Below are 72,089 nucleotides of genomic sequence, written 5' to 3' on the forward strand. Positions count from 1 at the left end.
TTAACTCTTTCCCGAGTAGTTATCATGAATCTCCACTTTATTTTTTATATCATATCGTAGAGATAATAATAGAAAATCTTAAGAGAGCTCTTTAAAACAATATTTATGAGACTCAAAAAAAATTGGGTTGATACATAAATTCCAAATATGTCTCATATTTATAATCATAGGATCACACTACCTTATACTAATCTCTCGATGTGGGACAATTCTACTATTTATATGTAGTATATTCACCACACCTACTTATTTTCCAATGTGGGACAAAACATACTAAAAAGTACACAATTTTACATATTAAGAAGTACACCATCTTTAATATGTGCAAATAATATGAAATTTATACTCTAATGATAGCATTTTTTACCACAAAGCTAATTATATTATTTTCATAATTTTTTTAATGATATTTTTTTGGCAAAAGAAATGTAAAATTTGATATAAAAATTAGAAATATCACTTGAATATAATTTAGGAAATATACATATTATAATAATTAAAAGATTCTCTACTTTATTTTTTAAATCAAAAATTATACTTTCCTAAATTGATTTTTGATTATGTGGACGCTCTCAGATCGCTCGAAAAAACTCTCTTTTATATATATACTAAATTTAATGCCCGTGCAATGCACGAGCCTCTTGTAAAATTTTTCATAACAAATTTGCATTATAATAAGGATTTAAAGACAATAAGTTATTTACAAAGTATTTTCGAAAACATGAATTTAAAATTATGTTCTCTGTATTCACTCCCACTAATAAGTTAATGTGATACAAAATGGCATGTAACCCAGTTCCATTTATTTTAAGAAGGTTATTCACATAACCTTCTAGACATGTATGAAATGGTAGGTGATAGATGAGTGAAGTTAGGCTTAATTTAAATTGTCCGTCAGAAATTATACATGGAAAAGATTTAAGAAAATGTATATAACTCAATGATCAATTAAATAAAGTGTTTATAGAAGATAGTTCAAAAGTAAGAAATAGATTGATTATTAACCTATATTAATGTTTCCATAAAGTAGTACCGCATTTATTACTCTTCTTGTGTTAACCATTTGTTTAATTCTGATAAAATATTACTCTTAAATAAAAAAAAAATGACTGAGACAAATGAAGTACTTCTTAACGTGTATGCAAGTATGCAACATACGTATGTAGTGTTATCAAATTATGGTATTTGTTTTTCCAAATAGCTTGAGGGAGAATTGCTGTTATTAACCCCTCATCTAACTTGTACGAAGTATGAAATTTCACCCGAAATCGCAAGAAATCTAGGTAACTATCAAAGAAGAATGCATTTGTGTATTGGTTTACTTCTTTTTTTTTTTTTGCATGGTATGTTTTCTAAACCTAAAATTTACGTTTACTCTTAAGTTACATATATAAAATTTAAACATAATTAAACTTTCTAATTAAATGAGTTGTTTAATACTCTCCCACCTTAGACTTCCTTACATCATATCTCCTAAAAGTTTCTCATTTACACTTACACTTATACATTTACATTCTTAGATGCCACATACTACAAATGCTCACTGGCTACTATAAACTTTACAAAATGACTTGATATTGTTGTAATTTTCTTTAACTGCATCTTTTCGTTCTCCAACATTCATCTCTAGTGAGTAATAAGAACTCAATGTAAGAATATTGGGTCCAATACTATTTATGTGGACACACTATTATACAGATTGTATTTATTTGCTATCGTTTAAGTTTAGCCCAATATAGTGATCCATCTGGATAATATAATACGGGCATATTAATTACGTCTTATAAAGTATGGGCCGGATATCTTAATTGTGTAGATACCCATTAGGTTACTAATGCATGATGGGCGCATTAGATTAAGGAGACTATATATAAGTCACCAGGTTATGGTCCCAGTAGACACAATAACCTAATCTCCCCGCATCCCATCGAGAGAGATCCTATTGGTATGTGTGTCTACTAGAAGACCTAATCTCAAGACCGTCCCTCCCAACCATTCGTCATGTAATCGAGTGACGCTTCCGCATCTAGTATTTACCCGAATAATTTAGTATGAAGTTTATGGTCTCTATTCGGATTAATTCTAACAAGTGGTATCAGAGCCATCTTCATATTAAATTATTTGGGCAGAATTTGGATGGTATAATTTCAATGCTTCTGTCGTCGTGAATTATTTGATTATGACAATTTATGTAATTTGTATGCATGTAAGTTTGTATGCAAATTCAGTATGCCCTTTTGAAAATTGGTTTTTGATTGATTTGGATTTAACTTGTTCTATTTTCCATGGGGGTAAGGCTTTATTGTTGCTTCTTTGTTCATAGTAATCTTGTTGGTTGACATCCTATTTTATATGGGTATGGTTGTAATGGGATTAATAAACCAATTTATTAATTATGGAGATGTCCTTAACGCATGAATACATTAATAAAGAGCAAAACGTTAAGCACTTTGGACAATCGGCAATAAGGTTATGTGTTGATGATTGACGCATGTTTATAGTTGGGTTTCATTAAGTTATGAATTAATTAAATTCAGTTTCGTACAATTTGGTATACTTATGTTAGTTACTCCGTATTGGTATTTTGGTAATTCCGTAATAAAGTTCCAATTGTTACGAATATGTACGGAGTAATTTTCCTTCAATTTTGCAAGATTGTTACGAATATGGTAAATTTTGCTCGATATCTGTTAAGAGTTGAAAAGTTGAAGGTTAAACTTAATCTTGCATGAAAGTATGTTGTTGTGGACCTTGTGGTGGCATCTTGAGAATGATGCACATTTTTTTTTATCCCGAATCATGGTTAATTTATCTTGAATGATCATTGCTTTGGTCTGCATAATGGACGGTTATGCGTCTAAAATTAAGTAAAAGGAAAAGGTTGGATTTGGCACTCACCATCACATGTCGGTTAAGTTTGGCCGTTTTATCAAAACCCGGTATCTTTGGATAATTTTATTTGACGAGTTTCATAATGTGAAGTTTGTTTGGTTTATGAATATGGTATAATTATGTGTCCATATTTTCATAAGAGAATGTTCAGGGGCTTGGACAAGTGAAAAATAAGGATATATACTTGTATGGTCTATTAATTTTAAAGACTTATATGACTAAGGAATGATTTTGATATAGTTTTTTGTATATTATCACTAAAGGTTAAGTCACTTGTCAATTAAGGACTTGTGTTTTCAGATTTAATAATTGGCCAATCGGATTTATAGTAACGGGTCTAATATTTTAGGTTGTTTGATCGACACAATAAGTTGCCAAAGTAACCTCTATTGTGTAAGTTGAATGATTTAGAATATTATGACTACGGTGTGTGATTGAGTTTAAATGCGGATAATGGTCGGCCCAAAGGAAGACTATTATTTGGCGAGAAATTCAATCATGCTTGTGGTGGTAAGTATGTAACAATTGTAAGGTTTCCATGTGAATATTAAGTCGGCCCAAAGGAAGACTTAATGTTTGACAGGAATTTATTGTTAATACTTGATCACTACACCAAGATGACCACTTACAAGTTAATTTTATGTCCAAAGACTAAACTTAATGTTGTGCTAGGTGTCTTGTGTTGATGGGAATGCCAATATTTGAATCTGAAAATCAAGTTAAGGGAGTGTCGTTATATTTATGACACTCATAAGGATTATGCCCATACAGTTTATTAGGGTGAATAAATTCAAATTTTCAGTTTAGTGTGTGTAATTCATGCGAATAATGGTCGGCCCAAAGGAAGACCATTATTTGGCAGAATTATATACACGTAGGGTAATAAATATGTGACGATTATTCGGATTTTCATGTGAATATTGAGTCGGCCCAAAGGAAGGCTTAGTGTTCGACGTGAGCTTATCGTCAATATTTGATTACAATTACTAAAGAGTGATGTCTTTAACTAGTTAATATTTATGTTCACTAACTAAATATTAATTTCGGAAAGACACTTTAATTATTTGAATTTATTCAAAATATAAGGATGTTGTTTTGTTCATTCGTTTGACATTTATGGTTATTATATCTGTCATTTCAGTTACATTCTCAATTCGGATGAAACTATTTATTAAATGAATGGTAAGAGAATGTGAATTTTATCTCTGGTTGCTTTGATCTTACCTTGCTTTAAGAATGTATAATTCTGCTTCTCATAAGGTAAAAGTTATCGTAAGGACTAAGGTATGTAACTTTGAGAAGTATTACATTCAAAATGCATGAGTTTAGTGATTATTCGAATTTAGGGAAATATCTAAGGGCATTGTTTCAGTTAATTCGGTTAAGTTAATTCAGTTAATTAAGAAGCTGCAAAAGTCAAACTCAAAGAAATAACAACAAACATAAGGTTAGACCTTTTTTAGTCATTAGTTTGTTAAGAGTTTGGACACATAAGGAAAATCTAGTACCAGTTTTAACGCTTGGCGTGTCGGTAAAGTTAAACTTCTCATTCGGTTTGTCTAAGGTTAATTTTTATATCCAATCATGTTTGGTGGGTGAATTTGGTTTTTCCACCCACATAAGTATATTGATGCAAGTATAATTGAGATGTTACAAGCCAATTGATGATGAAAGATTCATCTATTTGGGGCATGTCATCATCCAAGTTATTTGAGACAATCAACTAATTTAGTTATTATTAATGACTTATTCTTTTATTTGTATGTGGAAAATACTTTCGGCACCGCCTTTAGGTGGACAAGGTTATTTTTCGTATGGACAAATTTGGTTTCTTGTCTATTGAGAAATAATTAATTTTGTATTTTCCTAATTCAAATAATAGTGAACCTATCATTTTTAATAACTTTATATAGTTTAGATTGGAATCTCTTTTAAGTAAACATGCATTAAAGTTCAATGGATATAAAGAAAAATTAAGAAATAACAATTTCTTTTCAGTATGACACATTAAAAGAAAATTAATGTTTTGTGTCAAAATGAAATTGTTGAACCCCTTTACTTCGGATATTCAAATTTAAGAGGATAAAGATAAACTAAGGGAGATTGGATATCAGTTATTTTTCGATGTCTTATTATTAACATATACGGAAAGGTGAACCATTTTATACTTAAGTATTAATGGTTTATATTATTATGTTAGTTTGTAGACGGAATTTAGGCATGGATATCTAAATCTCATTTGTGAGAAGTTTTAAGTTCTTGACGTTTTTAGTGATATTTGGTGAGTTATTTTTTCTAAGTAAAGGAATAATTATGTCATTTTGCTCATAAGTGTTAATACTTTGGCAATGACTATTAAGGATAACAATGCCAAGGTTATTTTAAAGAATTTCTAGAGGAGTTTGATCTTGTATTTGATATTATTACAGCATATGAGGATTCTTAATATGGATGGTGTACTATGTATGCAAACAAGATCCTAAGGCCTGGTAAGGAGTGTGATTATTCATACTCGTTCCTATATTACTCTAGTTATAAGTTCTTAAGATTGCAGCTATCTCTGGATAAATTTCTAACAATACCATTGACTATTTAATCATAGTGTAAATAATGTACACATCCGGTATGTCCAACTAATTAAGGTTGAGGTTTAAAAGTCATGAGGTTAATAGTTGGACTTAAGGATAGTCAATGACTATTTTGTTGGATAGTACTTAAAGTTTTAAGGGTAATAAAGTAATGATCCCACAATAAAGCTATTTAAGACGGAAATTAAGGGGTTCATTGAGAATATTGAGTTTGAGTGGGAGAAAAGGTAATTGACATTGTTTTAAGTCTCCTTATACATGATTATAAGATCAATTTGGTTAAACAAACTCAAATATCTCAATAACCAATTCATTAGAAGATCCGCATAATAAGCTAAATACAACTACAACAATTACATTGTTTTCCTATATGGATAAAAATGGACAACAATGTAGTGACGGACTAATTAGTTGTAATAAGAGTTAGAAAATGGAATGCTAAAGATGATTTAATCGCCTTTTGCCAAACCATTGAAGGTCCTAACTCATATAAGTGGATTGATGCCATAAAGAAAATAAGTCATTTGATGAATGATGATATTTGGACTTTGTTCCATTACCTAAAGTGTGAAATATATTGGTTTCAAATATTCATTTGTTACCAAGAAGGGTGTAAAAGGTAATGTGACAATCAGGATCATCGTGTCGGTATTGACTATAAAGACTTTTGGGCAAATTCGGTTTTTTGGTTATATTGGATGAATGGTAAAGGTTTGTTTTGCAATTGTGACATTGATGAAACTATTGATAAGAACTAGAACTTTGATTCAATAGATTCAAAGTGGATTTTCTGCAATAAGAGAATTCATCCAATAAAGCTCAAGTAAGGTTTTCCGTCATAAAGATTACAAATCTGCCTTGCTGTCATCTTATTCGTTTTAGATGAATGGGTAGATGATTGTAGATACTCAAGATTCAGTGGGAGTAAGTAAATATTTCTAGTTAATACCCTTTCAGTAAAGGAGACAAATTAGTCTCAAATGCTCTAAGGAAAATATTCAGAAAAAATTCATTAATGCTTAAATTCATGTGTTTCAGGAAATATTTAATGTGTTTAAGTATTATGATATATATATTTAGCTTGTATGCGTTCGGATATTGCGTACATTCTAAAGTTAGTTGGACAGATATTAAGGCAATACGGATTAGGATCTTGGATCCATTAAGGGCAGCTAAATATATTGTTTGTTATTTTATATTTGGAACAAAACATTATTTATAGGAGATCGATTCAAAGTTGAGATCATTTGGTATTTCGACTCTAGTTGGTTATGAACATTTGTCATGAGGTCGCAAATTCGATGACGGTATTGAAAGACCATTTAAGTTATTTTGCGACAAATGTACAATTGTAAAGTTTCTAATAACAATATAAGTGACGTATTGTTAATGAAACAATTCAGAGTGAAAAGGTGTCAATTATACATGTTGATACAAACTCCATTTTGCGGATCCGCTTACTAAAGAATTACCACCCACGGTCTTTCTTGAGCTTATTGCTCAAATGGGTGTTTCAGTTTTAAGGAACTTCAGTTTAAGTGGGAGTTTGTCATGTTAGACACATTAAAGTTTACGGTTATTAAGTTCTGCAGAAATAAGGATTTCGGTTTCACTCTGTGTTATTTTGGTTGATCTCACTAAGGTGGACCAGTTGGAAATATACATATTTTGGATCACATTTGGATGTTGTTTTCATGCTACGCACCTATATTAGATTCATGTCGTTGGTTATATTGGCATACGTGACCATTGAGGGTCCTTACGACAAAGCGTAGCAAAGGCCGCTTTGATCCTATGTTAGTATGATTGATGGACCGAATTGCATAAGACGGTTGGATTGTTGATAGCACTGTTGAGCGCGTAAGGTTATAAAATGAATACAATTTTTCAGGTGTCACACACTATCTGTATTTGACCCAAGTGGGAGATTGTAAGAATATTGGGTCCAATACTATTTATGTGGACACACTATTATACAGATTGTATTTATTTGCTATCGTTTAAGTTTAGCCCAATATAGTGATCCATCTGGATAATATAATACGGGCATATTAATTACGTCTTATAAAGTATGGGCCGGATATCTTAATTGTGTAGATACCCATTAGGTTACTAATGCATGATGGGCGCATTAGATTAAGGAGACTATATATAAGTCACCTGGGTTATGGTCCCCAGTAGACACAATAACCTAATCTCCCCGCATCCCATCGTAGAGAGATCCTATTGGTATGTGTGTCTACTAGAAGACCTAATCCTGAAGACCGTCCCTCCCAACCATTCGTCATGTAATCAGGTACGCTTCCGCATCTAGTATTTACCGAATAATTTAGTATGAAGTTTATGGTCTCTATTCGGATTAATTCTAACACTCAATCATACAATAAACTATGTAACTGACACATTAAGTTATAAAAGGAGATAATCAATCAAAGCATTCATAAGAGAGTCAATGTAGCAAAATTGTGGACGCAAGAAGGAAAACAATATCAATAATAATGAGCCGAGGGCAAATAGTTTATATATACATTCTTTTTATTATATATACGTACGCAAGTGTATTTGCAACAACTATTTTTTACCTACTCCGTATTAAAGCAAAGGTATGCACCATTAAAGTAAGCCTATGTCGTTAGTTGAAATTTTAGTGTTTGTGTTCAAGTAAGATACTTCTCTCGTATTCACAAGGATGGAGTCTAGTGGTTAAAATTTCGGTGATACTCTCAATGATTTCGGATTTAAGCCTCTCCAAGAACAATCTTATGGAGAATGGACTATGAATAAATTCTTTAAACACTCTACCCCTGCATTTATGGGTACCTTTAGAATGAGTATAAAATACCATCAAATTGTTGATAAGAATTTAACTTCCATTGTAATACCGAATAATTTTTGTTCAGGAGTTCATGAAAGATCTTTACAATATTAAAGAAAAGAAAAATATAATAATGATATAGTAGAATTTTGTCTATGCATATAATCTACCACATGAACGGAACTACTCCCTCCGTCCCGGTCATTTGTTGTCCTTTTGTTTTGGCATAAAGACCAAGAAAAGAGGAAAAGACCAATAACTAAATGACAAGTGGAGCAAATTGAATGAGAATGATCAAATTACTCATCAAGTTCATTCTTAAAATAGAAAGGACAACAAATGACTGAGACACCCCAATATGGAAAAGGACAACAAATGACCGGGACAGAGGGAGTAATCAAAAACAAATACACTGTCAATTTTAAGACAGTAGTTCACTATATATTGCCCATATAATTTATCACATCGATTTATAATTATGTATGCATGTTAACAGGGGTGTCTAATACAGTAATACCCCGGATCGGACGACCACGGGCGGTAGAATCGGGCATCGAGTTCCGACCACCGAATTTATAAGTTTTACTAATAAAATTCAATACAAATCACATTCATATTTGGGGACTCGTTTTTTTTATACACCGGACTTCCCTTTACTTTAAGACGTCCCTATATGTTAAGTTGTTAACACTTGTGACATAGTCTTTTATAATGTGAAAATAGTCTCTTAAAGACGTAGTCGTAAACATTAACGGAGTATATCAATAGATTTAGTAAAGAAGTACTCAACATATATTGGTGTCATACCATTTCTTTTCTATAGCTTCTGCTTTCATTCAATATGGATCAAGTACCATGCTTACTCGAGCACTCAATGATCAAATAACGAATACGTATAAAAAAATCAATCAACATCAACATACATTATCAAACATTGAAAAATAAACTATATTATTAGTAATAGTTTTACAATAAAATTGGGCATAAAAATTACGTAACTTTAAAATAGTGTAGATGGATGAGGTTGGAAGTAAAGAGTAATATAATCGATATATATAGTCATAAGAACATAATAATTATACTGATATAGATAAAACTAGGTCGCTAAAATACTAGAATTAACTACCAAATTAACAATTTATAGCCTAAACTTTGACTCTACTAACTTTCAATAAAAACAATAGTAAAGCGGAAGTAAAGGGTCGAACCCAAGAGAAGGAAATAAGACTAAAGCTTGAAATGTAAACTAATGACTACTAAGTGGATCTCTACTACTAATTAAGGTCCTAATAACAAAATTAACTTAACAAAAGCAATAATCACAAACAATGGATATTAACAAAGGTCAACAAGTAGGGGACATAGATGGAAAGGGATTGGTTTTGAGAAACAAACATGGAAATAAGAGTAGAAATTGGAAATCTTCCTATTGAGACAATTCCACAAACAACTAGTATGCAAGATTCAATATAAAGGGAAAACTTGATGTAATTCTCTCTTAGTAACCCAACAATGATGATGCTTGACTCTTTTATTCCTCTCTTACAATTTTCTACCCAATACTTTCATCTCAAGATATTGATACATGTAAATTAAACCATCTACAAATACCCTTCAAACTTAAGCAACAATTCATTAAACCATGAAAGGAGACTAAGCATGAGCATTAAGAGTTTAACCAAGAGATGAAGCTAGGATCAATTCCTCATAAGATTAAACCATACAAATGAGTAAAAGACATGAACTTTTCTATTTGTTGCATGAATCCTTTAAACCAAATCAACAAACAACAAACTTGCTTCAACAATCCCAACTAAATTAAACCATTTCATTAGGATTTGCACTAATTAAGTGAATAACATGCAAGGATGGCCAACCCAAACATTCATCTACTCAACATAAGAAATAAAGCACAAGAAAAGAACATTAGATAAATTAAGAGAGGTTTAAGAGTCTTACAATCACCAAAGTTGGATACTTTGATTAAATTACATCAAGAATGGAAAGATTAGCCTCCCATAGTCTTCATAAAACCCAAAAACAAAGAAAGATTACAACTTGAAATGGAAAATAGCCTTCTTAATTACTACAAGATTAACCCTAAAAATGAGATTAAAAGAGATGAAATGATGGTAGGTGGTAATCCCAGGTCTTCAAACTCTCGGGTATTTATATGCCTTCACGAAAACCTAGAAAGATTTCCACTTAACAAGCCCACGAAGAAGATTAGAAAAACCCGTAAAGCAGGGATGCGCAGGCTGCGCAGGCTGCGCAAGCACTGTTCTTCTTTTTCCCACGAGCTAAACCTCTACAATAGCCTTCATTTCTTCTAGTCTTCATTCTTACTTCTCCCAATTGATTTCCGAGTTACAAGTGATCCTTTTGTGCTTTGCCTTGACCTTTGAAAGGTGCTTTACTGCCACTCGGGTTCCATGCATAAGGATTGAGTGCCCGACCGAGTAAAAATGCACAAGTTACCACCATATCACCGATTGCCAATTGTTAGGAAAAGTGTACCAAAAGACCCATATTAAAAGACACGAGGGTGATAAAATCGCCCTCTTAGACCGACACAATACGTGACTATCAAACTCCCCCACACTTAGACTTTTGCTAGTCCCGAGCAAAACCCGAAACAAGCAACCATGAAGTCTACAAGAGAGCGTAGGAGAGTATGACCACTCTTCCCTTTCCTCTTCCTTCTTATGTCTCCCTCAAAACACAACCACCAATTAAAAAGAAAAGACATGACTCAAAGTTTCACAAACTCTCTTCCCTCACTCACCCTCCTTATTTCTCCCTCTAACAAGACACGACACAACCACCAACTCCGACTCATCACACAACTCCTCCCTCCTTATATCACCAACAAGAGATGGCCACTTTCACCTTATCCCAAGGTGGAAGCAAAGTGGCCTAAGCAACTCCTAAAACAATCTAATTCACCACTTATATCACCCCCTTATCACTCCAAACAAGGTATGATCATGCTACTTGGTTGGCCACACTCCGAAGTAAATCAACAACCAAAGTAGCCAAAGCAAAAATCCACCGATTTGGGACAAGTTTCCGTGACTCAAAAAGAAATTAAATCCTATTCTAGCCTCCTTCCAAGACCCTCCTTATCACTCCCTTCTTATCCCTCCATCTTTTTGGTGTTACAATTTTTCAATTTTTCAATTTTTTTTGGTGAAAATCCCTCATTTTGCCTAAGGTGCCCTTTCGGGTTTTCACCTTAGCTTTTCCTTTCCTCTCATGGTGGCTCGCAACTCATTTCTTCATTTTACCCGGAATGCCCTTTCGGGTTTTCATCCCGTCCTCGGCCACCTTCCCAATCTTGCCTAGGCGCCCACCCTTGTGGGTTTTCACCTAGCCGGGATTTTCGTTTTTTTTTTTTTTTTTTTTTTTTTTTTTTTTTTTTTTTTTTTTTGCATTTGCATTTGAAAGACAATATACATATGTTACAATTCTCACTCCCCCACACTTAAATTTCACATTGTCCTCAATGTGAGGGAGTGCCAACTTCTTCAAGAATTTAGTTGGAGGGGCCCGAGCCTTCGCCTTGCTCGTGTGCCCCTCGGTTCTTTCTTCTTCTCTCTCTTCTTTCTCTTTCTTGTTGGGCCCTTATGTAGGCCTCATTCACTTGCGGTTCATCTATGGTGGGTTGATAGGTTGGGTCATTGGAGTGAATTGTCATGCCGAAAAGGCCTCGAATAAGGCCAAAAGAGTCTTCATGGGCTTTGGCGTCATAGTAGGAGTCGTCAAGGTATTGGTGGTGCCTTTCATTTTGCACCCCAAATTGTTGACTCACTTCTTCCCGCCACTTGTTTTGTTCTTGCCACATAGCTTGATTGTCCGCCCAAGCTTTGGCACATTGTTGTTGCCATGCAAGAGACTCCTCTTGCCTCTTGGCCATGTCTTCAAGAATTTTCTTTTGGGCCAATTCGGCCTCATCTCCCAACCGTCTATGCTCCTCAAAAGATTTTCGGAATTGATCATAACTCTCCAATCTTGGCGTTTGTTGTTGTTGCCAAGAATGGGAGCTCTCAACCCTCCCACTTATCGCTTCCAACGTCCCCCGGGTATCCTCAAAGTACTTAAACATTTGGTGTTGCCACGGTGGTAAAGGTGTACTTGAGGAACCCCCGGCCTCAAACATAGGGGTGTCTTGAGGCGATTGGTAGGTCGAAGGAATGTGCGGGGTCTCATGGTATCCCCTCTCAATATTCTCAATCTCTCTTTCCTCTTCTCGTTGGGGACCTCGGGAAGTCTCAACGGCTCCTCTTTTCCTCACTCTTTGCGGCGGTGGGTTAGGGAGATTGCCCTCCGGAGGACAAAAGAAATCTCGGGCTCGTGGTCCACTCGGGAGGGGGCCATTCAAGGGAAGCTTCATGTAAGGTGCACCCCCCTCCCCCAACCAATGACAACTCCACGGGACCGTGTCCAAAGAATGAATCATGTGACACTCCACCAACCCCGCTTCATTGTAGAGGTGATTTCCCCACACATGAGGTTGTTCGTCCGGAATTTCCCCAACCAAACTAGCCACAAAAAGAGTGACCAAACCTACACAATTTATACTTCCTTTCTTTTCACGTTGCTTAGTTGCACCCACCACAAAAAGCCGTGCCCAATCCGGCACTCCCTCCCCCTCGGGCAACATCGCCCACAAACACTCACGGACCCCTTCATTGAGCTTGGTAGGCTCCCCCATTGTAAAGAAAAAACATGAAATCATTCGGGTGAGAATCCGGATGGGAGGGTTTGTGATTGAGGCTATTTTGTCATTGTTTGTCCGGGGTGTTTTCCTTGTGAGCCCAAACCAAGAATCATCCAAGGCCGTACCCGGTAGGTTTATTGGGGAGGGTGGTTTGGTGATCCTCAAAATTTCCCTTACCCGCTCAAAGGTTATGGTGTGCCAAGTTTTGTTCAACCTAAAGTTCACCCTTTCATTCCCTCTTTCCCCCGTGATTTCGATGGTCGAAAGGAATTCTAAGGTGTAAGCGGAGTAGGTGCGAGGTTGAAGGGTAAGGTACCTCTCTAACCCCACCTTAGTGAGGAAGGCAAGGGTTTGGTCAAGGATTCCCATATCCCTCAAGGTTTCCGGGTGAAGGAATTTGGAAATTGGGAGGGGCTTACTCTCAAGAAACCTAAAGTAAGTCTTAATGTTGTTTGGTAACCCTTCATCCCCCTTAAAAGGTTTGGGTGGTGCATTTGGTGGAGGTTGGTTTGAGGCTTCCCCCTTCTTCTTAGACTTCCCTTTTCCAAGACCAAAAACCATCTTGTTCTTGTAGAAAAATTTTTCAAAAACAACCACTTAATACAACCAAAAATCTGAAAAATTTTCTAAGGGGCAATTCAACAAACACCTTATGTGCACTAGCACCAAATTGTGTATCTAAGGTAATTTTGTTGAATATTTGCCTCCCCTAACAGAAAATGATTACCAACAATCCCCAAACAAGCAATTACAAGCAAGAAACAACTCAACTACTCAAACGAAATTGAATTGAAAAAAAATAAGATAAGGATAGTGAAGAAAGTTGTTATACCTCCCCGAAAAAATCCTCAATCTTGCTTGAATGTTGCATAAAAACCCCTTTAAAACCCAGAAATCCACTTGAACAAGCTTCAATTCAACCCGGAAAAATTCTAGGGTTAGGGAGATTTGGGGATTTTTGGCAGAAAATTGGAGATTTGATGGTGTTTTTGATGTCAAGGACGAATTTGGTGAAGAAATTGGTGATGAGAAGGAGGTTTGTTGTTGATATGGAGTGATTTTGGTAGGATTCTTAGTGAATGAGAGAGGGGGTTTGGTGTTTGTCGAAAAAATAATGGAGTAAGTTATGAGGAGGAAGCACGGGCTAAGAGAAGAAAAGAATCGAGATATCGACACTGCGCAGTCGCGCAGTCGCGCAATTATCGTCTTGTTCCCTCTCGCAATTTTGCGCACTGCGATGCTCATTGCGCAGTCGCGCAGTTGTTTCATTTTTTGCTCTTTTTCTTGTAATTCCAATTTCACTTCCTTAGCCAATAATTTTCCCATTTCTTCTTGTTCTCTTTTCCTTGGTCTCTCCCTATGACTTTGTTCATCAAACCCGACTCTCATCTCCTCTTGGGCACGCCTTCCAAGAGGGTTCTTGCAAATCACTATATCATTAAACAAACCTCAAATGCCTTTTTACATGTCAAATGCAAATGAAATTAATTCAACGAAAATTAACATGCGAGTAAATAAATTGCGGAATTAAATTGCGAAAATAAACTACTCTAAGAAAGCAATGAAATTGGGATAGAATATTTACAAATTTGCCGTTATTTAACGTCGATGGCTCGACTTAGTCAAAGTTGGAGAATCAATCTTTATAAATTGGATCTTCTAAAAGAAGATCCTCTTCACCTTGTAGATCGATTCCTTTGTAGTACTTCTTCAACCTTTGCCCATTTACCTTTATCACTTTCCCCGAGGTCGGGTCTTCCACCTCCACCGCTCCGTGGGGAAAAACCTTCTTGACTTTGTAAGGTCCAAACCACTTTGACCTTAGCTTGCCGGGAAAATTCTTGAGGCGACTTTGAAAAACCAACACATCTTCTCCCTCTTTGAAAACTCTTCTTGTGACCATCTTGTCATGCCAAGACCGAGCCTTTTCCTTGTAGATGCTAGCATTGTCATAGGCATTGTGCCTAAGCTCTTCCAATTCTTGTATTTGAAGCTTTCGGTGCAATCCCGCCTCATCGACATTTTGATTAAAAGCTTTGATTGCCCAATAGGCTTTGTGCTCCACTTCTACGGGAAGGTGGCATCCCTTCCCATAAATTAGCCTATATGGGGACATGTCGATTGGGGTCTTATAGGCCGTTCTATAAGCCCAAAGAGCATCTTCAAGCCTCTTGCTCCAATCCTTTCGGTCGGGATTGACCGTTCTTTCCAAGATGTGTTTAACCTCCTGGTTAGAGACTTCCGCTTGGTCATTTGTTTGGGGGTGATATGCCGTAGAAACTTTGTGAAGCACACCATATTTTTGAAGCAAGGTTGAGATTACCTTGTTACAAAAATGAGTCCCCCTATCACTCACAATGGCTTTTGGGAAGCCGAATCTTGAAAATATATTACTTTTGACAAATGCTTGCACCGTCTTTGCATCATCACATTTTGTGGGGATGGCTTCTACCCACTTAGACACGTAGTCGACCGCCAAGAGGATGTAGATGTATCCATAGGAGTTAGGGAATGGCCCCATGAAGTCTATTCCCCAAACATCAAAAATTTCCAAGTAGAGCATCGGTTGTTGGGGCATTTCATTCCTACGTGATATGTTGCCAAAACGTTGGCACCTATCACAAGTAGTAACGAAAATATGAGCATCTTTAAATAACTTGGGCCAATAGAAACCGCACTCAAGAATTTTACGTGCCGTTCTATGCGGCCCAAAGTGACCCCCACAAGCGTACTCATGGCAATGCTTTAAGATGGACGGGATTTCTACATCCGGCACACAACGGCGGATGACTTGGTCTTGGCACATTTTCCACAAATATGGCTCATCCCATATATAAAACCGAGAATCGGACTTGATTTTGTTCCTTTGACTAGATGAAAGAGAGGTGGGAAACTTCTTGGTGACCATGTAGTTTACCAAGTTGGCATACCATGGCTCCGTCATCCTCAAACTATAAAGAGATTCATGAGGCAAACTCCCATCGACTACCCCCATTCGTTGCATTTGTTTATCATTAAGTTGTAGTCGACTTAGGTGGTCGGCCACCACATTTGCCAATCCCTTTTTCTCTCTTATCTCTATGTCAAACTCACTAAGTAGGAGAACCCACCTCATTAATCTTGGTTTGGAGTCCTTCTTGCTCACAAGTTGAGTGATGGATTTGTGATCGGTATAGACAATCACCTTGACTCCTAGTAAGTAGGAGCGGAACTTCTCTAGAGCATAAACCACCGCCAAGAATTCCTTCTCGGTGACGGTGTAGTTTCGTTGGGCATCATTCAAAAGATAGGAAGCATATTGAATCACATAAGAAGCTTTGTCATCCTTTTGTCCCAATACGGCTCCAATGGCAAAATCACTTGCATCGGTCATGATCTCAAAAGGTCGATCCCACTTGGGTGCTTGAATGATTGGGGCCGATACAAGTCTTTCCTTCAACAAGTCAAATGCTTCCCTACAATGATCATCAAACACGAACTCCACATCCTTGTGCAAAAGTTTGCACAAGGGGTTAGCGATTTTGGAGAAATCTTTAATAAACCTTCGATAAAAACCCGCGTGGCCCAAGAACGACCTCACGTCTCGAGTATTAGATGGATACGGTAAGGTTTTAATCACATCCACCTTTGCCGTATCCACCTCAATCCCTCTTTTCGACACTATGTGTCCCAACACGATTCCACTACTCACCATCAAGTGACACTTTTCAGAATTTAAAATGAGGTGAGAGTCTATGCACCGTGATAGGATCATAGCGAGGTGGTCTAGACACGAGTCAAATGAGTCCCCATGGATGGTGAAGTCATCCATGAAGACTTCCAAAATACGCTCCACATAGTCCGAGAAAATGCTCATCATGCATCGTTGGAAAGTGCCGGGGGCATTGCACAATCCAAAAGGCATGCGGCGGTAAGCATAAGTACCGAATGGGCAAGTAAAGGTTGTTTTGGATTGATCCTCCGGGTGAATGGGGATTTGAAAATACCCGGAATATCCATCCAAAAAGCAATAATACTCTTTCCCACCTAACCTCTCTAGCATTTGATCTAGAAAGGGTAGGGGGAAATGGTCCTTCCAAGTGACTTGGTTGAGGCGACGATAATCAATACACACCCTCCATCCCGTTTGCAAACGGGTGGGGATCAATGCCCCTTGAGTGTTTTTGACTACCGTCACCCCTCCCTTCTTTGGCACAACTTGAGTAGGACTTACCCATTGGGAGTCACTAATTGGAAAGATAATACCCATTTGAAGAAGTTTGATAATCTCTTCCTTGACAACTTCCATCATAGGTGGATTAAGCCTTCGTTGTGGTTGTCGAACGGGTTTTGCATCCTTTTCCAATCGAATTTTGTGCATGCAAGTGCTTGGGCTTATCCCCTTGATATCCGCGATGCTCCATCCAAATGCTCCTTTATACTTTTGCAAAACATCCACCAACCTCCTCTCTTGTTCACTCTCAAGTTGGTTTGAAATTATGAGGGGTAGAGTGTCATTTGCCCCAAGAAAGACGTATTTCAAATTGTTGGGGAGTGGTTTGAGGTTGGGGGTGGGTGGCTTAATGATGGATGGAAGGGGCCTTTCAAGGGAGGCCTCTAAGGATAGAAAATGGGACGGGTTATCATAAGAGTAGGAAGAAAAACATGACTCGGATGGGTCGGAAATTGCGCAGTCGCGCATAGGTTGCAGCAGTCGCGCAGATTGCGCAGCCGCGCATTGTGGGTGCGCAGCCGCGCATTGTCTCGACATTCCTTCTTCAATTTCTTTCACTTCTTTTCCATCCTTTAATTCTTTAAGTGGTTCTTCCTTTTCCAATTCTTCTACACTTTCCTGCACATCATTAGACAACAAAAAACGCAACCCTTCCTTCTCGACATTGTTAGTGAGGGCCACCTCAAGTGGGTCCCTTTGACACAACATATAAACTTGAGAGGTAATTGGTTCAATGATGTCTAAGAAATAACATGAATGTGAATCGCTAGGTTGTTTCATAGCATCATAGATGTTGTACGTGAGTTTCTTTCCATCAAATTCCATAGTGAGGTTCCCATTAGACACATCAATCTTGGTTTTAGAGGTCTTCATAAAAGGCCTCCCCAAAAGGATGGGAGTGGCCCTCGAGTCGGCTTCCATGTCAAGAACATAGAAGTCGGCCGGGAAGGTTAAGTGATCTACCTCTACCAACACATCCTCCACCATCCCCTTTGGGTATATGTTTGAGCGATCCGCAAGTTGGATCACTACATCGGTTTTGTTCAATGGTGGAAGTCCCAAAGTCTCATAGAGGGCATATGGCATAACATTGATTGATGCACCAAGGTCTAACATAGCATGAGTGAAACTTTTGTCCCCAATAGAGCATGGTATGGTGAACATTCCCGGGTCTCCACACTTTTTGGGAAGTGATTTTTTAAAAATTGCGGAAACATGTTCACTTACCCTTACTCTTTGGGTTCCCTTCCTTGGGCTTCTCCTAGGTGTGCAAAGTTCCTTGAGAAACTTGGCATACCTAGGCACACCTTTCAAAAGATTTAGCAAAGGGATATTTACTTCACACTTCCTAAAAGTTTCATAGAGATCCTCATCTCTTGCGACACTTTTAGAATGTGTGAGAGCACTAGGAAAAGGTACCTCCACAACATACTCTCTCTCGATCTCCTCAACATGATCTTTGGCTTTGTTGCTTTCACTCTTTTCTTTGTCATTCCTCAAGGGAGTCTTCTCCTCTTCCCCACTAGCTCTAGAGGGTGTCTCTTTCTCTTTCTCAACCACTAGCTCTTCTTCAATTTGTTCTTCAATGTCAATGACCCTCTCATGTGACTTGGCCTTCCTCTTCTTCTTCGGGGGAGATTCTAAGGTTCTCCCCTTTCTCAAAGTCATGGAGCTTGTATTTTCCTTTGGTGGAAATGTTGTAGATGGAATTGAGTTAGAGTTCCTTTGATTGTTCTTGGCCATTTCTTGTGCAAGTTGGCCAAGTTGGATCTCAAGGTTCTTCACTCTAGCATCACTTGAAATTTTGTCCGCATCCATTTTGTCAAATCTCTTGGTATTTTCGGCTTGCCCTTTCATGAGCATCTTAAACATCTCATTTGTAGACAAATCTTCATTTCCTTGGGAGGAAGAGCCCCCTCCTTGTTGGAAGTTCTTGTGGTTACCTTGGAAATTCCCTTGGTTTCCAAATTGGAAGGATCCTCCCTTGGCTTGTTGATGATTGTTGTTTCTTTGGTAATTGGGGTTTTGTCCTTGAGAGTTGGAGTTCTTCAAGTGATTGAATTGACCATTTTGGAAGCTCTTGGAAGTATCTCCTCCCCAACTAAGGTTTGGATTGTCCCTTGACCCAATATTGTAAGTATTGCCACTCGGATCATACTTATAATACCCTCCCCCATTGGGGTTCCTAGAGTTGTATTGACCGTGCATCATGGCACTCACATTCTCCTTGGTTAGTCCTTGCTCTTCCATGATGGGACAAGTTTCCATTGGGTGTGGCCCTTGACAAAAATTACACTCCACATTAGATCCTTGTGCTCCTCCTTGATTGTTCCCCACTAGTTGAGCAACCATTTTTGTGAGATCATCCACGGTTTTCTCAAGCTTGTGGGAGGAAGGAGAAGGTGTCTCAATGGAGTTAATATTCTTTGATACTCGGCTTCTTCCATAATTCCTTGTGCTAGCGGCCAACTTTTCTATGATCTCATTTGCCTCCGCCACGGAATAGTTGTCAACTCCACCACCCGTAGCGGAATTAACCATGATTTGGTATTGTACGGTAAGGCCATCACAAAAGTTGACCAAAAGGTCATCACCACTAAGGCCATGGTAAGGACATTGAGCAACTAGCTTCTTGAATCTCTCCCAATACTCATATAAGCTCTCACTTGCATCTTGCTCCGGAGAAGTGATGGCTTTCTTTGCATGGTTATGTCTTGAGTCGGGGTAGTATTTCTCAAGAAAAGCCGCCTTCATGTCCTTCCAAGTACGGATTGTACCCGGTTGAAGGTAAAACAACCAATCTTTTGCCGCATCTTGAAGTGAGAATGGGAAAGCTCTCAACTTAAATTGATCTTCCGTGACACCATTTGGAATTGCACCCTCACACATCATATGGAATTCGGAAAGATGGCGATTTGGGTCATCCCCCGCATGTCCATGAAACTTTGGGAGGTTGTGAATGAAATAGCCCTTCAATTCAAAGTTGGCATTAGCCCCCATGGGTGGGTAGGCTATGCAAAGAGGTTGAGTGTCATAATTTCTTGCCCGGAGCTCCCTAATAGTTCTAGTATCATTCGCCATTTGTGGGTATTCCACTTCAATTGGTTCTACTTCTATTGGTTCTTCTTCAATGGGGACTTCTAAAGGTGGTTCTTCTACTCTATGTTCTCTTGGTGGTCTTCGGTACCAAGGGTTAGTGAAAAGCCAAGAATATGCTCCAAACGCGTCTTCTTCCACGGGGGTTGATTCACCGTGTGGTGGAGAGCTAAACATAAACCTTCACACTAACCACACCAATTAGAACTTCCACGTATTTATCAAGGCAAAGAGAAGAGAAAAAACTACTAGCATGCAATTTAACAATCAATTTTCTACAAAGACTAACTATACTAATTAAAGACCAATAGTTCAATAACAAGCTTTAGCTATGTTGCCCTCCCCGGCAACGGCGCCAAAATTTGATATAGATAAAACTAGGTCGCTAAAATACTAGAATTAACTACCAAATTAACAATTTATAGCCTAAACTTTGACTCTACTAACTTTCAATAAAAACAATAGTAAAGCGGAAGTAAAGGGTCGAACCCAAGAGAAGGAAATAAGACTAAAGCTTGAAATGTAAACTAATGACTACTAAGTGGATCTCTACTACTAATTAAGGTCCTAATAACAAAATTAACTTAACAAAAGCAATAATCACAAACAATGGATATTAACAAAGGTCAACAAGTAGGGGACATAGATGGAAAGGGATTGGTTTTGAGAAACAAACATGGAAATAAGAGTAGAAATTGGAAATCTTCCTATTGAGACAATTCCACAAACAACTAGTATGCAAGATTCAATATAAAGGGAAAACTTGATGTAATTCTCTCTTAGTAACCCAACAATGATGATGCTTGACTCTTTTATTCCTCTCTTACAATTTTCTACCCAATACTTTCATCTCAAGATATTGATACATGTAAATTAAACCATCTACAAATACCCTTCAAACTTAAGCAACAATTCATTAAACCATGAAAGGAGACTAAGCATGAGCATTAAGAGTTTAACCAAGAGATGAAGCTAGGATCAATTCCTCATAAGATTAAACCATACAAATGAGTAAAAGACATGAACTTTTCTATTTGTTGCATGAATCCTTTAAACCAAATCAACAAACAACAAACTTGCTTCAACAATCCCAACTAAATTAAACCATTTCATTAGGATTTGCACTAATTAAGTGAATAACATGCAAGGATGGCCAACCCAAACATTCATCTACTCAACATAAGAAATAAAGCACAAGAAAAGAACATTAGATAAATTAAGAGAGGTTTAAGAGTCTTACAATCACCAAAGTTGGATACTTTGATTAAATTACATCAAGAATGGAAAGATTAGCCTCCCATAGTCTTCATAAAACCCAAAAACAAAGAAAGATTACAACTTGAAATGGAAAATAGCCTTCTTAATTACTACAAGATTAACCCTAAAAATGAGATTAAAAGAGATGAAATGATGGTAGGTGGTAATCCCAGGTCTTCAAACTCTCGGGTATTTATATGCCTTCACGAAAACCTAGAAAGATTTCCACTTAACAAGCCCACGAAGAAGATTAGAAAAACCCGTAAAGCAGGGATGCGCAGGCTGCGCAAGCACTGTTCTTCTTTTTCCCACGAGCTAAACCTCTACAATAGCCTTCATTTCTTCTAGTCTTCATTCTTACTTCTCCCAATTGATTTCCGAGTTACAAGTGATCCTTTTGTGCTTTGCCTTGACCTTTGAAAGGTGCTTTACTGCCACTCGGGTTCCATGCATAAGGATTGAGTGCCCGACCGAGTAAAAATGCACAAGTTACCACCATATCACCGATTGCCAATTGTTAGGAAAAGTGTACCAAAAGACCCATATTAAAAGACACGAGGGTGATAAAATCGCCCTCTTAGACCGACACAATACGTGACTATCATATACTATTAACCAACCTCTGAAAAACGATATACAATTCTCATAATTATCTATATAAAACAAATAAATCATGATTATCGTTATACTATGATATAAAAAACGACATACAATTCTTCCGCGTACCCATAACATGAAAATTCCTCCATGAATTAAACAACCAAGCCATCCCATTCACTTAATATTGTACCTGAAATTTCAAACTACATTGCACAGTTAGTAATAGATAAGAACGACTGTAATATAGCGTAATACGGAGCGGTAACCAATAAACAAACACGATATTAGCATAGCAATTAACGAATCGTAATATATATTATACACATCAATCAAATCTTATCTATATAAATTCAGAAGACAATACTCATTGTACAGCGCGCCACGTCATAAATGCAATTTTTTTTTTTTTTGGAAAATCTAGGTTATGGTGGGACCCATGAGTGTGCAACGTATTTAATTATTAAGATATCCGTCTTTTCAAACATGCGATAAATTCCGTCTCGCAACAAATTATATAAAATCATCTTATGGAATACTTCTTCGAATTAATATTATGATAAAATTTTATACGTTCCGTGTAAAGAAAATGCATAACATTTACGCAGAATTAATTACAAATGCGAGTAAATGTGATTAAATTACATAATTTTTAAAACAAAATTACACAATAAAATTACATAATTTCAGGAAGGAATTACAGTTATATACGGGATCGAACATACAACGGAAATGAATTACAAAAATGAATTACATGTATTTTTGTTAATATTATTGTACCACGAAATCATAACGTAATTTTTTAAAAGTACAGGGTACAATTTTTTTTTTTTTTTTTTTTTCAAAAAACAATAATAACGGCATATATACTTGGAATATAAAACTCGGCATCTGAACTATCAGCCGCGCACACCGAAATTGGTAGGTGACAATGATAGATACAATAGAAATGCAAAAAGAAATATACATAAAAAAAAACATTAATTCTGACCCAAATACATACCCGTGCAATTTTGCACGGGTTTAAAACTAGTAATCAAATAAACAAAGAACAATCCAACGAAAAAAATAGAAAAGCAAAAAAAAACCAAAGAAATTAGATGGGATTGACTTTAGTAGGAGTTTTCTTTTATAGGCCAAGATAAACAGAAGTTTGAATTCCTTAAAAACTCTTCTTATCGTGTAATTCCATTGATATAAAAACACACTTTTTTATATTATCTATTGATCGAAAGTAGTTTGTAAAATTTAGACTCTCTGTAATCGCTCGAAAAAAGCTTCCTTTAATAATATAGATAGATAGATAGATAGATATAGATTAGATTAAAACGAGTTTAAATAAAGCCCCATTTGAATAAACCACCTAAATTTTTTGATAATTCCAAGGTATTTTATTTTTGATTTAACAATTAGTCCACTATATTTAACCCACTTTAAATTTACCATTCCACCCAAGAGCCATCGTAATTCCACACATTGGCAGTTTGGCACCGCACGAACCACCTTTAGCAAATTAATTTACTCCAATTACAGTGCGTTTCCTTGATTCTTGATTGTCTACTTCACTTGTAAGTATTTGTGTCTTCCTTTATGAAATCCATTTTTTTTAAAGATTAAATTACTGAATTTTGTAGAATTGCAAGGCGGTGGGCGGTGGCTAACAGGGGGCCACCGTAGCCAGGTGGTATTAAAACTGAAAAGTGGAATTATTGAAGCTTTTAGTTGAAATTTCGATTTCGCCCCGCTGGAATTTTTGGCCCACTCCTAATTCGCCCTAATAGAACTTCTTCATTCAATCCTAATTTATCTTTTTGTATGACTTTGGTGTTTGACTACTCCATTTCTCAGTTAATACGTATTTGTTTAGCTATGATTAAAATATGAGGATAAACAAATGATGGAGACCGAAGGAGTATTAATTATTTCAATTACTCCGTAGTATGAGTTGATTTACTTGGCTAAATTCATGAATAAATAAGGCATGACTCTCCTGGGAACATTTTGAATGAGATGATGCATTAATAAGTCGGTTCTATAACTGTTACCGAAACTGTAGTGTGGCGGTTCTAATGTCCGTGTTTTGCAAACTACCATGTATGTCTGGGATATTGCGAGAAAATAAACCGTTCAAGGTAGGACTTTTTTGAACGGGCAAAAGTGAAATTGAAATACAACAGTTGTCTTTTATAAGACGATTTTAGACTAATTTTGTGTGAAACGGATCCCACCAACATGAAAATGACACACCAAGTTGAAAGGTAGTAAATGTGTAGAGGGAAACAAATGTGATGCATGCCGATAAAGTATATTATGGGTAAGAAATAATCCACAAAATGCTTGCTGTTGACATAATTTTTTTTCCAACTATGTCACTGTGACTCCAATCTTTTAATATAATTTCCCGCCTCCTTAAATTTTGGTACAGACATATGTAGTGAATTACGTTAATGGAGTAGAGTACTGTACCTGCATTTGTTTTGACAGTGAATTCCCTGAAAATTATTTCGAACAAATTGAAAAATACACATTGGAGAGTCAGTCAAACATCCTGCAGCGATGGAGGTAGAAGTTTTAACAAAATATTCAGCGATGCAAGTCTTAGCAACGTTACCTGCGACTGTTCTTTTAAGGGAGGCACTATTTGCCATGTTACACACATGTATATTTCCATTCTCCTCTTGCCTGCTGTTCTTTAATGTCCTTGTATAAGGAACTCAGACTAGTGTTCTATGTCACATCCAAATATCTCATTCATGAATGTTTTATCGGTAACTTTTGGCAAACTGATTCTGTTTTCCTTGTTTGGATTTTTTTGTTCTGGTTACAGTCAGTTGAAAGGACTTAATCTTACAGGAGTTTTGCCTGAAGAATTCGGAAACCTTTGTCATTTGCAAGAAATGTAAGTAATTGAGCTTTCTATTAGCCGCTTAGCCTGGGCTTGTGAGTTGGGACTATCTGTACTCTTTTTACCGTCACTCAATGAGAACTGCGTGACACTGACAAGTTAGGTTCACCTTGTTCCCAGCGATCTCTCCGTAAACTATATTACTGGAAGAATTCCTGAAAGTTTGACAAAGATACCGCTTGTCATCTTGTAAGCATATTGCTCACTTGTCTTCATAATACGTGCTTTTAGATATGTTTTGAAAGGTTGTGTACAAGTTTACATGTGTTTTTGCTATGCATTACAGAACGCTGCAGGGGAATCTGAACACTGGTCCGATTCCTTATGAAATTGGGCGGATAACCTCTCTTGAACAATTGTAAGTGCCTTAACAGTTTTTAATTTCATCACTAGTATTGTCTTTAATCTTTATGTAGGATTTTTCAGAGTCTTGCAAGACAACGGATTTGAAGGACCTATTCCAAGGAGTCTCGGGAATTTAAAAAACTTGCAGAATTTGTGAGTTAAAATTTCAGCATGAGTTTAACTCACACACATTGTTCCTCTTATGGTAGGTTGGCAGCTTGAGAATTGACATCAATATTGCTTATTCCTAAATGCAGGGTTCTTGGTGCAAACTTCTTCAACGGAACTTTACCTGATACATTAGTCAATTTACAGAACTTGACAGAACTGTAAGTCACCCTTGTTTCAATGGGAATTTGATCGCTCCCATTCCTGCATCTAACTATTGTGTACTACTTACAGAAAGTTGAATGGAAACACGATATCTGGTAAAATACCAAGTTTCATTGGTAGTTTGACCAACCTTACGAAGCTGTGAGTTTTCTTAATTTGAGTGCACATGTAATAGTATGTTTGGATCTCATTTGAGCCTTTTGCTCATGACTTTGTCTCATTTTTTTGCTTTTGTTTACACTTTACACCTTACAGGGATATCCAAGGCACTTCTATGTATTAACAGTATATCACACAATATACCACCAAACTCTCAAAAATAGCAAGATATTATTGTGTAATCATCATCCCACTAATTCAGCAATCAGTTTTGTAAATATAGCAATAGATAATCCTGTCAATCAATTAGTATAATTGTATAGGCTCCTCTCCTAATTTAGGTCTACAATCTCATTATAAATAGTGTACCATATTTCAGAAATTAATCAAGAAAACATTCATCACAAACCTCTTGTTTTATATGGTATCAGAGCAACACAAAGCTCGCCTTGTTGCTAAGGGCTTCACTCAACGACCTGGAATTGACTATACGGAAACCTTTAGTCCTGTAGTCAAACCCACAACCGTCCGTTTAATTCTCTCTCTCGCCGTTGCCAAAAATTGGCCTCTTCGTCAACTTGACATTAATAATGCTTTTCTACAAGGTACTCTGACCGATAATGTGTTTATGACACAACCACCAGGTTTCGTCGACCAAACCAAACCAGATTTTGTCTGCAAATTACAAAAAGCAATTTATGGACTGAAACAGGCGCCTCGAGCTTGGTATACCGAACTCAAGTCGTATTTATTCACCCTTGGGTTTACTCAATCCATATCCGACCCCTCCTTATTTATCATGCAAAACAATACAACCTCCATTTACATGCTTATTTATGTAGACGATATAATTATTACAGGACCAAACTTAGTTCACTTACAAACCTTTATCACTAATTTATCAAATCGATTTTCTCTAAAAGATCTAGGCCCCCTATCCTACTTTCTTGGCATTGAAGTAACCCCCAATGCTCTTGGTCTTCATTTAAGTCAATCCAAGTATATCCATGATCTTCTCACCAAACACAACATGGCGGAAGCCAAGCCCAACACCACTCCAATGGCCACCTCACCTCCACTCCTACGCGAGGATGCCCACTCTATTCATGACCAATCCACTTATCGCGCTATAGTTGGGAGTCTACAATACCTGTCTCTCACTAGACCCGACATTGCCTTCACGGTGAATCGTCTTGCGCAATTTCTTCACCATCCTACTATAGCTCACTGGACAGCATTAAAACGGCTCCTTCGCTATCTTCAAGGAACTCAATTCCATGGTATTCAGCTTCATAAAAACAACCCTCTATGTCTTCATGCATTTTGTGACGCTGACTATGGCGGTGATAAAGATAACTACCTATCTACCACCGGCTACATTGTATATCTTGGCCGAAACCCGATTTCTTGGTCCTCCAAGAAACAAACCGGCATTGCCCTATCCACCACCGAAGCGGAGTTCCGCGCTGTAGCCTCGGTCACCACCGAGACACTATGGCTTCGTAACCTCCTGTCCGAGCTTCGCATCGCCGTCATTAAACCACCTGCCATCTTCTTTGACAACATGTCTGCAACGCTCTACGCTAAAAATCCCGTCTTCCACTCCAGAATGAAGCACATGGCTATTTCCTTCCACTTTGTCAAGCAACAACTTTAGGAAGGTCGCATCCGTCTCTCTCATATTGCTAGCAAAGATCAAATAGCCGACATCCTTACAAAGCCCCTACACAAGCATCAACATCAATCATTACAAGACAAGCTTGGCCTCATCCATAGATCGTCCAACTTGAGGGGGCGTATTAACAGTATATCACACAATATACCACCAAACTCTCAAAAATAGCAAGATATTATTGTGTAATCATCATCCCACTAATTCAGCAATCAGTTTTGTAAATATAGCAATAGATAATCCTGTCAATCAATTAGTATAATTGTATAGGCTCCTCTCCTAATTTAGGTCTACAATCTCATTATAAATAGTGTACCATATTTCAGAAATTAATCAAGAAAACATTCATCACAAACCTCTTGTTTTATACTATGGAGGGTCCGATTCCATCTACATTTTCTTCTCTGAGAAACTTGCAAACTTTGTAAGTGCAAAAATATCCTGTTTTTTCATCTGTTGTATCTGACTTTCTTCTTTATATTAGAAAGACCTGAATCTTGACGAATCTATTGTAAATAATGCTCAGGAGAATTTCAGATCTCGATGCAAATAGCATATCTTTTCCAAATGTGGCAGACATGAGAAGTTTAAATTATCTGCGAGTCCATGTTTTAATGATATTGGTACATTTCCCTTGTTTGGTTAGCAAACTGAATAGGACGGTTTTGGAGGAGAGGGAAATGGAGGGTACCATTTTCCGTTCTACAAGTTAAATAAAAAACCTCTACAACATAGGAATGATTTGGAAGAAAAATGGCATTGGTGCATTCGCCATTCGCTCTGCCCTTTCCCTCTCCTCCATCCTCTTTTCCTCCCCTTCTCGTCCCTCCTCAGTCCTTATTGTGAATCCAAACAAAGGGTTAGTTTTCAGTCCAGTTGACATACTGTAGTATGTGCTCAGAATATTAAGGAACTGCTCAATAACAGGACGAATCCCTGATTATGTACAGAGCTTAGTGGAGTTGAAGCTTCTGTAAGTAATACTTATGTCGCCTTTTAGATTATTGCCAACTTCTGTTGGAGTTAATCAGAATTTAAAATAAGAAATGCTTGCTGCTTTATATCTATATATTGCAGGGATTTGAGCTTCAATCGTTTAAGCGGTCCTATTCCCGAAAGATTGGGTAGATTCAAACATCTAGCGTATATGTAAGTTAATACTTAATATGCATATAAAATAGCCAAACCGACTTAACTAGTTACTATTAACAATATCTCACCAACCCATAATTCAAAATAATAGAATCAAATCAACCCTATTATTCTTGCTGTCAAATATTTGTAAAAATAGAAATAGCATTCAATTAGTATCAATTAGTTATTTTGTAAAAGGCTCCTATCCTAAATTAACTCTATAGCTTTAGTATATATATGTAATAGACACAGTTAATAATACACACAAATTCATTCTCACAAACCTCATTGTTTTATATGGTATCAACAAGATCCATTCGATCCAACCTACTCCGCCCTAAACAACGCAGCTTCAAACGCAGCCACACACCAAACTCGTCTTCCACCATGACAAACGAACTGACCAACACCGTCATTATCAAACCTCATAACGCCGACCAACCTCTCACCGGCATCAACCTTAACAACGTCATCAAGCTTAACCCGCTAAACTATGCTTCCTGGCGATTCCAACTTACCAACATTCTTTTTGGCTTAAGTCTATTCGGTTTTCTGGATGGTACAACCCCGATTCCGTCCGCAACCATCACCAACGAGGCGAACCAGGAGGTTCCCAACCCAGCCCACATGTCTTGGCTCAAGCAAGACGGGCTTATTCTCGGTGCCCTTATGGGTACGCTCACCACCGCCCTTCAAACCCTCATAATCCGGGCAAAAACGGCAAAAGAAGCGTGGGAAATCCTCGCACACACTTACGCGAATCCTTCGCGAATCCACATTCAACAGCTTAAAGATCGTCTCGACTCGATCGTTAAAACTACCGACCAGTCAATCAGTGATTACATACACTCAATCAAGGCCTGTGTTGATCAACTTGCTCTTATGGGCAAGCTGATTGATCCCGAGGACATCGTCTCAAAAGTTCTCAAAGGTCTTGATTACGACCTTTATAAACCAGTTATTGATACGGTTCGGGCTCGGGACACACCCATCAGTTTCGAGGCCCTTCATGAAAAACTGTTACAACACGAATTACTGATTAAAAATCAACCCCAATCAACCCACTTCAGCCCCTCGGCTAACCCTGCCCATCGAGGCCACTATCAAAACCGCGGACCATCTCGCTATGCAAATCAATCAACCAACAGTCAGTACGTCAACCACCAACAACTCGCTTCCAACCCACGTCCCTTCAAGGGTCGCTGTCAGTGGTGTCGCGAAATAGGGCACGTTATTGCCAATTGTCCTCTATTTCGCCGTCTTTTTCCCAATATTGTCTTCCCTGCACCATCCTTCAACCGCCAGCAACAACCCACCTCCGGTGTCCCTCAAGCGCACGCCGCCACCAACACTACCGGCGCAAACCCTAACCCTAATTTTCTGCTGGATAGTGGTGCGAGCCACCATGTTGCCTTTGACCTGGATACCCTTGCTTTCCATTCCCCTTACAATGGTATGGATGATCTTATAATCGGGGACGGTTCTCCGTTGCAAATTGCCAATACAGGTAACTTTAAATTACAATCACTCAATTTTAATAATGTCTTTCATGTTCCCCGAATTTCCCGGAATATCATTTCTATATCTAAATTATGTCGTGATAATAACGCAATTGTTGTTTTCTCACATGACTCTTTTATTATTAAGGCAATAGCAACGGGAACAACACTTCTCCGGGGCAAAGCTAAAGATGGCGTATACGAGTGGTGTCCCTCCAACCGAAAAGTCTACAGCTCAATTAAAGGCACACCCTCACTTTCGTGGCATCATCGTTTAGGTCATCCGTCGTATGATGTAATGAAAGAAATTAATAAAAGTTTACCATTTACTATTTCTGATTATTGTCATTGCGAATCGTGCAACTTAGCTAAAAGCAAGAAATTACCGTTCTCTAATTCAACGTTTAAAACCAATGCTGCACTAGACCTTATTTTCTCCGACCTTTGGACTAGTCCCGTACCATCATTTGACCATTACAAATATTATATTGTTTTTGTCGATCACTTTAGCAAATACGTATGGATGTATCCCTTAAAACATAAATCCGACACAACTACCTTATTTTTACAATTTAAGGCACTTGTAGAAAAATATCTTGACCGACCAATCAAACATTTCTTCTCCGATAACGGAGGCGAATATATAAAATTAAACACAACATTACTTAACAATGGCATTTCTCATTCAACATCTCCTCCGCATACCCCCGAACATAATGGATATGCTGAGCGCAGACACCGTCACATAGTTGAGACGGGCCTAGCCCTTCTTAATCATGCGCACCTCCCAACCAAATATTGGACTTTTGCTTTCAGTACTGCCACCTACCTAATCAACCGTTTACCTACTCGTTCTCTCAACGGACAATCTCCTTACTCTGTACTTCATAACAAAAAACCTGACTACACCGCTCTTCATAACTTCGGTTGCCTATGTTACCCTTGGCTTCGACCTTACACAAAACACAAATTAGAAAACCGTTCTATTCCATGTGTTTTTGTTGGATATTCAAACACGCAAAGTGCTTTTCATTGTCTTGACCCGAAAACTCATCGTATATACACCTCACGACATGTTAAATTTTATGATGACATCTACCCCTTCGCCCAAACATCGTCTGAACCATTGCCTTCTCCTTCACTTGATGAATGGACCACGCTCTCTATACCAATTATCCCGCTACTGGCCACTAATCAATCACCATCAGCTTCCCCTCCTTCTGATCAGCCCCGCACATCCAAACACCCCATAAGCATCGTCTACTCTCGTCGTCCTTCTTCTCAAATCGCTAACCAGCCCACCCCCAACGTCCATCGCCCCATCGACTCAACACACTAACCCACCACCTAATACATCCGCCACAACCAACCACGTTGGCACATTGTCGACACTCCTACTCCCGCTTCACGCCCCGTCTCCAAACGCGCGAAACCTATACCCCTGCCGCGAACAGTAAAAACCAGACTTGACCATAATATACGCAAACCAAATCCTAAATACACCAAAACCGCTAATATATCAACCTTAATCACAAGTCTTCCTAACACCGTCAAACAAGCACTTGTTCTCCCTCATTGGCGCCACGCCATGCAGGAAGAATTTAACGCTCTAGAACGTAACCAAACATGGACACTAGTTCCACGCTCGTCCGCACACAACATTGTCGGTTGTAAATGGGTGTATCGAAACAAATTCAATTCTGATGGTACACTCAAACAGCATAAAGCCCGTCTAGTTGCTAAAGGTTTCACACAGCAACCAGGCATAGACTACACTGAGACTTTCAATCCTGTTATTAAGCCAACCACCGTCCGTCTCATACTATCACTAGCTGTAACAAAAGCCTGGCCCATTCGCCAACTTGATGTAAACAATGCGTTCTTACAAGGTACTCTCACCGACACTGTTTTCATGACTCAACCACCTGGTTTCGTCGATCAAACTAAACCAAATTTTGTTTGTAAATTACACAAAGCTATTTATGGCCTAAAACAAGCTCCGCGAGCTTGGTACACTGAGCTCAAATCCTATGTTACCACTCTCGGTTTCTGTCAATCCATTTCCGACCCATCTTTATTTATATTACAAACCAAGACCAACCTCATATATATGCTCATTTATGTCGATGACATTATCATTACAGGACCCAATTTAACTCAATTACAAACTTTTATTACAAACCTATCTAACCGATTTTCACTAAAAGACCTTGGACCACTATCCTATTTTCTTGGTATTGAAGTTACTCCGAATAATCTCGGACTACACCTCAGTCAATCCAAATATATACATGACCTTCTAGTTAAATACAACATGGCCGACGCTAAATCCGTCACTACACCAATGGCCACATCACCCCCACTCCTCCGAGAAGACAGAATGCCCATCCATGAACAATCAATGTATCGTGCCATCGTTGGAAGCTTGCAATATCTGTCTCTCACTCGCCCTGATATTGCCTTTACTGTAAACCGTCTTGCTCAATTCCTTCATCACCCAACTGCTAACCATTGGACGGCTCTAAAACGTCTCCTCAGGTACCTCCAAGGCACCCAGCATCAAGGTCTACAACTATACAAAGTCACTCCTCTGTGTCTTCATGCCTTCTGTGATGCAGACTACGGAGGTGATAAAGATACATACTTCTCAACAACCGGCTACATCATCTATCTAGGACGCAATCCCATCTCCTGGTCCTCAAAAAAGCAAACTGGTGTTGCTCTCTCCACCACCGAAGCAGAATTTCGTGCAGTTGCCTCTGTCACAACAGAAACTCTCTGGTCGCGCAATCTCTCTCTCGAACTCCGCATATCTCGTCACCCAACCACCGCAATCTTCTCGTGACAACATCTCCGCCACACTCTATGCCAAAAATCCGATCTTCCACTCCCGAATGAAGCACATGGCCATCTCCTTTCATTTCGTCAAAGATCAGCTTCAACGACACAGCATCCGCATTGCCCATGTTGCCAGCAAAGACCAGATCGCAGATATCCTCACTAAGCCACTGCACAAACTACAATTTCAAGAGTTACGACACAAGCTTGGACTTATCACCCGAACGTCCAACTTGAGGTGGCGTATTAACAATATCTCACCAACCCATAATTCAAAATAATAGAATCAAATCAACCCCATTATTCTTGCTGTCAAATATTTGTAAAAATAGAAATAGCATTCAATTAGTATCAATTAGTTATTTTGTAAAAGGCTCCTATCCTAAATTAACTCTATAGCTTTAGTATATATATGTAATAGACACAGTTAATAATACACACAAATTCATTCTCACAAACCTCATTGTTTTATAGTTACTAATCTCTTAATAACTCCTGACAATCATAAGGATATTTTGATGCTGCTGATATAGGTTCCTTACAAACAACTCACTTTCTGGACCATTGCCAGATTGGATATTGGACGACAAATATTATATGTGAGTTTATATCTGTTCAGAAATAACTGCAAGTTTTTAAACAAATCAAATTTTACAGTACTTTTTCTTGGCTGTTGCAGTGATCTATCGTATAATAATTTTAATGGTTCATCTCCAGTCAATTGCCCGCAGGCAAATGTGTAAGAATAATTTTACAGTACTGTTGAGTTTATGGATTCAAGTACCTAAGAGGGGGAGGGGGTGAATTAGGTACTATTTAAAAAATTTAACTACAACTTTATTAATTAAAGTGAGTTAAGAGAACACAAGAGAAGAGAGAATACTTCGAGTAATATTGCGAGATTACACGAGTACTAAAATGAGTGCCTGCTGAAATATGAAAGTAACAACCGTTCGGACTGTATCTATTTGTCTCAGTTTATGGAATACAGACTGCAGACCAAATGTGACAGTATGATGAACTGTTACTTCGAAATGTAAGCAAAGCAAGACAAACAAAAATAAAAGAGCAGCGGAAATAAAGTAAGGTAAATGAACACGAGATTTTTGAATTGGTTCGGCAAGAAACTCAAGTGCCTACGTCCAATCTACTTTTTATTGATTTCTTTTAGTGATCTACTCCGACAACTAAAAGACCCATACAATAAAAACACCAACCTACTCCGGTTGTAAAGCTAGTCCAAGAACTACTCCGTTCTTATGACAAGCCAACTCGCAACCTACTCCGGTTGCCAAGAGTTGAAGACTACTCCGTCCTAAACTCTACTAACACACTTAGAATGTTATAGGATCAAGTTTCCACTAACATATTCTTAGCAAAGAATAGAGATGGACAACTTTTACAAGATCAACAATTCTTAAGCAAAAGAGTTTAGTATGTTAAAGTAACAGTAGCCACGACTGTAACAACTTGAAGACTCTTAGAAGATTTGCAAAGGACACACGGTTTTTAAAGCTTTGAAAAACAAATTTGCAAACTTGAAAATAATTTCAGAAAGAAGTCTTGGGATTTTATGAGGGAGATGGCTCGCCTTTTATAGAGAGAATGGGTGAGGAGGTTGCTAGGGTTTTGAAGGGTCAAAGACTACACATGTGAAGAGCCTTAGCAACCACTCAAAACTTTCACCAAAGAAGGTTCTTTTGCAAAGGCAAGAAAAGAGAAAGAGTGTTTGAAAGATATCCTTAAAAGCTCATGCAAATTCAGAAAACAAAGAGAGAAAAGACAAGTCACATGATGACAAGTTTACACAAAAATGGCAAAAATCATTTCTTGTTTTCTAAAGGACCAAAGGGTCAAATTTGCATAAAGAGGAAACATTTTGAAATTAATAATTATTCAAACCACTCTTTATTGAAGGCCAACTCCTAATAAAAATCTGAAGTTTATCTTTGAAAAATAAGAGACATGTGAAAGATTTTTGAAAGATAAAAAGGCTTCAAGTGTTACGAATTGTGGCAACAATCCAAGAAATATTGTTTTAATGAAAGTATCGTCTTGACTGTTTCTATTACTCTAAGATACTCTACTTTCTCACTTGTACATTAGATGACACTAAGACTCAATACAATGGGAAGATTAACAACTTCAACACTTCTTAATCCATGCTTGATTTAATCATTAATCCTGAAAAGGTAAACTAAGATAACACAAATCAAATGGGCATGTTATCATCAATTTAAGGAACCCAACAAGTACTATTTTCTTGTACTTTTTTCTCCCAAGATTTATCCAATGGTGTCTCTTCATGGATCTATTATTTCAATTTTTCTGACAGGAATTTGGTTGCTAGCTATTCACCTAAAAAGAGCAAATCGTATGTTGTTCTATTTTCATATGTATCATTGCTTGAAATGTCTTTGTTTTTTCCCCTTGTTCTGAAATGAAATTTATCTGCAGAGTAAATTGGTACATGATGAAGGACCTCCCTTGCTCCAAAAAACCCCAATGTAAGAACATAATTGATGTTATAGTTTGCGTACTCCTTCCGTCCATTTTTGCCAAAGTAAGGTCATGTGAATTAACCTTTCCTCATTTCCTGGACTGTTGTCTCTTAAAAGTGGTCCTAAAGAAACTGTAAACCTATTGGGACTGAGGGAGTATTTCGTTGCAATGTTGTCTCCTTTGTCACACTCCTAAAACACTTTTGGCAGATTATTCTTTATTCATTAATTGTGGCGGAAGCAATATGACTTTCGAACGGAACAAGTATGAAGCAGATGCAAGTCCTGGTGGCCCTTCTACTTTCTATGCATCCGGAGAACAATGGGCTTACAGTAGTACAGGATCTTTTGTTAATACTGTCACAGCCAACTTCTTTGCAGTGGACACATCTAATGCTAATGTAACTGGTATTTACCAAACAGCTCGTCTGTCACCTCTTTCACTCAAGTATTATGGCCTTTGTTTGTTACGAGGCAGTTACACAGTGAGGCTGCACTTTGCTGAAATAATGTATTTTAGTAGCCTTGGAAGACACTTCTTTGACGTGTCAATTCAGGTATTCCATGAACTTCTGTTCGAGACGTGTGGTAACTTCTTAAACATTGAAGTAACCTTTATAATTTTCTTTATGTTGGACAACAATCTCACTGTTTAAGCATGAGGGTAAGATTGTGTACTTTTGAACCCCCTTACCTTGCCCTGGACCTTTGAGACAGTGGGGTAATGTTATTGTAATATGTTTGAAGTTTGATTGAATTTCAAAACAATACGCTTAAATTATTGCGACAATTACAGGGGAATGTAGTGCTGAAGAATTTTGATATTGCTGCCGCTGCTGGAGGTCATCATAAGCCCATCATTAAGACGTTTAACGATATCTTTGTTAATGGAAGCACACTCGAGATCTCCTTATACTGGAGTGGACAAGGAACTACTACTGTTCCTATCAGAGGCGCATATGGACCTCTTATATCGGGGATCGCAGTGACACCCAGTTCGTCAACATTCCATGTCAAATCAATACTTAGTCTTATCATGCTGTCTTGCTTATGTTGTTTATGAATTTCCCTTCCGTCTTTTTGCAGACTTTAACATTCGCAAAGGACTCTCAGGTGTGGCCGTTGCTGGGATTGTGCTTGCTTTTTGTGCCATTCTTGTGTTAATTCTGGCCATTCTCAGAGTTACTGGTTTTGTAGGTGGAAGAAATGATGAAAACGAAGGTTAGTATTACATTTGGGAAAATTTATATATCAAAATATTTATTGAGCTGCCCAAAAAATTCTTAACACTCCCTCTTGAGATAGGAGAAGACACACTCAATTATGCTTATGCAGTGCGACTCCACGAGCAAAGTGAGCTGAAGTAGTACTAATCTAACGTCATTGAAGATTTTCAGTTACATTCAAATACAAGTTAACTTAACACTGCTAACTGGCTAACTTCATTTCTCAGAGCATCAGACCTAAATATCTTGTCATATGACAACTATAGTTTGGGTTAGTTATCTGCAAACAAAAAAAAAATTCTTTACTCCAAATTTGCGTGCTGAAATAGTTCAAGCAATGCAGAGTTTCGCAGACTAGGGACGGCTTACTTCTCCTTAAGGCGGATCAAAGCCGCGACAGAGAACTTCAGTTTCCGCAATAAAATAGGTGAAGGAGGTTTTGGGCCTGTTTACAGGGTACACTATTGATCCATTTTTATTCACTTTGTTCCTTGCTTAGCTAAAACTGTTGACATTGCAATCATGACCGTTTTTTTCATTATTGTGTGGGTTCAGGGTGTAGTGGCAGACGGCAAGGTTATCGCTGTCAAACAACTGTCCTCGAAATCAAAGCAAGGAAACCGTGAATTTGTGAATGAGATAGGCATGATTTCTGCCTTACAACACCCAAATCTTGTTAAATTATATGGATGTTGCATTGAAGGGAAAGAATTGCTGCTTGTATATGAATACATGGAAAACAACCCGCTTGCTCGTGCACTTTTTGGTAAGTACAGCTGTACAGTATGGAATACGGAGTATCTAATTACGCCTAACAGAAAATTACCTTGAATATTACTCCCCATCTTATTCATATATATTACCGAAGATGTCTTAGTCTAGTGGTTAAGACGGAGGTATTGTGGACAATAGGTCCCAGGTTCGAATCCCCCCTCCCAGAAGTTGGCCCTGGACTGGCGAACAAGAAGGAAAATATGCTTAGGAATTGCAAGGGGGTTAACTTATCTTCATGAGGAGTCGAGGCTGAAGATCGTTCACAGGGACATTAAGGCGACTAATGTATTACTCGATAAAGACCTGAATGCTAAGATATCCGACTTTGGTCTGGCTAAGCTTGATGAAGAAGAAAATACTCATATAAGTACTAGGATTGCGGGAACAATGTGAGTTTATCGTTGCTTCTTTTTTACCCACAAGATATCGCAAGCAGCCAAGCATATTTATTCACTCAAGTATTATGCTGAAAATGGAACTGTAGTTATATATTTGCCCCTCTATTAAACTCAATAACCTTTTAAAATTGATTTCTTTTTCAGAGGATACATGGCTCCCGAGTATGCGATGAGGGGTTACCTAACCGATAAGGCAGATGTTTACAGCTATGGAGTTGTCGTTCTTGAGATTGTGAGCGGGATGAGCAATACTAGCTATAAGCCAAAGGAAGAGTTTGTCTACCTTCTTGACTGGGTATTTTCCTGCTTTTATTGCCTTCTGCTTATATATATACCATAATGTCTCTTCATGTCCATGTTATTAAATGATGACATTGATCGCAATTGCGCTAACAATTGTGAACGTCGTGCCATACTGCTGCCATGTTCATTGTAAAGGTTTGCCCTTCCGTCGACTTGGAATACACACTTTTTGTGCCTAGTTAGATTGTTAGAAATTTAAAATTATAAAATGAGACTTGTTAAGAGTGGTCTCCGTAGCTTTTTCATCCCAAAGTCAAACCTGCTATTTTCATCCCTAAAACCATATTTTCTGTATCCACTTCAGCGTGCTGCCACGTTCAATGCCGCGTCTTGTTTTCATAATAGTATTGTGTCAATTGCGTTAGGGTATTGAGAAGCATCAAACGTACTGGTGGTTATTCTTACCATAATGTTATCTTCAAGCAAGTGTCGCAAATTTGTAATCTTGTTCTCTATCTGGTAAAGGCCTATGTCTTACACGAGAATGGAACCCTTCTGGAGCTTGTCGATCCAACTCTCGGCCAAAGTTACTCGGAAGAAGAGGCACTGAGGCTGCTGAATCTAGCATTGTTGTGTACCAACCCATCTCCATCTTTAAGGCCGTCTGTGTCTTCGGTTGTATGCATGATTGATGGCAAAATTCCTGTCCAAGCCTCGACTGTCAAGCTTAGTGGGACCAACGACCAACTTGTTAAGGATAATCAAACTAATGCTCAAGATATTGCTACACCAAGTCATACGTAATCCCTAGACTAGCTCCTATTTCTTTGTATATTGTTAGTCAAGTCAATATTGTTATTAGTCTTATTCTTCCCTAGATTGTAGCTTCTGTTATCTCATTCTTAGGAGTAGTTAGTTCTTGTAATTCTAGTATACTAGTATTGGTGCCCGGCTTCGCCCGGGCTACCTCTACTTACCATTAAATTTTTTTTTCATTAAATAAAATTACTTAAAAGTTGCATAACTCATAAATTTATCATTAATATATTTTTTATAACATATCCTAAAATTACGATAAAATAAATTTTGAGACAAATTCACTACTCGCGCTATTAATATTTTACTTTTATTAATGAAACAATAGTAATAACATTTCACTACTTGCCCGTAATCACTGTTACTTTCACTACTCCCGCCGTAATTATTGTTAGTGTCACTACTGCCGCATTAATATTGATAATTTCACTACTCCCGCCGTAATTATTGTTACATTCACTATTGCCGCATTAATATTGATTAGTTCACTACTCCCGTTGTTGTTTCTACCACTCTCACTAATCTCGCTGATAATATTGTTATTTTTACTATTCAAATGAGTGATTATTATCATATAACTATATCCAATGTTACTACAATTCTTCTCTTTATTGACGAAATTAGTTTTACTACTTAGGCATGCAATTTTAAGAGGATTATATATTTATAATTAATATATTACATATATGCATTAAATCAAATCGAAAGAATTATGCAATATTATATATTATGGAATCTAACTTGAATTATTTATAACCTACTTATATTATATTTTTGTATGTTAAATAATTAACATTTCTATACATCTAATAAACTATAAAGTTTAATAAAATTGCATAGATTTTAAATTTAATATATAATTTTATGATGATAATAATTAATACCGTAAGTGTGCATGTTTATACTAATTAATTATTTTATTTTAATGAAATTGACCATCTTCTAGTCTTCTATAAATATTTAGGAAAACTACCAAGCATCTTCTTTATTTTAGTCTTTTTGAAATTAACCATCTTAATTAATTATTTTATTTTAAGGAAATTGACCATCTTAATTAATTAATTTATTTTAAGAAAATTAACCATGTTTCAGTCTCTTACAAATGTTTAGGAAAATTACCAAGCTTCTATATAATTTAATTTTAACCCAAATTATATAATATTTGCATTGAAATCCCCTAATCGGGTCCATCACACGGTGTTAGTGATTTAAAACTATATAGTATAATTAATTTGTATAACTTTCTTTAATTACATTGAAGTCCCTTGATTTCTGGATTTAATATATAGTATTGATATATGCCTCATATGTAACCCTATTGTTTATCAATACAATTTACATATTCATCATATACTTTACATGGTATCACGAGTCTAGTACGATCCTCACGATCACTAAAACGATCCTCACGATCAAACCAAATCCGTGTCTCCGTCCTCACGTCAGCACATCGATCTCTCGACCCAACCACCATGTCGAACACTCAACTTCAACTAGCCAATAACGCTGAACCTACCCGTCCCCTAACACTTGTTACCTTCAACAATTGCATTCAACTCAAAGACACAATCACCTTCCGTCAATGGAGGTTTCAAGTTCGAGCTATCATGAAGGGCTTGAACTTTTTACCTACCTTGATGGCACTGTTGTCCCTCCTCCCAAAACCCTCACGGTTGACCCAACCCCACCCGAAACCATCACCAAGACCGTTGCCAATCCTGCCTATTCCACTTGGTATAGGCAAGACCAACTTATTCTCGGTGCACTTACGGGCACCTTGTCTCCTCCGATTGCTGCCCTAATCGTTAATGACACCACTTCCCGAGATGCTTGGTCCACCCTTAACCGCACCTTTGCCAATTCCTCTCGAGGCCATCGCCTCCAAATCAAAGATCGCCTCGAGAATATATCACATACCGATAACATGACAATCACCGAGTACATGACTGCTATCAAGGCATGTACTGACGACTTAGCCCAACTCAACCATCACATGGATGTAGACGATATAACCAACAAAATTCTCAATGGTCTCAATTATGACAAATATCGCTCCGTTATCGAAGCGGTGCGTACCCGAGATACTTCCATTTCTTTTGAGGCCTTACACGAAAAATTAATCCAGCAAGAGCTTCGTCTGAAAAACACCCCTTCTGCCTCCGAATCAACCGTCTTTACTCCCTCTGCCTATGCCGCAAATTATCGATCCAACAACAACAACAATCGTTCATTCTATCAAAACCGATACCCTAATAATCAAAATCGAAATTTCACGACTTCACCCAAATCCACTCAGCCCAATTCGCCTCAATCTGGGTACTCCAAACCATACCGAGGTCGTTGTCATTTTTGTGATGAGGTAGGTCACGTCGCATCTGACTGTCGTGATTTGCAAGCCAAATACCCCAACATCGTCTTTCCTACCCGACAGCGCCGTGGACCCGCCCCACAAGCCCACACCGCCACTCACCCGTCTGCCCAGCCTCCTCATTCCTGGACTGTTGATAGTGGTGCATCGCACCATATCACAGATGACCTCAATACTCTGTCTCTACACCAACCTTATGATGGTCCCGATGATCTTGTTATAGGCGATGGTTCTGCTCTGCCTATTACTCATTCCGGTTCATTCACTTTTCCTTCCTCTCCTTTCTCTCTTAAATTTACTAATGTTCTCGTCGTTCCTTCTATTTCTCGCAAATTATTATCCGTCTCACAATTTTGCACTGACAATAATGCTTATGCCGTCTTCTCACCCACTTCTTTTTGTATTAAGGCAAATCCGACGGGAGCGGTCCTTCTTCAAGGTCCTCTTATTGATGGCTCCTACGTGTGGCAGCCCAATCCGCCTCAAGCCAACTTAGTTGTAGCTCCGGGTCAAGCATCGTGGAATCACCGTCTTGGCCATCATTCAAATAAAATTTTTCAAGTTTTTAGGGCTAAATTTAATTTACGTACTTCCCATTTTGAACAATGTATTGCCTGCCAAATAAACAAAAGTCATAAACTCTCATTTGGCTCATCGTCACTCGTGTCCAAAGCTCCTCTCGACTTAATTTTTTCGGATGTCTGGTCTTCCCCTATTCCGTCTCACGATTCATTTAAATATTATCTTATATTTTTTGATCACTTTACCCACTATATTTGGTTTTACCCTATTAAACGTAAATCCGACACCAAATCAACATTTCTTAAATTCCGAGCTATTGTTGAAAATTTCTTTAATACTCCAATTAAACAATTTTATAGTGATAATGGTGGTGAGTTTCGAAAATTCACTTCTCATCTAAACCTTACGGGCATCACACACTTAACCTCGCCACCTCATACACCCGAACATAATGGTTTTGCTGAACGACGGCACCGCCATATTGTTGAAACTGGTATGTCCTTACTTACTTATGCTCAACTCCCTTCGACTCTATGGCTTCATGCTTTTTCCACAGCTGTTTATCTTATTAATCGAATGCCCACCCCGTCTCTCAATAATGACTCTCCGTATTTAAAACTTTTTAATCAAAACCCGAACATCACAAAACTTCACAGCTTTGGTTGCATGTGCTTTCCTTGGCTACGGCCTTATACGACACACAAGCTCCAACCCCGTTCCGTCCAATATATCTTTATTGGTTATTCTACAACACAAAGTGCTTATTTATGCCTTGACCCACTTACTTCCCGTATTTACACTTTCCGTCACGTTCGATTTATTGACGATCAATTCCCTTATTCTGATATTCTTAAACTCAACTCTCCTCCATCACGTCCACTAAATGGTGCAATTTTACCATTCCTGTTTCTTCCTCCCCGACCCCCTCCCCTATTCCAGCCGCCACCACCACCCCTCGTTCTGCCAGCCCAACAACCACCTCGTCCACTCCTCGACCCGACACCACCCCTGTTTCACCTTCCCCTGCCTCCCCTTCCAATTCGACACCTTCTTCTACCTCGCCATCACCACCACCCCCCTCCTCCTCCTCCTCCACCACGGGTTGTTACTCGACTCTCGAACAATATCCGAAAACCCAATCCGAAGTATGCCAAGCTATTGACCCTTTCTACCCAATACATAACACCGTCTACTGTAAAGCAAGCTCTCGTTGATCCTTTGTGGCATGCTGCGATGCAGTCCGAGTTTGATGCTCTCTCTCGCAATGAAACATGGTCACTTGTCCCCCCTGATTCCGTTCCCAATATTATCGGCTGCAAATGGGTCTTTCGTATTAAGTATAACCCTGATGGCAGCCATAAGCAACACAAGGCTCGTCTCGTCGCTAAAGGTTTCATCAAAGGCCCGACCTTGACTACTCCGAGACATTTAGCCCTGTAATTAAACCAACTACCATCCGTCTCCTCCTATCCCTAGCTGTTATGCATGGTTGGTTGCTTCGTTAGATCGATGTAAATAATGCCTTTTTACAGGGTACGCTGACCGAGGACGTTTACATGGCACAACCTCCAGGTTTCGCTAATTCTGAATTTCCTAATTATATTTGTAAACTACGGAAAGCTATTTACGGCCTTAAACAAGCACCTCGTGCTTGGTTCACCGAACTTAAAAATTATTTCATTTCTTATGGGTTTCGAAGCTCATTATCCGATCCCTCTTTATTTATTTTTGACCGCTCTAATGTTCGCTTATACGCTCTTGTTTATGTTGACGATATAGTTGTCACAAGTTCTTCTCCACTTGTGGTTAATTCGTTTATTGCAGCTATATCCTCCCGATTTTCACTCAAAGACGTCGGCTGCTTATCGTATTTTCTTGGTATGGAGGTCACTCCGACTTCTACAGGTTTGCACCTCAATCAGTCCAAATATATTTCCGACTTACTTATCCGCTATGACATGCTCGACTGTAGTCCCTCTACCACTCCTATGCTCTCCTATCCGCCCCTCCAAAGAGAAGATAATGAGCCGGTTGTGGACGAGACTAAATATCGTGCCATTGTTGGGAGTCTCCAATATTTATCGCTTACTAGACCTGATATTGCGTTTCCAGTTAATAGACTTGCTCAATTTCTTACACATCCGACATCTATGCATTGGTCTGCTCTAAAGAGACTACTTCGTTTCCTCAAAGGCACAATTCATCACGGCATTCATTTACTAAAACATACTCCATTTAATCTACATGCCTTTTGTGACGCTGATTTAGGTGGTGACCAACATGACTATGTCTCGACCACCGGTTATGTGGTCTTTCTTGGTCAAAATCTCATTTCCTGGTCTAACAACAAACAACGTGCACTATCCAGGTCCTCTACTGAGGCGGAATTTAGAGCTGTCACTGACACTACATCTGAGCTTCTATAGTTGAAATCATTGTTTAGTGAACTGCGGCTTACTTTATCGTCAGTTCCAGTTATTTTTTTGTGACAACCTAGGTGCTACAAGCTATTACGCCAATCCTATTTTCCATTCCCGTATGAAGCATCTTGCGTTAGCCTTTCATTTTGTTCGGGAACAGGTACAATTGGGCACTATTCGAGTCCAACACATCAATGATGACGATCAAATCGCTGACACTCTTACTAAGCCATTGTCACGGTCGGGTTTTCTATTGCTTGCATCCAAGATTGGCCTTACTCTTCGACCGTCCATCTTGCGGGAGCGTGTTAAGGATAATCAAACTAATGCTCAAGATATTGCTACACCAAGTCATACGTAATCCCTAGACTAGCTCCTATTTCTTTGTATATTGTTAGTCAAGTCAATATTGTTATTAGTCTTATTCTTCCCTAGATTGTAGCTTCTGTTATCTCATTCTTAGGAGCAGTTAGTTCTTGTAATTCTAGTATATATATGCCTAATATATAACCCTATTATTTATCAATACAATTTACATATTCATCATATACTTTACACAACTAAGGTTCAAAGCTTTGGAGAGAATATCCAAGGAAGAGCATTCTCTTCACTCAACGAGTTTGTACTCTAGTCAAACCCAAGGGAGCACCAGGATAGATGGTTCGTGGATTACTGATTCTTCGGATTCCGTGCATAGCAATAACGAGATGAGAAATGATTTACATTCTGACTCCATCAAATTGCTTTCCGACATGGCTGAAACAAAGTTTTAGTGACATGAGAATTGAAAACATCACCAATATTATCCAGAAGTTTCTTTCTTATCCTTCATATATAGATTTTACATTTTTACTTCGTTTCCATGAAGGGCAGCGTGTGTAATACGAGGTATTAGTCATGAAACTCGCATTGTAAGACGGAGAGTCGGAGATAGTACATCCTTATTGTGTAGCTCAATGGTTAAGGAGCTCCTTATATGTATGAAATTTCTTATTTTTTTCACCATTGCTATTGCCTATTGCCCTAAGAGCAATTTTAATGTCAGCCCCGAGTATATGTTCAGCTAATTCCAAGCAAAAAAAAAGGCAAATTTAACAAAAATAATCCAACGTTCCACTCATCTTTTAATAATAACCCAACCTTGCAAGCTAAATGAAAATAAACCCATGTTGTAAAGTTTATCACAAAACACAAATATCCCCAGCCTAACCGTGGTTAAGTTTTAATAGTAGAAAACAATAACAAAGTATAAATAAGATTAAATAATAATAAATCCATTAAAATTTAAGACGACCTCTCCCAACAAACACTTCTGGCCGTCAACATACTACCACCATTAAACCTTATACTCAAAATCCAACCAAAAGTCAACAATAGCGGTTTAGAAGAAGGGACAAGAGGAAGGAGACGCTTTTTTTCGGAACGAATAAGAAGACAAGTAGCTAAGTAGGACTAAAATTGAAAGAATATAGCCAAAGAAAAACCCGTGATGGTTGTTGTGGTTGATGCGGAAGCGAGTTTCGGTGGTTGGGGAGCGTCTATCATGGTGTATGGTGATGTTCGTGTGGTCAACCTCTGATCTGGACGGTGTAAGTGTGGTGAATCTGGGTCGTATATTCCAATGGGATTGAGATTTCAAGTGATAATTTTTTTATGATTATAATTATTTTAATATAAGTAATAAACTAGGTTTGTGACCCGTGAAATTCACGGGTTTATCTGTTTTAATTTTGTTATTTTTTATCTTTTTATTTATACTTGTCTGAGCAATTAGTTAATCCATTTAAAAAATATAGTCTTGGAATACATAAAAGTTAGTCGGTTAGTGTCTTATTTCTTTGACAACTTTGGTTTATTTTCAAAACTATATATTCTAACAATTTTGTCTAGAGTCTCCTAGGGTTTCGCCGTCTAAGGGTCTTAGAGTCTTCCTCTCTCTCGAGGCTCTTCTCATGATTTCGATCGTGGGATATGTCTTCTTTGTTCGTTTCTGTGTGCTTTGTTTCTTTGTGCAGGTTCAGATGTCGAGTTCTACTGGGGGTCACAACCGGAATGGGAAAGAGCCTATGGGGCCTGAGAAGGGTTGGGAGGAGGCGTCTTTTGAATGGGAAGAAGCCATAGATGATACGGGTGACAAGGCTAAACTGATGTTGGTAGGGAAACTGTGGGCGTCTAGGGCGATTAATATTAGGGCAGCGATTGATTTTATGATCCGTCTATGGAATTCTTCGAAGACTATTGTTGGGAATATTGTTGATGCGAAGGATAAAACTTTCATCTTTCGCTTCGATCTGGAGCGGGACAAATCTAGGGTTTTGGAGGGACAACCATGGCATTTCGACAAATTTGTTTGGTGTTTCAACGAACCGAACCAAGCAGGTAAACTCACTGACGTACCGCTTTTTCACTTTCCGATATGGACTAGGGTTTATGATCTCCTTGTGACGGGGAGATCGAATTTATCAAATGTGAAAAGGATTGGGAGCTGCTTGGGTACTTTCATAGATGTCGAGGTAGGGCCGAATGCTGAGTTAGACAAGGCTATTCGTATTAGGGTTCTCCATGATATACGAAAGCCACTCCATGCCTTTGTACCTATTAAGATGAAGGAGGGAAAGACAGTGAAATTTGGAGTCAAGTATGAGAGGCTCCCGTTGTATTGTTATGGGTGCAGGCTTATTGGGCATGGGGAGAAAGATTGCGAAGACGGTCCTTATGAGGAGGAGGATTTGATGTTTGGAGAATGGCTTCGAGCTTCTCCATGGAAGATTGTGAAGACTGTTAAGGAGGGGCCAGGGAGAGCAGCAAGAGATCTTAGGGGAAGTTTTGATGCCGCTAAGGATGCAGATTCTGAGAGGGAGATCTCGTCCATGATTGAAAAATTACAAGCCATAGCATTAGACCTTCGACAGAAGAAAAAAGGGCAGGGGGAAGGGTTGATCACCAATGTGAGGGAGGGGCGTGATGTTACCTCTGTTGAAAAGGAGGTGAGTAGGGGCGTTAGGGAGGATGAGGTAGCGATGGAGGGGAGGAGACAAGAGGTTGGGAGGGATATGGAAGTGGCTGGGGGTGATGAGATATTTGGAGGGACGAATAATGATCTTATCGACAGAAGGAGGGAGAATGAGGAAAGTTGCTGGCAAGGAATGGGTGAGCAGGTGGGAGGTCTGGGGTTGGAGAGTGGAGGGCAGATGACCATGCAGAAGGGGGGAGGGGGAACGGGGAGGAGTTGGACAAGGTTGAATAGGGGGAGAAGAGTATTCCTTCGAAGACCACCGAGGGGCCGCGCGGGGAGAATGGGAAAAGAAACAGGGAGCATATGGTGGAGAGGGAGGAGGGGAAGAGGACAAAAATCTCTATTGACGGGGGCGTCTTAATACCTGTGGCGGAGGTTGGTGTCGACCAACCCCGCCAGACCCAATGAATATCTTGAGCATTAAGTGTCAGGGCTTTGGCAATCCCGACAGTATCCGAGCACTCCGTTCTACAATACGGAGGGAGGCCCCGGCCATGCTATTTTTATGCGAAACGAAATTGTGTGGTATTGAGATGAGGAGAGTTCGCGAAGGTTTGAATGGGTATTTTGGTATGGAGGTGGATAGTGTAGGGAGATCGGGAGGGCTCACTTTTATGTGGAAGAAGGATATAGATTGTGTCTTCATGTCTTCGTCAGTTCATCACATGGACTTTTCGGTTCGAGGTATGGACAAAGAATAGAGAATTACTGGGTTTTATGGTCGGCCAGCTGTGGCGGAGCGACATCTCTCATGGGAGCTATTAAGGCTACTCTGTCGACAGTCTTCGCTTCCTTGGGTATGTATAGGTGACTTCAACGAGATTCTATTTTCCACCGAAATGAAGGGGGGCAGTCGACCCCAGTGGCAAATGAACAACTTTAGACATGTTGTTGATGATTGCGGTCTTCGTGATATACCGTGGGAAGGCTACAACTTTTCGTGGGACAATGGGCAGGTTGGTGACGCTAATAGGCAATGCATGCTTGATAGGGCCATGTGTACGGGATCATGGATGGATATTTTCGCGTATGCCAAGGTCTTTTATATGGAGCGGGAATGGTCTGATCACGCCTCGATCAAACTGGTGCTAAACAAGCGAGATATGGTTGAGTATAGGAGGCGCCCGTTCAGGTTTGGGCAAGTTTGGGTGGGGGAGGCATGATGTAAGGAGGCGATTGCGAGGGGTGTTGACCGTGGATATGGGGAGCTGAGATAATCCAGGAGTGTGCGGAGGAATTGCAAAAATGGAAGAAGTTCAATATTCGAGAGGTTGAGAGAACTATGCAACGGAAGCGAAACCAATTGGCCAAGCTTAACTCAAGCGATCGTACTGAAGGGGCGGTGAAAAAGAGAAAGAAACTGGTGGCGGAAATTGCGGAGTCTAGCCCGTCATGAGGAACAATATTGACGGCAGCGGTCAAGGGCGCTCTGGTTAAAGGATGGGGATCATAATACGAGGTTCTTCCATACACGTGCGGGTGAAAGAAAGAGGAAAAATCATATTCGAAAATTAATTGATGATGATGGGGTTCTTCGAGAGGGAGATGCAGCGGTTGCTATGGTGGCGAATAATTACTTTCGTGAGCTGTTTACTTCCACAAATCCCATTAGAATTGATGAGGTAGTATCAGGGTTGGAGGGGCCAGTGACGTAGGCCATGAATGAGAATCTTAGACGGGACTATAGCAAGGAAGAGGTGGTCGAAGCGCTAAACCAAATGCACCCACTTAAAGCTCAGGGGCCGGATGGTATGAATGGGCTCTATTATCAGACTTATTGGGGTATTGTTGGGGCTGATGTAATCCGCACGGTCTTGGGAATTTTACGGGGTTATCGCTCACCGGAGGAGTTCAAAAAAACAAATATCGTCCTTATTCTTAAGAAGAAAGCGCCGGATAAGATTCGGGATATTCGACCCATTAGCCTATGCAATGTGGTTTATAAGCTTGTTTCGAAGGTCCTTGCTAATAGGCTGAAGCTGTTCCTTGGGAATATCGTCTCGAAAAATCAAAGTGCTTTCACTTCGGGGAGGGTCATCTCGATAATATTCTTATCGCTTTTGAAATGTTCCATCACATGAAGAATGCTAGACAACAAGAAGGTCACATGGCTATTAAACTTGATATGGCGAAAGCTTATGATAGGGTGGAATGAACTTTTATGAGACGCGTGTTGGATACTATGGGGTTCGATGCGGCCTGGTCGAATAGTGTCATGGCTTGCGTATCTTCGGTTTCGTTCGCAGTTCTAATTAATGGAAAACCATCTGATGAGTTTCGACCGTCACGGGGCTTACGACAAGGTGATCCTTTATCGCCGTATTTATTTATTCTCTGCGCGGAGGCTTTGTCAAATATGATGAGAAGAGCGGTTGAAGCTAGGGCACTATGTGGTATCCGTGTTTCTAATGCTGCGCTCGAAATTTCACATCTTTTATTCGCAGACGACTCCATCTCTTTTGTCAAAGCAACGATGCAGGAGGCGAATGTGGTCCGCGAGATTTTGTAGAAATACGAGGATGCTTCGGGTCAGCTGGTTAATTTGGAGAAGACGACTGTGTCGTTTAGCAGGGGTGTACCGAGTGGAAGACGTAGCGATATTGGGGATGGTGGAAGTGGCGGAGCAAGCACGCTATTTGGGGCTCCCTACGGTGGAAGGTTATCACGGATATCATTCGGGATAAAATAAGCAAAAGACTTCAAGGATGGCGCGGGAAAATTTTTTCTAGAGCGGGTAAGGAGGTTCTTCTAAAGGCAGTGGCCAATTCACTCCCTACCTATGTAATGAGTAGAAAAAGACCAATTCACATTTTGGTCTTTTACTCGTAGAATTAATAACAGTGTGGCACATGCTCTGGCGCATGTCGAACCTAGGATTGTTGGAAAATGCGTGTGGTCGAGGTTACTGCCTCCGACTGCAGATAATGATGTACGCTTTGATTCTTTATCTATATAGTTAATACCTTCGGGTGTTCTTCTCAAAAAAAAAAAAAAACTATATATTGTACTTTAGTTGTTTATTTTGATTAATATACTAATAATATGTGGTTTTTAAAAAAATAATTACCTTTAATAAGTCCAGTAATTCATGATAAATGCTTAAGATTACCTTGTAATTAGATTGTATAGATTATGTACTAAATTTTTTATGTGAAAGCTTGAATGTCCCATTGTCATTTAGGCCAATAAAGTTAGTATGTGAAGACGAAAGAGTAAATTAATTCATAATATTAAATTATTGATCCTTTTTTTTCTTCTTTTTTTTTGAGAATAATAAATCTCAAAATGTAAGGAGTTAAGAAGATATAGAATTATAGGACTTTTTATCTTCTCAATCTTTTAATTCTCATAAATCATATTTTCTAATAGTAGCATAATTATGAAGTTTAATAAATGATAATCTTAATATATCGTTTATATAAATTTATCAAAAATCCTAAATTTTAAAATTTTGCATAAAAGATAAAATGAGTTAAATGGTAGCCTACTACAAATTTCATTGCAATCTCATTTGGGTTATAAGACATACACACAAGATAATATGACATGTACCCATAAGTATTAGGCAATAATTTATATTTAGCTATTATCAATACCAAAAGAGATTTTTTTATCCAACTTGTTAATAAGATTGAGATCCTCGCAACTCCAACTTCATTCAATACCAAAAAGATTATGAACCTAAAAATAATTACTCATCTACATTCATGTTGTCAATCTTGTAGTTAGTTTATAACATAGTATTGAGTGTAATGGAGAGAGTATTTGTTTAAGCAATTATAATATTTCTCTTCTTCATATAGTCTTCTTTCTCCAATTAACTATCCATACAAAAAAAAATCCACTGAGTGATTAATAACAAATAAAATGGTGAAATTTGATTTATGTAATATCAACCTTATCACTATTAATTTAAGTTCTCTCTTAAATAAGGTAAGAAATAGGCATTGAATTATAAAAATATAAGTATATTTACCTTTGAATAGTTCAAATCCACAAATCTTGATAGCCTCTAAATGAAAATAAAATTACATATATATTAAAGTTAAAAATGTGAAGATTACTTTAAACCAATGGAACTTAAAAATAAATAAATAAATTATTAATTTCAAACCTTAATACACTTACATTGATGTTGATACAATTATAAGAAAGATTATTGACACATACATACAATTCTTTTGGCAATAGGGGTAAAAAAAATTGGCTTGAATTTTGGCTCACAAATGTTGCCTTCCATAAAATATTTATATAGCCAAATGAGGATGCATTTTATGACTTTTAGACTTTTTATTATTATTATTATTATTATTATTATTATTATTATTATTATTATTATTATTATTATTATTATTATTATTATTATTATTATTATTATTATTATTATTATTATTATTATTATTATTATTATTATTATTATTATTATTATTATTATTATTATTATTATTATTATTATTATTATTATTATTATTATTATTATTATTATTATTATTATTATTATTATTATTATTATTATTATTATTATTATTATTATTATTATTATTATTATTATTATTATTATTATTATTATTATTATTATTATTATTATTATTATTATTATTATTATTATTATTATTATTATTATTATTATTATTATTATTATTATTATTATTATTATTATTATTATTATTATTATTATTATTATTATTATTATTATTATTATTATTATTATTATTATTATTATTATTATTATTATTATTATTATTATTATTATTATTATTATTATTATTATTATTATTATTATTATTATTATTATTATTATTATTATTATTATTATTATTATTATTATTATTATTATTATTATTATTATTATTATTATTATTATTATTATTATTATTATTATTATTATTATTATTATTATTATTATTATTATTATTATTATTATTATTATTATTATTATTATTATTATTATTATTATTATTATTATTATTATTATTATTATTATTATTATTATTATTATTATTATTATTATTATTATTATTATTATTATTATTATTATTATTATTATTATTTATTATTATTATTATTATTATTATTATTATTATTATTATTATTATTATTATTATTATTATTATTATTATTATTATTATTATTATTATTATTATCAAAGTTAATATATACATAAATATGTAGAAAGGTTTCATGACTTTTGAGTATTCGTTTTCATTATTAGCATATTTATTATAGACATAAATATAGAGTAAATAGAAATGAAATGTAAAAGTTTTTTTTTTCTTTTTTCTTTTTTTTTTTTTTTTTTACAAAATTCACATTACATGAGAATTTTTTAGGGAGTTATCTTACGAAACTAAAAGAGGTGGGTATTTTGCCTTGCCTTTTGTTTATAAATTATATTTATATATTTATTTATTTATAAATAATTTAACAAAATTGAGCAAGTTTATTGCAATAATATTTAAGAGGGAGTTGCACATATAAACAGTTTAAAATTAGAGTGATGTAAATTTTTAATTTTTCGTTTAACCTATTCTAGTTTTTAAAAATTAAAATATTAGTGTTAATGTTAAGTATGTTATTATTTGCTCTTAATATTTAAAAATTATTTATTATTTTATAAATGGTTTAAAATTATAATTATGTGATATTTATTTATTGCTTAAAATATTCTAACAATAAACGTAAAAAAAATAAATTTAGTATGAATTTATTTTTAATGGTTGTTTAATTTATCTAAAAATTAAAAAAGCCAAAGTTAATGTTTGTTATGCTATTTGCATTTAATGGTTCAATTTTTTTTCTTTTTAAATAAGAAATAATGACGTGGCTTTCTATAATTGGTGACGTGGAATTTTGGTTATGCAAGGTGGCATTTAGTAATGCGAGGTGGCATTGTCTACGTGGCTTTTAAGGTTTACCCTTTAATAATATTTATAGATAAAGTATATTATAATTATTGATTTGAGGTTTTATTTAATAAAATAATTTAACTATGGTTATGGTGGGGGTATTTATGTGACAAAATGTAAAAGTTGAGATTATTTTTGTTTAACTTGCAATGTCGGGTTATTATTAGAAGATGGTTCAAACGTTTGGTTATTACCTATTTAACTAAGAATGTGGGAAAAGTACAGGAACTCTAAATCGAACATGTTGCGATCTCGTATTTCGATTCTAGTTGCCTTTGAATTGTTAAGCTCATTCAATTGGTAATTCCCTAATTTACTAAAAATATAGGAGATTTCTAAGTTTTTCCCGCCTAAATCACTTCATCTATAACTAGTATAGGCCCCGTGCAATGAATGCACGGTGTTTATAGAATTTTACCTTTTAGTATATTATATTTATAGAGTGTAAATTGACAATTCATTATTTTTTAACATTTTTCATCATTGTATTTTGATTTGAGAGAAAAAAAAATAATTTAAGTAATACTCATAACATGAAATGTGTATTTTAATGAAACAAAGTTTTTACACAGATTTAATGATATTGTTTTATAACTTTTTAATAGCATATCTTTTAGCTACAACTCATCTTACCGAGAACGAAATTTTTATCATCAAAAAACCTAGAAGCAAATCTTAAATAGGGAACTATATATATTGAAATAGGAAAGAAAATAAAAGATTATATCAAAATAGAGGAAATATTCTAGCCGGGAAAACTTTGAATTTTTCCTATTCATTTAGTATATAAGGGATTGGACAATTTTTGGCCCCATACACTAGGTAGGTATTTTATTTTAGTTTATTTAATTTTGAGAAAAACACTAAGTATTTTATATATGGAATATATTTTATACAAATGGAATCATATCATATATTATATTAAAACAACAACCGCAAGCCCCGTTGATCGCCACGTGTCACAACTCCTTCAAACGCCACGTGTCATTTTCTATTTAAAAGAAAAAAAGTAATTAGAATTTCAATCACGTTAACATATGAAAATTGCCTAAAAGGAAGTTGCTAATTTTGAAGTTTATTTGTGCGTAATTTTAGGAGTCATTTTCGGCAGAATATTTCAACAAGTCAACTTAAATAATATTTAGGAGATATTTTCAGTATCATTTTTCTAACATATTTTCGGTATAATTTTTTTTAGGAGATATTTGCGCAATTTTTAAGGAGATATTTTCGGTAGAAATTGCTAATTTTAAGTTGATTTAGGGTGAAATTTAGGAAAGAAACATATCATATATTATATTAAAGCAATAACCGGCTACCCCTTTATACGTCACGTGTCACAACACATTCAAAAGTCACGTGTCATACTCTCTAATTATAAGAAAAAAAAAGTTGCACATAAACAATTCAATTACAATTACAATTACAATGCTAAGTGTATTTAGACCCACTAAATAGCTATCATTCACGCACCATATGAGCATGTTTTTCAAATTTGGAAATATAACTTGATTTGCTAAAATCTTGCAGAGTTCGGAATTTAAATAGATAAGCCGCAATATTAGGAAATGATATGAAGTTAATTACGGAAATAATTTTATTATGGAATTTTTTAACTAAATAGTAAATCTTTTAATTATCATCATTGTTCCGGGTGTAATTCCGGAGCAGGATTATGACCACTTGAGCTTGTAGAATGATGTCGTTGTTTGTCTCTTCCTTTCACTCTCTCCTGTAAAGATGAACAAACTGAGGGCTCGGCTTGGTACCGAGCGTACTCACTCCGACGCTCAAGTCAGTAAACTTAGAGAGATAAGTTGTGTGTTAACTTGGCAAAGTATATTGTAGAGAGATAAGGGAGTTTATACCAGATTTTCAGTTAGTTTCTCAATGAGAGGTGATGAGTATTTATAGACTTTCACCTTTTGTCACGTAGTGGCCAAGTGGCTAGCAGATGAAAAGACTATCTTACCCTCGGCCGAGGGACCCATGCCGGGCCGGCAGGCCTGGTTGACTCCATGCCGAGGGGACTGGATGTGAGTACGCGGATATGCCTCTCGGCCGGCTAGTTGCCGAGCCGAGACCCAAGTGACAGGCCGACAGACTTGGTCGGTTAGGCTGTTAATATGTTGACTTGTCTTTTAGCTTTGACCTTGCTCAATATGTTGACTCGGTCAGCGGGTGCAGAATATGCCCCATCAATTTGCCCCCAGCGTAGTCTATGCCGTGGTATGGACCTTCGATGCGTGTTGAGCGTATTCTGCGCATGTTGAACTTCTTCCTCGGCTTGGTTCTGTTCAGGCCGTACCATATTCCCCCTCCACATGGTTGTGTAATGGACATCGAATGTGGAAAAGAGAATGGCGCTGGCCGAGACCAAGGTTGAGAGTGCCGTGCGCTTTTGATTGCCTCCGGCCGGTGCTGCCAAGCTTGGTTGATCAGCTGGCCGTTGGCAAGTAGATACCAAGGAGCGTGTTGAAGAAGATTGGTCACTGTATGTCGATTGACATTCCGTGGCTGCATGCTTGACACGTGGCCTGGTGCTGATTGGTGGACGCTTCATGGGCTTTGCTCTGATTGGTCCATTGAATGGGCTTTGCTCTATAAATAGAGCAGTATGCCCTTCATTTTGACCTGCAAACTTCTTTTTCTCAAAAAATTTCCTCTCTCTAGTTTTCGAAGCGTTTTCTCTTTCTAATTTTCGAAGCGTTACTCGGCGTAACACTTTCTTTCAAGGTAAACAAACAAATTCTTCCCCAACTTTTATTTATTAATTAATTGTTGCCACCATGTCTCTGCGATGCTCGCCTAGTACCTCAACTCCGGGGGGCGAACCGTCGCGTCCCGATGAACAGGAGCCACTGGTTGTCACCCCGATAGGGTTCGGGGGTCGCTTGTCGCCTTCTCCTGAAATTGATGAAAAATGTTTGGAGGATTTTGATGATGATGAGGAGGAAAAGACCCATTCTGATGTAGAGAGGCCGCATTTCTTGTGGCACGGCGAAGCCTGCTCGATTAAACCCGATCGTGTTTGGACGAACAAGTTCGCTAGTGTCTCCGAGCCTGAACTTTTTGAAGACCATTACTCCTTAGGCAGGGGGTATAGAATTATTGTCCCTGAGGGTGATCAGGCAGTCTGTTGCCCTCCCGAAGGTCAGATCGGCGTGTATATCGGACATCGGAGTATGGGCTCCGATTTCCTCTTAATGAACACGTCGCGGCCATAATCAAAGCCATGAATGTCTCCGTGGCACAACTGCATCCGTTGGCCATTAGGACGATTATTGGCTTCGTATGGCTATGTCTTTTTAAAGGGGAGGCCCCAACGGTGAACCTTTTCCGCCGGCTCCACCACCATCTTGGCGATCCACCCTAGGCGGCACGGGGTGGTACAAAGATGCGACCGAGCCGGGATACGTCACCGTCTCAAGCCGACATCTTGCAAGGACCGGAAGGGGCGGTGGGTATATGTCGAGGTTCCGGAGGACTATCCACTGCCCCGGTCCTTCCAGCGCCGCGTCAATTTGCGGTGTGAGAGTCAGGGGGAGCATGAAAGATATGTCTCCGGTAATAAGATTAAGATGGACGCCAAGAAGGTCTATCTTAAGGACGACAAAGTGCGGGCAATGAGCCTGTTTGAGGCTGAGAGGGATGGCACGCCGAAGGGATGGATGCCTCCGACGCAGATCGTTCTTCAGGACGAGCCGCTTTGCCACGTCGGCCTCATACCGGCCCTCAGCCAGGGTGAGTGGGGTCGGTATGAGGCCCTCCTTTGCTTTTATGCTTTTGTATTTGAGCCTTGGTTTACTTCTTTTGCTTAACTCCTGCTTTGTTTCTTGCAGATCGATTTGGTTGGGATCTGTCTATCTCCATCCTAAACAAGTTGGGACTTGACCAGGACGGGAGAGTTGTTGAGCTGCACCCTAAGGCCGCGCCGCGTGATCGCAGACAGGCCCCTCACGAACTCATGGAGCAGGCGTTGATGGATGTGGGGGCGACTCAAGCGGAGATTGGCGGTAACGTGCCGCGCCGGAGACCAAAAACAACGTCTACGGCGGCTACGACGTCAACTCCAACTCGATCTCCAATCCCCGCAGTCCAAAAGGATGAGGTGGTCGTCAATGTTGATGAGGACGTCACCGTTCTAGAGGGTCCTCCTCCTTCGAATAAGAGGAAGGAAACAACGCATGCTGCTGCTGTTACCGAGGCAGGGAAAGAGAAGGGGTCAGCCGGCCCTCTGTCCAAGAAGGCTAAGACTGGTACAGATCTAACCCATGGCTCGGATTTAGCAGGTTCTTTAGGCATTCCTGATGACAGGCTTTCTGATATGTCGATGAATGTTGACATGGACGCTTTGTCTGAGTTTTTTATAGATCAGCCGTCGCCAGCTGTTGTTCTCACCGAACGGCAATTGGAGAAGCAGCCTGTGCAGACGGGCGATCAAAATGTTGCCGCCGACTCCTCATCCGAGAAGGTTTCCCCCGTTCAGCTCAGGGCGGACGGCATAAGGTTGGCCAAGAGGCTGGTGAAGTGGGCTGAACTAGCCGGCACTCATCTTGTCGAGCAAGAAAAGCTCGTGGCTCAAACTACCCCTACGCTCGAGCGGCTTAGGCTTGAGCTTGCCGCTGCTAGGAAGGAGGCCGAGAGGACGAAGAAGGACTTTCTGGCCACCATGAAGGACTTCCTCGCTGAGCGAAAGCTTAAGGAGGACGCTGAGAAGGTGGTCCTGGCCGAGAGGGCTAAGGTTGAGTCTGCGTTGGCTGATGCCGCTAAGCTGCGGGAGGAGAGAAACAAATTTGAGGGCGGCTATAAGGCCATGGTTGAGCAGAGGGAAAGATGGAAGTCCCTGCATTCGGCCGAGGCGAAGGAGCACAAGGGCACAAAGGCTATTCTTGCTCAGAGGGAGAAGGATATTGAGATGCTGAAAACCGTCATCATCCCTGACATGTGTGCCCGGTACCGGGACCAAGCTGAAGATGCTACCAGGGATGCGATTAAAGAGCTCCTTCCTGAAGGCACCTTCCCGTGGCAAGATTTTGACAGGCTTCTGGATGAGAAGGCGGCTGCTGCGGAGGCCAAGGCCGCGGCCGAGGCGAAGGTGGCGAAGGTTGCTCAGGAAGCTGCGGCCAAGGCGGCCCATGATGATAAGGTGAAGGAGGCCAGGGAGGAGGCTGAGAGGGTAAAGGCAAGTGAAGCTGCCAAGCCATCCTCTGGGCCGCCCACCGTTGGTGATCTTGAGCATCTGCTAGGTGGCGGCGAGCAAAGAACAAGCATAGGGAGACGGGCGGTCGTCACCAGATTCACCGGCCCTTCAAACGACTTCACTGTTCGGGGCCAACTATTGAGCCTTTCCTCCCTGCCATCCTTTTGGCGCTTCAAGTCTTAATGTTGTAATCTTTTGTTGTTCCTTCTTTTTTGTTAAACTTTGGTAGGTTGTGTTTAGGCTATCCCTATGGGGACGACCGCCGACTTTGTTTTGCCTCACTTGTAAACATTTTTAATAAAGTGTTTATTTGCCCTCGGCTTGGCCGAGGCTTTGATCTCGTCCTCCATTTAGTTGTCTTCTTACGTTTTTAAACATATTGAGCGCTTTTTCGTTTTTACCTTCGGCTTGGCCGAGGCAATTAGATTGCGTATCTCAATCAGATTTTAAACGTTTTTAGCATATGGGTCGTGTCCTTTCTTCGCACCCGAACAGCCGAGGTAGCAAGGTTCACGTTTCCCAATTTGCTTAGCAACACGTTGGCATGTCGGTCGCTTCCTCCTCCACTCCCGGCTTTGGCCGAGGCGGTCAGATTTGCGCTTCCCAACTGCTGTTGTAAACATGTTAGCATATCGGTCGTTTCCCCGTCACTCCCGGCTTTGGCCGAGGCAATCGAGGTTACGGCTCGACTGCATTCGTATCTATAGACATATTGATCGCTTCCTCTGCCACTCCCGAATTGGTCGGGGCAGTCAGATTTGCGTTTCTCAACTGTACTTATACGTTCTTAAGCATGTTGGTCGCTTTCGCGAGTATCAACTGCATTTGTAGTGATCGCCGGCTTTGGCCGTGGCGTCTACTAGTGACTGCCCGGCTTTGGCCGTGGCGTCTACTTTGGTACGACTACGGAGGGGACAAGCATTTCGATGGAAAACTTAGATCACTCTTCATAAGATATAATCACGTGTTGGGGTGCCCACAACGGTCTCGGACACCTCCGCCGCTATACGAAATACTTCCTAAGGTTGTCTGTGTTCCAGTGGTTCATTAGAGGCACACCCTCCATGTCTGTCAGCCGGTATGTCCCCGGCCTCATTTCTTCAACCACCTTGTAGGGTCCTTTCCAGTTGGCCGTCATTTTACCATGGATGTTTCCTTTGTTTGTTGCGGCCGACTTTCTCAGGACTAGATCTCCTACTCTTAAGTCCCTTTTGTGGACCCTACGGTTGTATGCTCTTCTCATTCGGTTTTGATATACTGCTAAGTTGAGCCGTGCCGTATCTCGGCTTTCTTCGACCAGGTCTAGGGAGGCTCTCAGGCCTTCTTCATTTTCGACTGGGTTAAAGGTTTGCGTTCTGAATGTCGGCACCGCTGCTTCAATTGGCAGGACGGCCTCAGACCCATAGACTAGGTGGAATGGACTGTACCCTGTTGCTTCTTTCTCCGTGGTTCGAAGTGACCACAACACGCCGGGTAGTTCATCAGCCCATCTTCCCTTTAGATCTTCAACCTTCTTCTTCAACCCGTTCAGTATTGTTTTATTAGCTGCCTCCGCCTGCCCGTTGCTCTTTGGGTGGCAGACGGAGGAGTATGCAAATTTGATACCAAGCTCTTCCAACCAATTCATAACCATGTCGCTCCAAAAATCTCGGCCGTGGTCAAATACAATGACTTGGGGCAACCCAAAACGAGTTATGATGTTCTCCCAAATCACCTTTCTTACGGCCGCCGTGGTCTTGGCAGGTACCGCGACAGCCTCGACCCATTTGGTGAAGTAGTCAACGGCGACAATCAGGTACTTCCTTCCTCCGGAGGCCGTCGGAAATGGTCCTAATAAATCCATCCCCCACTATGCAAATGGTAGGGGACTAAGTACTGGTTGCAGGTCTCGGGAAGGTGCATGTATTACACGGAGCATGCATCGACAATTCTTGCACTTCTTAGTTTTTGCCCTGGAATCTTTCAAAGATGGTAGGCCGAAGTAGCCGGCTCGGAGAGCTTTGTGGGCTAGCGTTCTCGCCCCCATGTGATGTCCGCAGATGCCTTCGTGAATCTCTGTCAAGTATAAGCTCCCGCGTCGGCCGGGCCGACACATTTCAAGAGTGGTCTTATTACGGACCTTCTGTACAATTCTCCTTCGAACACTAAGTACCTTGCAACGATCCTTCTTATCTTCTCGAGACAGATGCGGTCCTCGGCAACTCTTTTGTCGCTTGTATTTCATTATCGGAGTCATCCACGTCGTCTCGGCTTCGATGTCGCCCACCATGCCGACGGTCTCAGTGATGCTTTTAGCATTCCTGATATCCACCAGCACGGTTCGACTGACATTTTTTATGCTTGAACTGACAAGTTTTGAGAGAGCGTCGGCTCGGTTGTTCTCAGACCTGGGGATGCACTGTATTTGGAAAGATTTCAATTTTGAGGTGTCAGCTTTTACCCTTTCTAGGTACCTTACCATCCCATCGTCTCGAGTCTCATCATACTCTCCTCGGATTTGATTGGTCACTAAGAGTGAGTCTGTTTTCAACACAATGTGCTCCGCCCCGGCAGCTCTAGCTAACTCGACTCCAGTTATCACCGCCTCATATTCGGATTCGTTGTTTGAGGCCGAGAAGGTAAACTTCAAGGCGTACTCAAACTCGTCTCCGTTAGGGCTGATGATAAGGATGCCGGCTCCTGAGGTGTTCGCCGTGGAGGACCCGTCGGTATACACTTCCCACACGCCGGGATGTGATTCTTCTTGATATGTGCACTCAGCCAGGAAATCTGCAAGCGCTTGCCCCTTTATCGAAGGCCTCGGCTTGTACTGAATGCCAAAGCCGGAGAGCTCCACCGCCCATTTGATAAGTCTGCCGGATTTTTCGAATTTTTCCAACGCTTTCTCCAATGGCTGGTCGGTTAAGACCGTCACGGGATGTGCGTCGAAGTAGGGTTTTAGCTTCCTTGCGGCAACGACGACGGCGAAGGCTGCTTTTTCGATCAGTGGGTAATTTCTTTCGGCGGCCAGCAGTGTATGGCTGATAAAGTAGATTGGGTGTTGCTGCTTATTTTCTTCCCTGACGATTACGGCACTGACCGTGGCCGAGGTAACTGCTAAGTATAGGTATAGCGTCTCCCCCAGCGTCGGCCTGGACAGGGTCGGTAGTGTCAGAAGGTGGGCTTTCAGCTGCCTGAAAGCCGTGCTCTGTTCCTCCCCCAGCTAAAGTCTTTATTCCCCTTTAGCATTTTAAAGAACGGAGTGCTCTTGTCGGCCGACCGAGAGATGAAGCAAGCGAGAGCCGCCATCCTTCCGGTCAGCATCATAACTTCTTTTCGATTTCTCGGCTCCGGTAGGTCTAGTATTGCTTGGACTTTCTCTGGATTGACATCAATTCCTCTGGCGCCGACAAGCACGCCGAGGAACTTGCTCACCAGGCCCGACACCGAAGTTGCACTTCTTTGGGTTAAGCTTCATTTTATATTTCCTTAGTGAACAAAATGTCTCGCTCAAATCGGCCAAGTGCTCGCTGTCAGACTTGCTTTTTACAATAGCATCGTCGACGTAAGCCTCGATGTTTCGCCCTTTTTGATTTTCGAACACTTTGTCCACCAACCTAGTGTAAGTTGCGCCAGCGTTCTTCAAACCGAACGGCATCATTTTATACATGTATGTGCCGTTATCGGTGATGAATGCGCACTTAGGCATGTCTTCCTCGGCCATAAATACCTGATGATACCCTGAGAAGGCGTCTAGCAGGCTTAGCATAGTGTAGCCTGCCGTGGCGTCAATTAAACTATCTATTCGAGGCAAGGGATAGCAATCTTTAGGGCACGCTTTATTAAGATTGGTAAAATCAACACACATCCTCCACGCCCCTGATGATTTCCTCACCATTACAACATTTTCTAGCCACTCAGGGTAAGTACAAGGCATGATAAAGCCCGCCGCTAATAATTTGTCTACTTCAGATTTGATGGCCTCATCCTTCTCGGCCGAGGAGTTCCTCATCTTCTGCTTGACAGGCCGAGCGGTGGAGAGTACGTTCAGCTTGTGAACGATCACCTCCCGGCTCACACCTTGCATCTCGGCAGCTGAGTATGCGAAGACATCTTTGTTCTTCCTCGGCGCAGTCTAGGAGATCGGCTCGAATTTTGGCCTGTGTCGACACCGATTCTACGGTGCGCTCTGGGTCAATTTCCACTTCCTCGGTCTCGGCTCCTTCGACCATGCCGACGTTAGTATTCATTGGGTCGCCCTCCTGCTGCAAGGATGGGCTCTTTTCTTTCTCCGACTTCTTCGCCACTTTGAGGGATTGCATGTTGCACCCCCTGGCCGACACTTGGATATTGACTATTTCATCTCTCTCGTCCTTTGAGACGAGCTTTTGTGCTTCCCCCCGGTCCGAGATGTACATCAATGTCAGGGCCCGGATGGACATCACTGCATCGGCCTCGCTCAAAGTGAATCGGCCTATGAGAACATTGTAGGCAGACGAACCGTCGATAACCACGAACTCAGATAAAACATTTTTAGCCGCATCCGCTTGACCGAACATCACCGGCAGTCTGATTGACCCTGGGGTACTAAAAGGTCGGCCCCGAGAAGTCCGTATAGCGGGTTAGTGCGAGGGCTCGGGTCTCCAATCTTGACCGAGATTAAGAAAGCACTCCTTGAACATGATGTTCGTGTAGGCGCCTGTGTCAATCAGGCACCTTTTGACCAAGTGGTTGGCTATATCCAGGTGGACTACAAGCGGGTCGCTGTGCGGGGCGACGACTCCCTCGTAGTCCTTCTTTCCAATGGTTATATCGGGGATGGTTGAAGCGGGGATCGCTGTTTTGGACACAAAGTTGATGGCTTGGTATAACTCATTCAGGTGTCGTTTGTGCCCATTAGCTGACCCATCGTTCTCGTTTCCCCCGATGACAACCTGGATCACTCCCATCCGTTGGAATACTGATTTTCTATTCGCCCCATCGGCGCTTGCTCCTGGGCCTCCAGCTACATACTTGCTGAGGCTCCCCTTTCGGATCGCTCTTCGATGGCGTTCCTCGATGTCGGCGGTTGTCGGTTTGTGGCCGGTGTGGCCGTGGTACTCGCAAATCGGCTTGCGCCACCGTCCCCCTCGCCTTGGGGGCCTTGCCCACTTCTGTCCATCATTCTTGCTTAGGGTGAAGACCTCGGCGGAGAGGCGACCGGGGGGTGAGACCACCGTACCGCTTCGGTTGTACGGTCCCGAACTCCCCGGCGCCCGCCGAGTCTTCGTTTCCTATTAAATCTCTCAAAGCCGTGACCTATTCCCGTCACGGCGGCTTTCATCTATGTTGTCCGGCGGCTCTTCTTCTCTCTCGGGTGCCCAGCACCGTGGCCTACCTGTGTTTTGTGATAGTCCTCCACCTTTACGGCTCGGTCGGCCATCTTTCTGGCGGAGTCTAGGTTGAGGTCTTCACACTTGATCGCCTCGTTTTTGAACTCGCCGGGGAGGCCTTTCATCGCTGCGAAGGCCGCGGTTCGGTGTTCACTCACGGATCCGCGAACCTTAGCGTCGAATCTCTTCACGTAGCTTCGGAGGGACTCGTCCTCCCCCTGTCGGATAGTTAGAAGATCCGATGTTTCCACGGCCCTTCTCTTGTTGCAAGCATACTGGGCTATGAAATTGTCTCTCAGGTCGGCATAACAGTATACCGAGCCATTAGGTAGTCCCTTGTACCAACTCTGAGCCATCCCATGCAGGGTCGTTAGGAAGACTCGGCACCACACCTCATCAGGCTGCTCCCATACCGACATGTACGACTCGAAAGCCTCGGCATGGTCGGTTGGATCGCTATCCCCTTTGTATGATAAGGGCGGCAGCTTCAGCTTAGTTGGCACAGGGATCTCTAGGACATAGGTACTGAGGGGCTGTCTGACCACGTATCGAATGACACGCGGCGATCGGCTCCTCGCAACCTTAGTCCGGCTTCTCTCCCTCTGGTGGGAAGGGCTTCTTGTTGTCCGACTTTGGTGAGTCGGACTTCTTTCATTCCTTCTGGGGTGGCCTCGTTGTTGCCGCGGCGACGCTGTCCTCCCGCGAGTGGGGGAAGGACTCAGGTCTGCCACTGGCACCACGAGCTCTGCTGGCGTTCTAGCATGCCCAGCTCCTTGTATCGCTCCGGTCAAGTTGTTCGGAGTCACTTTATGGGCCCTGGTCACCTGTGGATGCGCTGCCGTCACCGTCGTCGTGACAGGGGTGATCGGCGTACTACCCATCAGGTCCAGGAATAGCTTCAATTTGGCCGCATCGACCACATGTCCCATGACAGTGACATGGCCGGTAGGCAGCGGTGTTTTTGGCTCTTTTGGCATCCCGTACGCCGGTTCAGTGACTCGGCCGGTGGGGGACTGCCCGATCTCAGAATTACGGAACGTGTCATCCTGGAAGAATGCAGTTCCTTCACTCACAGTTTCTTGTTGCTTTGACATCTTCTTAGCTCGCTGAATGGTTTTTTTTTTTTTTTTTTGTAAGGTAGTTGACTAGCTTTTAGTATCTATTCCCCACAGACGGCGCCAATTGTTCCGGGTGTAATTCCGGAGCAGGATTATGACCACTTGAGCTTGTAGAATGATGTCGTTGCTTGTCTCTTCCTTTCACTCTCTCTTGTAAAGATGAACAAACTGAGGGCTCGGCTTGGTACCGAGCGTACTCACTCCGACGCTCAAGTCAGTAAACTTAGAGAAATAAGTTGTGTGTTAACTTGGCAAAGTATATTGTAGAGAGATAAGGGAGTTTATACCAGATTTTCAGTTAGTTTCTCAATGAGAGGTGATGAGTATTTATAGACTTTCACCTTTTGTCACGTAGTGGCCAAGTGGCCAAGTGGCTAGCAGATGAAAAGACTATCTTATCCTCGACCGAGGGACCCATGCCGGGCCGGCAGGCCTGGTTGACTCCATGCCGAGGGAACTGGATGTGAGTACGCGGATATGCCTCTCGGCCGGCTAGTTGCCGAGCCGAGACCCAAGTGACAGGCCGACAGACTTTGTCGGTTAGGCTGTTAATATGTTGACTTGCTGTCTTTTAGCTTTGACCTTGCTCAATATGTTGACTCGGTCAGCGAGTGCAGAATATGCCCCATCAATCATATCATATCATCATACACAAATTATATTAAAGCAGAAATTGGGTGCCTCTTTGATTACCACGTGTCACAGCAAGACAAAAATGATTACATTTTTTAATTAAGGTTAATTAAATGGTACATTTATGGTCAAAATATTACAATGAGATAACAAAGCATATATTTTCCTAAATTATTGGGCATTTACAAAAATAATTTGATTGATTTCCATAATTGTAGTCATAACATCGAGTAGGAATCACAAAGAAAACGGAAATTATAACTTTTTCTGGAAGATTATAGATTTATAGTAATATAGTAAAGTAATGTAGTAGTTATAAATGTACCAAAAAGTTAATTGTCTAATATATTACCGAGTATATAAATTGTCATATGTGATTCCATTCCCTCAAATTAAAACGTTAAAATCTTCTTTAAAATCACATACATACACATATGTTTGAAAACTTTTTAAAACAATTTTGTAACACATTTATTTCTTGATAATTCTTAATTGTATATGATGTAATTTAGTTAAGTAAAATATCATTGGGTACCCCAAATCATTGCGCTTTCCATGTTCTGTTTTTGTTTAAATCTAATTTGATTAATTAATAGTACCTTTTAGATGATATAGGATATGATACAATATGATGATTTTCGAAAAAATTTCCTACTTCGTACACTACAATCAATTTTGTAATATAATAATCTAAGTTATTTTTATAATTAAGGATGAGATTTTAGAATTTTGGTGTGTTATATTTGTATAATGTGACTCCTATAATTTTGCCTGAATTGTTATCAGATATAATTATGATAAACATAAACATAAGATGCCTTAATAAAATTGCCTCTATGCCTTAACATAAGATATAATTATGATAAACATAAACCTAAGATGCCTTAATATGAATGGAAAAGGTATTTAACTACTTTACTTAATTGTAAAATATTTATTTTAATAAGGATCTAATGTAACCTAAACAATTTACTTATTTTTACATATCACATATGAGTATGCTTCCAAGACACCAATATGCTACATGAAAGAATGCTATAAAAAAAAAGGTTTTTTATATGAAGTACCCCGTGTTTATTCGAATTTTACGATATATTTTCGGATTTTCAAAAACACATAAGATAGCCCTAAACTTTATAAAATATTCTAGAAATACCCTAAATGCCCAAACTTTACAATTTTATATATTATATTTGGTCGTTTTTAGTTGATTACTCATCCGAAATATGTTGAGCCATCAACATAATCAACAATAATGTGATTTGCGTTAAATTTGGCAGGTGTTATTTGAATATGAACCTCATTAACTTCAAACAACAACATCTCCCACAAAATTAAGAAAAAAAGGGATTTCTTTCCAATTAATATTCCAATTAGAAAATTAACATATTAATTTGGCCAAATTCATTCAAAATGATTTGGATTATTACTATTTCAATTATGATTATCCTCATTAACGTCAAAAGGGATTCATTTTCGATTAATATTTGTTTATTCCCTGTGTCACAATCATTTGTTTATCTTTAATATCCTTTGTGAGAGGTATTTTAATCAAAGGTACAGAAATAAATGAATTGGAAGAAAGTATCTTTCAAGAAATGTAACTAACACAAATTAATTGAACAATTTATTGGAGACGATAGAGGTTAATATTGGATTGTTATAAATTGATATGTTAAATAAATCATCCTTTGATTCATCTTTTTTTTTTGTGTGCTCTAATCTACTCTTCACAATACTTCTTTTAACTTGCAATTATTCTAATTAAGGTTGATTTAAAAATATATATATCTACCATATAATTTTATACAAGTGACAATACAACTACACTAACCAACGACGTAGAAATTCACAACGGCTATGGTTGTATTTACCACCATTTTGATATTTCACATTATAAATGTATAGTTGGTATTTTTTAAGATGGGTTTAAATAACACCGTACTTGGATATCAGACAAGCTTATTATTAATCCCTAGATATTATGCTTTTGTCCTATATAGGTATTTTATTTGATTCGTTTTAATTTTAAGACGAGTTATTAGAATTTAGAACGTAAACATTAATATGCCAACGGGGTAGGAAAACCATTTTATACATCTTTACTTAAATGCGTATTAGAACGTAAACATTGATATGTCAACGGGGTAGGAACATAACATGTGTCGCATTGCAATAGTTCCAGTTTGTGTAATAACAATTCGGTAAATAAAATATGAAGTTTCATACTCCTTCGAGTCCTTTCGTCCCGATCATTCGTTTGCCTTTGGTTTGGACACAAATGCCAAGAAAAGAGGAAGGGGTCAATTATTAAATAACAAGTGAATCAAATTAAGTGTGGAGTATCAAATTGTTTACGAAAGGCATTCCTAAAATATAAAGGCACCCAATTGATTGAGACACCCAAAAATGGAATAATCAAACAAATGTGTGGGACAAAGGGAGTTACATATAAGGATTTACTTATCCATTGTTTTAAACTATTGGGTTCAGATCAAGCTTGGGTCCTGAATTTGGGTGTCGGGTATAGGGTTATTTGGATCAGCTCAATTTTGACAAGTCTAAGTTACCTCAACCGCCTACTTCGACTATTTGCCAATAACTTATCAAAAGTCGAGAAAAAAAATCATAGTATTTCGAATAAAATTAAGCAACACAAACTTATCAAAAGTGTATGGGTAGTAAACAAAGTAAAATTTTCTAAAATTTAATAATTTACTAAATCCAAAAAATATGTAAGTTTTTACTTTCAATAATACTTTTTGTTTCCACCCGTGCAGTGCACGGGTTCAAAAACTAGTTTCAATATAATTGTGGACACAATCTTTGTCATAAATAAAATTTCCGGTATATGTAAAATAGGAAAATTTGTGGACTCCAAAATATATTTTATATAGATTATAATTATAATTAATACAAATGAAAATTTTCAAATATTATATAAGAGTATGACACCAACACCCTTTATATAATGTACAAAAATTAATTGTTAAATATATAGTAGAGTTTAAGCTTTAAATGTTAAACTAAATACCAGTAGTTAATTGTTAATTTCTCTTATATCCAATCTAGAAAACTGTGCATTAGCACGAGATCAAAACTAGTTAACAAATCACATAAACCAATAGTAAGAGTTTTTCTTTTCAACTTTTACTGTTCAACTTACAAAATTTTCAAATAAGCTGTAAATATGATGTAACATTATTTTATTGGCATCGCCATAGTATGAACTACACAAATTCTCATTATAAACGGACACTATAGTATGCACGTTATAGTAGAGTCCGAATTTATTGTTAGGGGGTGAAATTTTTCAGTATATATTATGTATGCAGTAGAAGATTTATGATTTACAGTTGGGGAGTGAAAGTAATGCCATAAGACAAAGTCGAAAAGAAAATCGAAAATTTAAACTAAAATATCTGAATTTTTCATTGCTCGGGTGAACGCTCCTATTAACCCCTATATATATATATATATATATATATATATATATATATATATATATATATATATATATATATATATATATATATATATATATATATATATATATATATATATATATAGAATTGGGATCCTATGAGAACCATTAAGATAATGAGAACCGTGAGAACTCCATCTTACGGAATTTTTTTAAAAACAATAATGACATATTTGGATTCGGCATTGAATTTTATGGCTAGAAAATATATTTCTTGGTCCAAACATTATAAATTATTGACGCAAATCGAGGCAAAATACATTTTATTAATTTTTATACACCGACTACCCATTTTCTCGTATCTAACAATTTTCATGAACCTAGAATTCGTTTTCGTGCATGTAGAGCCCGTTATTTTCATGCACCTAGTAATTAATTTCATGCATGTAAAAATTTTCATGCACCCAGTATTCGTTTTGGTGCATCTATAGTCGTTTTAGTATACCTAATTGTATTTTTGTACATTATGTTTATATTTTGTTAATAAAATCAATAAATTTTGTTTAGTTATACCAAATAATGTATTTGAACAAACTAAGTTAAGGCTAAATGATTCACCTAAACTTTCAAATCGAGATTTGGTAGAGATTTAATGATGGTTCTCACGGTTCTCATTATCTTAGTGGTTCTCACCGGATCCTGACCCTATATATATATATATATATATATATATATATGCGTGCGAATAAACAAATTAAACAAGTTACATGTGGTAAATTGCTTGCTTATACATGTAACTTATACTCCTTCGTTAAAATCCAAACAACACCCCACCTGCTTTTTGTATATGATATGGCAAATACAAGATTTGGATGAGTAGAATACCCGAGTGCTAGGTCAAGCAAGTCCATAGTCAGTTAGTCACCCATGACGACATAAGATAGGTGACAATGTAAAGTCAGTGGAGCCTGGAAGCAGTAAACATCCCATCTTGATGTCTATACTACATAATATCACATGTAACCACAATATAAGAGGATTAAGTAATCGGCTCAGAGTTGTACATCTTTGAATCCTTCTTAATTAATGACCTTCATTTCGTGATGGACACAATGGAGATTGTAAACCAACAACTATAAACCGAGTTTCGTTTCGTCCAACCACCAGCTTAATTTTCTCGGGAATCCTATTAATTACTCGTGTAAGAGTCAAGAGCAGTTCCATCAGTAGTGATTTTAGTCATACTTATGATTTATGAGTACCATAGTACCCCGTCTCGCTCCACAAGTGATTATCAGTCTATCACTGTAACGGTATCTGATCGATGGTTTAGAGGTCATCAACGAAACCCTTTAACCCGAAACATCTCATCAATTCTCATGCCGGAGACCTCTATGTCCATCTACTAAAAGATCGAGGTTCTGTCGTGCACGGTGTTTTGGTAAATTTCTACCAATTAGGGTTAAAGTGACCGCTCTTTTTAGCCTCGTATCGGGGGGGTTAAATTATATGTGATTTGTGACGGAATATGTATGTAATTAAGACGAAATAACGATGTAAGTAAAGTAAAGGACGAAATAAGGAAATAATGACACAAGAGATTTTGGTGACGCGGAAAACCCGATGTGGGAAACAACCGCGGGGGGAGTCGGAATCCCGCCAATAGTCCACTATGTAATAATCGGAGTACAAGTACAATATACAATGGACTGGATATGATGGCGAACAATCTGTCCGGGGCGTAAAAGAGACAGACGGAGTATTACCGGATGTCAGGGGGTATTTGTGGGTTTGTTCTGTTTGTACGTAGGTTACTTTGTAGCATGGTATTCATGGAGTAATGACTAGGTGATGATCACATAATGATGATGGTGATTATGTAGGTTAATCATTAGATAATGATGAGGGGATAGCTTTGGTTTTATACGTAGCCATGGTATTAGGACGCTGCTACTTGGTTGCTTACTTTCCCTTTCGTTGTATATGACGGTATAAGTTTGGTAGTATTTGTTGTAGGGTGAATGATGGATCCCTTCTCTTGTTTGTCTTCCTTGTATTTATAGTGAATAAACCCTAGTGGGTTTATTAGGGTTCCCTCACTTAATTTATTCAAGGTAGAGTTTGGCAACAACTTGGACTTTCCTTATTCAGAATATGGCAATAATTAGGATTTCCTTGTCTTACCCGAGATCTTATTAATATCTTAGTCCAAGTCGAACTCTTCTTCACCTGTTGTCCTTCTCCGAATTATTCTGCTTCCAGGCCTGCCTCCGATCCCTGGCTCGGTCCATGGGCCCGACTCCCCAAGTATGTCATGGGTCCATTACTCATTAATTACCCACTTATCTCGTGCCACGTAGCACAGGCAAAATACGGTAATTTTGGCCCTAACAGTTGCCCCCAATTTCGCTTCTCAGCTTTGTTGAGGAGGGAAATTGATTCTTCAAGCTCTGCCTACTATCGCTATTCTGCTACCGATAAACCGTTGCTATCCTTTTGGATTATGCTGCTATTCTGCTGGAAGGAGGTGCAACCAACCTACTATGACGGACCACTGGAACAGACTGCTAAAGCTCTGATGGAGAAGTCTGCTGGAATTCTGCTGGAGCAAGCTGCTGGCTGCTTGCCGGATCTTACTCCCGCTATATATACTTGAGATAATTCTGCATCCCTACTGCACCTGCACTCGGTACCCTGGCCCGCTTGATTCGTTGAATCGTACTCGTTGTCCTTGTAGGCGATTTCGGCTCTCCTTGGTTCCACGATCGGAAGTAGATGTAAGCTGATTTTTTACTGATGTACATTCGTGGACTCTTGTTAACAGACTTTTCAGCAAGCGGATTTCTGCTGGAGGATGCTCAGAACAACCGGTGGACTCTAGGATCCTGATCGCTGACGTTGGGGTCCTGGTGGCTATTGTGGGGAATCAGGCGGCGGTTCTGGAGTCTGGCAGATGGCTTTGGGAACCAGACGGCTGATGCTGGGAGCCCGATGGCTGAATTTGGGAACCAGACGGCTGACGATGGGGACCAGGTGGAGATCTTTGGGATTGACGACCCAGCTCTGGGAGGCGGACGACCCAGCTCTGGGAACCAGAAAGATGATGTTGGGAGCCAGACGACTGAGTCTGGAAACTGGACGGCTGACACTAGGGACCAGAAAGCTGA

General features: G+C 39.0%; 1 protein-coding gene across 1 annotated transcript; it reads left to right on the forward strand.

Annotated features, from left to right (window-relative positions):
* The first annotated feature begins 24,488 nt into the window (after positions 1–24,488).
* LOC141620294 (putative LRR receptor-like serine/threonine-protein kinase At1g53430) lies at positions 24,489–39,161 on the forward strand. The gene is made up of 25 exons (XM_074437207.1): positions 24,489–24,492; positions 24,663–24,837; positions 25,006–25,077; positions 25,204–25,272; positions 25,370–25,441; positions 25,510–25,581; positions 25,686–25,757; positions 25,831–25,902; positions 26,017–26,033; positions 27,902–27,956; positions 28,059–28,130; positions 28,434–28,505; positions 28,610–28,681; positions 33,537–33,602; positions 33,683–33,742; positions 35,339–35,377; positions 35,461–35,510; positions 35,715–36,061; positions 36,301–36,499; positions 36,591–36,725; positions 37,074–37,186; positions 37,286–37,496; positions 37,650–37,893; positions 38,047–38,197; positions 38,671–39,161. The coding sequence occupies exons 1-25, from the start codon at positions 24,489–24,491 to the stop codon at positions 38,947–38,949; spliced, it is 2,790 nt and encodes a 929-aa protein (XP_074293308.1). The 3' UTR covers positions 38,950–39,161.
* The last annotated feature ends 32,928 nt before the right edge of the window (positions 39,162–72,089 follow it).

Source organism: Silene latifolia, chromosome X, assembly GCF_048544455.1.
Source record: "Silene latifolia isolate original U9 population chromosome X, ASM4854445v1, whole genome shotgun sequence".
NCBI lineage: Eukaryota > Viridiplantae > Streptophyta > Magnoliopsida > Caryophyllales > Caryophyllaceae > Silene > Silene latifolia.

Excerpts from the sequence above, each read along its gene's own strand:
- LOC141620294 (XM_074437207.1), top strand. Across the intron at positions 36,500-36,590 it reads GGGGATCGCAGTGACACCCA|ACTTTAACATTCGCAAAGGA; the intron begins GTTCGTCAACAT and ends GTCTTTTTGCAG. Across the intron at positions 36,726-37,073 it reads AAGAAATGATGAAAACGAAG|AGTTTCGCAGACTAGGGACG; the intron begins GTTAGTATTACA and ends CAAGCAATGCAG.